The sequence below is a fragment of the Pseudophryne corroboree genome, chromosome 2 (genome assembly GCF_028390025.1).
Source record: "Pseudophryne corroboree isolate aPseCor3 chromosome 2, aPseCor3.hap2, whole genome shotgun sequence".
NCBI classification, from domain to species: domain Eukaryota; kingdom Metazoa; phylum Chordata; class Amphibia; order Anura; family Myobatrachidae; genus Pseudophryne; species Pseudophryne corroboree.
Window position 1 is genome coordinate 538,620,321 of NC_086445.1, and position 72,089 is coordinate 538,692,409.

The 72,089-nt window shown below is 48.3% G+C and overlaps 1 protein-coding gene across 3 annotated transcripts; it reads right to left on the reverse strand.

Moving 5' to 3' along the window:
• Positions 1–2,675: 2,675 nt before the first annotated feature.
• Positions 2,676–56,438, reverse strand: TMEM39B (transmembrane protein 39B). Of its 3 annotated transcripts, none has more exons than XM_063954248.1 (9): positions 56,333–56,438; positions 55,018–55,199; positions 52,948–53,167; positions 52,644–52,727; positions 52,409–52,563; positions 20,354–20,675; positions 19,017–19,204; positions 18,540–18,660; positions 2,676–3,005 (listed from the first exon to the last, which is right to left on the reverse strand). In XM_063954248.1, exons 2-9 carry the CDS (start codon positions 55,143–55,145, stop codon positions 2,769–2,771), a joined length of 1,455 nt encoding a protein of 484 aa, XP_063810318.1. In that variant the 5' UTR covers positions 55,146–55,199; positions 56,333–56,438; the 3' UTR covers positions 2,676–2,768. The 3 variants fall into 3 exon arrangements, with proteins under 3 accessions (XP_063810318.1, XP_063810319.1, XP_063810320.1); XM_063954249.1 differs by having other exon boundaries at positions 55,018–55,196; positions 56,333–56,434; XM_063954250.1 differs by lacking the exon at positions 56,333–56,438 and adding an exon at positions 56,270–56,290.
• Positions 56,439–72,089: the final 15,651 nt, after the last annotated feature.

Below are 72,089 nucleotides of genomic sequence, written 5' to 3' on the forward strand. Positions count from 1 at the left end.
CAGTTAGAATCACAGTACAGGTTACAATACATGCCTTTATAACCTGTACCTGACTGCAGTTTAATATAGGCTTAATAGTCTATTAATATAACCTATGCATATGAAATCTGGCAGCCTGTCATGCAGCCTATTCTTCCCAAATGCCCTTCTATCTTACGTCTGAAGGGTCTTTCTAAGTTTTTCTCCCTTGCAGCAGCGCTGCCTGTGATCAGACTTCTCCCCCCTCCCCCTGTGCTCCGGTGTAGCGCTGTGTCTCAGCGGGGAGCGGTTGCCGGGAAGCCTAACACCCCTGTATCTGACCATGGTGTCATTGCAGGGAGTCGGGGGACGCTTATGAGGAGAGCGGCCGTGTGAACGGAGTTCAGCGGGCTGGAGCGGCGCGTAGCGGCTTCCGGCGGCGCTAGTGTGAGCGGCTGTGCTGCGGCGGTTCTCCCCCTCTTAGCGCTGGAGCAAACTTTGAGGTACGTACAGCGCGGACGGAGCGGCTGGGGCGGGCGGGCTGTATTAGCGGCGGGTGAGGGCGGCGGTTATAACATGGACCCCACACAGCGGGGCGGCAGCGTGCGCTGACCGCCCCGTCCCCCCCAGCATACCTTGTCTCCTTGTAGAGAGGGCTGCGACGGGGCTTCTTTCTGTAAGCTCCGTCCAGCTCTTGCAGCAGGCAGTGGGCTGCATGTGGCTGTGAGGGTGCTCTTTGTGAGGACCGACACGCCATGCGCTGCCTCCGTGCAGCGGCACTATCCCGGACCCACGGACCCACGTTTTTAGTAGAAACTGGGAAGGGATGTGCTGAAGTTGTAAAAATAAAAATAAAATTAAAAATTAAAATAAAAAAATATTCAAAGAAAGTGTGAGAGCCCCACACAAGCCTTGTTAGTGCTGTGAGCACAGAAAAAAACACTGAGGTACTCTGGGATATGGAGGGGTGGAGAGTTCTAAATTTAAATATTCAGTGCCCTGTTCCTGCGGAAGCCGCCCATATCCCAAGAGTACTCCAGTGACCCCTAGTGGATGAAAAAGAAATGATTGTGGCAAAAACAAATGCATCTCCATTCTGGACATGCATATCAACATAAATCCATAGCTAGACTTGCACCCGCTTATTCTGAAGGGGTGGAAATGGGGTCTGCAAGCGTAAGTCGAGTATAGCAAGAGGGTGTTCATGTAAGTGAAGCAAGCCCCTGTATATGTGACCTAATGACACTTTGCTGTATCCAGATATTCTTCTTAGGAGGCTTTTTGAGTTACTGGTGCTCTGGTGTATGGATACGGGATGACGATGACTACAGCAGAACTATACTGTAGCTACTTGCATATGGACCTCTCCAGAGGTCCATCGTGGCTATATTATATCAATGATTATTCTTCATTTGCCCTACTGTGGGAATGATTACAATTTCAATTTATAAAGTGGCAAATGACAGATGTGAGGCTATTCGCATCTCATAAAATGCATCTATTGTCAACTTGTATCTCTCACGCATCGTGAATACGTGCATTTGTAGACCAGATGCAGGAATGCTGCCGCTTCTGAGTTGAGGATATCTTTAGATGCAGGTTACTCAACATAGACTTTTTTGTGAGGCTTACCTGTGCATTTGGAGTGCAAAGTGCATCCACCTCTAAATGAGGACCTGTGTGACTTTTGAGATCATGTATTGCACCTCTGCAAATTTGAGTTTGTTATTAAGATAAATTATGAATAACTTTAAAATTATTTTTTAGTTTTTCATTTTCAGTAATCCATGGAGAGGTTTTAGAATATATGACATGGCACTCAATACTTTGTGGTTTACTTCAATCTATTTCAAATTCCCAATGTGCAGCAATAAAATCTGCTAATGTGTTTGGGAGAGAATAGAAAGCACTGAGCTGAGAATGTCATCTTAGAGGCTGCTCCAATTCTGCAAGCTGTATCAGTGGATGTTGGGCCTGATTCATGTTTGTAAGTAAAGTAAAAAAGCAAGCAACTGGGCAAAACCATGTTGCACTGCAGGTGGAGCAGATGTAACATGTGCAGAGATTAGATTAGATTAGATTAGATTAGGGTAGGGTGTGTTGAAACTGAAATCTAAATTGCAGAGTAGAAATAAAGCTGTCTAACATTTGTGGGATACATGCAAAAGCTGCTAGTATTTACCCTGCACAGAAAAAATCTACATGTATTTGCTCCCCATGCATGGCAACATGGTTTGTTCCAGACACAAAGTTACTTGCTTTTTTTGCTTTACTTCCAAACATGAATCAGGCACTGCGTGCACTGAATTCCACGTGTCTACATGCATCTTAAGTGGTTTAAAGCACATACAGAGCTCTTCAAAACATACTGAACAATACTAAGCAAACATTTGATTACAACAAACATTGTATTGTATATTTGTAAAACCCCTAAGAAATCCCATGTTTCCTTTAAATATTACCAAAGTAAAATAAAAAGCTTATCATAGTACCAAAGTAAGAATAAAACCCTCCTCTATTTCTTTGGGTCTGCAGAACTTAGGGATACCCATCTGCAGAACTTAGGGATACCCATCAAATGTATATTGAAAATAACCCAAACAAAATGTATTAGGGATACCCATCAAATGTATATTGAAAATAACCCAAACAAAATGTAGGTGTTAAATACTGGCAAGCTTTTTTTTTCCTATTTCAAGCAAACACACCAGACACTCTTTCAGAGTAAAAAAATATGCTCTTGCTTTTAATTACACAAAGAAACAAAGCAATTGTAACAAAAATACAGAGCTTTGATGCTTGGGGTGGACTCAGTTCAGCTTCTGTTCAGAGTCTGAGACCCCTGTATAAGAATAGGCTTTCCCCAGTACAATCCGATCACGCAGCAGCTTGAAAAAGGCGTAGTAATTACTGAACAGTATGAGGGCTAGAGAGATAGTGTGGTGCCACTTCTCTGATGACATAAGTGAATACAATTGGTAAAATATGAGAAATCCCTCCAGCACTGTTAAAATGTTCAGGACCCGCAGTGGGTTACTAAAGAAAAACTGAAAGAGAGAAATATATTAAAACCTAAATAAAAACCTAAATAAGGCAAATGAAATGCTGTATTTTTTTATGTGGTGATACCCCTCTATAAACCAAATAAAACAGTTTTGGTAAAAACAATCCAACATACTCCAGTCATGAAAGTGAATGAAAACTATAACAACCGTTGTAAAAAAAGTGATTTAAAACTATTCCGTTAGTTGGTTTATCCTCTGGGGAACTGAAAATTATCTTCTCATTTTCAATAGAGGAAATGGGAGAAAGAATCTCATCTTTAACATGCCTGACATCTCTGGTCACAAACTGCGGCCACTTTGACATAATCCACTGTGGTGGATAACCGGATGCTTTATTTCCTAAGCCAGACTTTATAAACATCTTGCCTACCAATATGTCATACATTTTATGTTCCCCAGCTGTTCCATCTGAGGCCTAGGAGGGCAGGTTCACATGCATTTCAGTTGCTGGTGGATGCTGGCTTGACTGCCCGATGAAATCATGTTGTTGCACTGAATCTCTATCATATCTATCTGCTCTGATGGAGGTGACTATATGGACTAGGGAAAGTAAAACAAATCAGGCGATAAGTATGTATAGGAACACTATAAAAACAGTATAATTACTGTAAATCACATTTATTGCACATGAAAACATATCAAACAAAAAACGAGATTTATGGTAAGAACTTACTGTTGTTAAATCTCTTTCTGCGAGGTACACTGGGCTGCACAGGGAATGACATTAGGGTGTAGAGTAGGATCTTGATCCGAGGCATCAACAGGCTCAAAGCTTTGACCTTCTTCCCAAACTGCATAGCGCCACCTCCTCTATAACCCCGCCTCCGTGCACAGGAGCTCAGTTTTTGTTAATCAGTCCAATGCAGTAGCAGGCAAAAGAGGCGACAACTGTTAGTAGCCACATACACCACATTCTCACGACAGGAGAAAGTGTCAGCGGCTAATGCCATACCAACCCAAAGAAGCAAAGTGGGTCAGGGTGGGCGCCCTGTGGAGCCCAGTGTACCTCGCAGAAAGAGATTTAACAACGGTAAGTTCTTACCATAAATCTCGTTTTCTGCTGCGGGGTACACTGGGCTCCACAGGGAATGACATTGGGGATGTCCTAAAGCAGTTCCTTATGGGAGGGGATGCACTGTAGCGGGCTCAAGAACCCGGCGTCCAAAAGAAGCATCCTGGGAGGCGAAAGTATCGAAGGCATAGAACCTTATGAACGTGTTCACTGAGGACCACGTAGCCGCCTTGCACAATTGCTCAAGGGTCGCACCACGGCGGGCCGCCCAAGAGGGTCCAACAGACCAAGTAGAATGGGCCTTTATAGTAACAGGAGCTGGACGACCATCCTGTACATAAGCATGTGCAATCACCATTCTAATCCATCTGGCCAAGGTCTGCTTGTGAGCAGGCCAGCCACGTTTGTGAAAACCAAATAGTACAAAGAGAGAATCAGACTTCCATATAGGAGCTGTCCTCTTCACATAGATACGGACAGCCCGTACCACATCCAAAGACCACTCTTTGGAAGACAATTCAGGAGAGGCAAAGGCCGGAACCACAATCTCCTGATTAAGGCGCAAAGAAGTCACCACCTTAGGTAGGTACCCGTGACGTGTTCTAAGAACCGCCCGGTCATGGTGAAAAATCAGATATGGTGATTTACAGGACAAAGCACCCAAATCCGACACCCGTCTGGCAAAGGCAACAGCCAGCAGAAACAACACCTTAAGAGGGGCAGTACGGATGGTGTAATGGTTAGCATTACTGCCTCACAGCGCTGAGGTCATGGGTTCGATTCCCACCATGGCCCTAACTGTGTGGAGTTTGTATATTCTCCCCGTACTTGCGTGGGTTTCCTCCGGGTACTCCGGTTTCCTCCCACAGTCCCAAAAATATACTGGTAGGTTAATTGGCTCCTAACAAAATTAACCCTAGCGTGAATGTGTGTGCATGTACATGTGATAGGGAATATAGATTGTAAGCTCTACTGGAGCAGGGACTGATGTGAATGAGCAAATATTCTCTGTAAAGCGCTGCGGAATATGTGTGCGCTATATAAACAACTGGTAATAAGAGAAAGCTTTTTCCAGTGTGTTAGCACTTCCACAGTGATTGATATTAAACACTCACAGTTCATGCAGTGAGCCATGCAGTGAGCACATGCATAAATTCCAGCAAAAAAGAACAAATGCCAGTAGATAGAATAAAAAGCAACATGCGATGAATTAAATGAGCACTTTTGTTGTATCAACACAGCTGTTTCCAATGTGTTAGCACTTCCACAATGGTTAGTATTGAACCTCACAGTCCATGCAATAGCTTTCTACACTATCTGCTGGCACTTGTTCGTTTCTGCTGGTTATATATGCATGTGCTATTGCATGAACTGAGAGGTTCAATACTAACCATTGTGGAAGTGCTAACACATTGGAAACAGTTGTGTTGATACAACAAAAGTGCTCATTTAATTGTTTGCATCTTGCTTTTTATTCTATTTACTGGCATTTGTTGTTTTCTGCTGGAATTTATGCATGTGCTCACGGCATGAACTGTGAGTGTTTAATATCAATCACTGTGGAAGTGCTAACACACTGGAAAAAGCTGTGTTGTTACATCAAAAGTGCTCATTGAAGTCTTAAAGTGGACTACAGTTTCATTTTATCATAAGTGAAGCCTCCATGGGACTGTTGATTATTTACTATTATAAATAGGACTTTTTAGCCCTGATTATTTATGCATAGAACTATGGTTATATATTGCTGCAGCAAGGATACATAACAAAATATATTTTTTAAAGAAATTTTTATATTGTATGTTTATTAGAGGGTACTTGCTGGTATCTGTGTATTGTAAACTGTTTATTGTGATAGTATATAAATATATATAAGTCAGAAGTGCACTCACTTTTTTCTGCGTATTTGCCTACTTGGGGTCACTGGGATCGATTGGGATTAGCTGCTCTGACTTAATTAAAGTGACAGCGCCAGGTGTATATTGATTTATATCTTAAGAGAAAGCCACTTAAGGTCTGCAGATTCAAGAGGCTCAAACGGAGACCCTTGCAACGCCTCCAGAACCACCGACAAGTTCCAAGGAGCCACAGGCGGGACATAAGGAGGTTGAATCCGCAACACACCCTGAGTAAATGTATGAACAACATCAGGTAAAGTTGCAATTTTTCTCTGGAACCAAACTGACAAGGCAGAAATATGAACCTTGATGGAGGCCAGACGAAGGCCCAAGTCCAGGCCCTGTTGTAGAAAGGCCATAAGTTTGGCTGCACTAAACTTGTAAGCGTCATGATTGTTAGATGTGCACCAAGTAAAGTAAGAATTCCAGACCCTATGGTAAATCCGAGCAGAAGTCGGTTTCCGGGCCTTCAACATGGTTTGAATGACCGCCTCAGAAAATCCTTTGGCCCTTAAGACGGAAGCTTCAAGAGCCACGCCGTCAAAGCTAATCGGGCTAAATCCTGATATACACAGGGGCCCTGAACGAGGAGATCTGGGCACTGTGGAAGTAGAAGGGGACGCTCTATCGAGAGGCCCTGAAGGTCTGAGAACCAATGCCGTCTGGGCCACGCTGGAGCGATCAGAAGTAGGATTCCTCCTTCTTGCTTGAACTTCCTTATTACTCTGGGCAGGAGTGACACCGGAGGGAACACGTATGGCAGTCGAAAGTTCCATGGAATTGCCAGTGCGTCCACAAACGCTGCTTGAGGATCCCTTGTCCTTGCTCCGAAGCCAGGAACCTTGAGACTGTGTCGAGATGCCATCAGGTCCACATCTGGAAGGCCCCACTTGTCCAGGAGGAGTTGATACACTTCTGGATGGAGGCTCCACTCTCCGCCGTGTACGTTCTGACAACTGAGAAAGTCCGCTTCCAAGTTTAGGACCCCCAGAATGAACACTGCGGATATGGCTGGCAGATGGCGTTCCGCCCACTGAAGAATCCGTGATACTTCCCTCATTGCCATGCGGCTTCGAGTGCCGTTTTGATGATTGATGTACGCCACCGTGGTGGCGTTGTCCGTCTGTACTTGAACAGGTCTGTTCTGTATTAAATGCTGGGCCAAGTTCAATGAATTGAACACCGCCCGCAATTCCAGAATGTTTATCGGGAAGAGAGACTCCTCCTTGGTCCACCGACCCTGAAGAGAGTGCTGCTCCAACATCGCGCCCCAACCTCTCAGACTGGCATCCATCGTCAGAAGGACCTAGTTGGAGATCCAGAAGGGACGACCCCTGCTCAATCGTTGGTCCTGAAGCCACCAGCTCAGTGACAGACGGACCTCCGGAGAAAAGGAGATCATTTGAGACCTGATCTGGTGAGGCAGGCCGTCCCACTTAGCAAGAATCAGCTTCTGCAGAGGGCGGGAATGGAATTGAGCGTGCTCCACCATGTCGAAAGCCAACATCATGAGACCTAGCACTTGCATTGCCGAATGTATCAACACTTGCGGACGAGATAGGAAGTATCGAATCCTGTCCTGAAGCTTCAGGACTTTCTCCTGAGACAAGAACAACCGCTGGTTGTGAGTGTCCAACAACGCCCCCAGGTGCACCATGCTCTGAGCAGGGACAAGGGAAGATTTCTTCCAGTTGATGAGCCACCCGTGGGCTTGCAGAAACTGGATAGTCAGATCCAGATGGCGTAGGAGAATTTCTGGGGAATTTGCCAGGATCAACAAGTTGTCCAGGTACGGTAGGATCCTGACCCCTTGACGGCGTAGTACAGCAGTCATTACCGCCATGACCTTGATGAAAACTCGGAGCCGTGGTTAAACCAAAAGGTAACGCCCGAAATTGGTAATGGAGGTTGCCAACAACAAACCTCGGGTACTGCTGATGCGACACTGCAATGGGAATATGCAGGTAAGCATCCTGTATGTCCAGGGAGACCATATAATCCCCAGGTTCCAAGGCCAGAACAATAGAGCGAACAGTTTCCATACGAAACTTGGAGACCCTCACAAATTTGTTCAAGGACTTGAGGTTGAGAATGGGCCGAGAGAACCCATTCGGTTTCGGGACTAGAAACAGTGGTGAATAGTACCCCTTGCCTCTCTAAGCCAGAGGCACCTGTACTACCACTCCTGTGTCCAGGAGGGACTGTACCACCGAATTAAGAGTTTTTGCCTTTACCTGATCTGAAGGGACGTCTGGCAAAATCGATGAGGACGATTCTTGAAGGATACAGCGTAACCTTGAGTGACTACTTCCCGTTTCCAGGCATCGGAAGTTGTCCTCAACCATTCCTGGGTATACCCTAGAAGTCGGCCCCCCACCCTGGGATCCCCCAGAGGGAGGCCTGCCCCGTCATGTGGCAGACTTGTCAGTTGTAGAAGCAGGCTGACGGGCAGCCCAGGTCCGTTTGGGTTTGGGCTTATTGGGTTTGGAAGTGCGAACCTGTTTTGGGTACACCTGACCTTTTGCTTTCCCTGAAGGACGAAAGGAGCGAAATGGAGTACTCTTAGCCTTCGGCACCGAAGGAGCAGTACTAGGTAGACATGCTGTTTTAGCAAAAGCTAAGTCAGCCACTATCTTGTTGAGGTCTTCCCCGAAAAGAATGTCTCCGTTAAGGGAGTACCTCCAGGGTTTTCTTAGAGTCCAGATACACAGACCAAGACCGTAACCAGAGAATCTGGCGAGCCAAAATGGACGTAGTAGAAGCCTTGGCCGCCAGAATACAGGCATCAGAAGCCGCCTCCTTAATGTAATGAGAAGCTGTGACAATATAAGACAGACATTGTCTGTCTTATATTGTCAGCATGATCAGAAGCGTTGGAAGGCAACTCCGCCTCCAGCTCCTGAGCCCACGCTTCAACAGCCTCTGCAGTCCATGTCGCTGCAATGGTGGGCCTATGCGCAGCACCAGTTAGGGTATAAATTGCCTTTAAACAGTCCTCCACACGCTTATCCGTTGGTTCTTTCAGAGACGTGACGGTAGTTACCGGAAGAGCTGAGGATACAACCAGCCGCGCCACCTGCGAATCCACTGGCGGGGGTGTTTCCCAATTTTTACTTCGCTCCGCTGCGAGGGTGATTTTCCCAGGACTCCTGACGTATGTCAACTAAATGGTCAGAATGAGGTAAAACTTGTTTAACCACTTTCTGACGTTTAAACCTGTCCGGTTTCTTAGGGGCAGCATTAGGCTCCGGGTCATCAGTAAATTTGATGAATGGCCCTGATAGACTCCAACAAGTCAGGAACATCCATGCCATCCTCATCAGACGAGGAGTATGGGACGACAAGTGGATTGCGAGGATGTAATGGCCCGCTTAGAGGACCCCTTGTTCTCAGGCGGGCGAGGGTTAGACTTCTGAGTAGTCAGTGATTGGTTCAATTGCTGTAACTGAGCAGACAGTTGATATGCCCATGGCGGGTTAACCGCGGGGATCACAAGCGGTTGAACCGGCACAGGAGGTCCCAAAGGGGGCATTAGTCTAGTTACCAGCGTATTCAATAGAGTGGAGAAGGTAGCCCAAGGTGGGTCATTTTGAACCCCCGTTGCTACAGTCCCACTTGGGGGTAAGGAACCCCAGAACCTGAACCCTCAGCTGCTATATTTTACTCAAATGTGTCTGCAGCGTCACCACCACGCAATGTGGGATCAGCCCCAGCACCATTGCCCTTTGTAGCGGACATATCCGAAAGCTCAATGCAAGGCAACACAGTACAATATCAGCAGCACAGTACCTGACAAGAACCCCCTGTGTAGTGTATCAGCACAAACAAGGAATTCAAGAGGTATATCGTGACTAAAAATCACAGAGAAAAATACACACTGAGTATATCCTGTGAACTACCTATATTAAATGATAAACCTGACGCACTTAGCCCCTCAGGTTATAGAATATAGGGATAGCAATCTGAGTGAGATACACGAAATGGAGGTCACACAGCAGCTATATGCACACACACATAGTCACACTGTACAATGCATAAATGATGACATGCAATAAAACTGCACTGGACTAGCAATACAGAGTAGTACTATGTACTATTGAGTAGTACACTCAATAGATATAACAATGCACAGTAAAAATAAGATTTTACATACCGGTAAATCTATTTCTCATAGTCCGTAGAGGATGCTGGGGACTCCGTAAGGACCATGGGGAATAGACGGGCTCCGCAGGAGATAGGGCACTTTAAGAAAGCTTTGGATTCTGGGTGTGCACTGGCTCCTCCCTCTATGTCCCTCCTCCAGACCTCAGTTAGAGAAACTGTGCCCAGAGGAGATGAACAGTACGAGGAAAGGATTTTTGTAAATCTAAGGGCAAGATTCATACCAGCCACACCAATCACACCGTATAACTTGTGATAAACTACCCAGTTAACAGTATGAACAATAACATAGCCTCGGTTCAAAACCAGATCAACCATAACATAACCCTTATGTAAGCAATAACTATATACAAGTCTTGCAGAAGAAGTCCGCACTTGGGACGGGCGCCCAGCATCCTCTACGGACTACGAGAAATAGATTTACCGGTAAGTAAAATCTTATTTTCTCTAACGTCCTAGAGGATGCTGGGGACTCCGTAAGGACCATGGGGATTATACCAAAGCTCCCAAACGGGCGGGAGAGTGCGGATGACTCTGCAGCACCGATTGAGCAAACAGGAGGCCTCCTCAGCCAGGGTATCAAACTTATAGAACTTTGCAAAGGTGTTTGACCCCGACCAAGTAGCAGCTCGGCACAGTTGTAGTGCCGAGACCCCTCGGGCAGCCGCCCAAGAAGAGCCCACTTTCCTAGTGGAATGGGCCTTAACCGATTTAGGCAATGGCAATCCTGCCGAAGAATGCGCCTGCTGAATCGTGTTACAGATCCAGCGAGCAATAGTCTGCTTTGAAGCAGGAGCGCCAACCTTGTTGGCCGCATACAGAACAAACAGAGCTTCGGTCTTCCTGATCCTAGCTGTTCTGGTCACATAAATCTTCAAAGCCCTGACCACATCCAGGGACTCGGAATCCTCCAAGTCCCGTGTAGCCACAGGCACGACAATAGGTTGGTTCATATGAAAACATGAGACCACCTTGGGCAGAAGTTGAGGACGAGTCCTCAACTCTGCCCTATCCACGTGAAAAATCAGGTATGGGCTTTTATATGATAAAGCCGCCAATTCCGAAACCCGCCTTGCAGAAGCTAAGGCCAACAACATGACCACTTTCCAAGTGAGGTATTTCAACTCCACTGTTTTGAGTGGTTCAAACCAAGGTGACTTGAGGAAACTTAATACCACGTTAAGGTCCCAAGGCGTCACCGGAGGTACAAAGGGAGGCTGAATATGCAGCACGCCCTTCACAAAAGTCTGTACTTCAGGAAGAGAAGCCAATTCTCTTTGAAAGAAAATGGATAAGGCCGAAATTTGAACCTTTATGGACCCTAATTTTAGGCCCAAATTCACTCCCGTTTGAAGGAAGTGAAGCAGACGGCCCAAATGGAACTCCTCCGTAGGAGCAGCTCTGGCTTCACACCAAGAAACATATTTTCACCATATACGGTGATAATGTTTCGACGTCACGTCTTTCCTAGCCTTGATCAGGGTAGGAATGACCTCCTCCAGAATTCCTTTTTCCGCTAAGATCTGGTGTTTAACCGCCATGCCGTCAAACGCAGCCACGGTAAGTCTTGGAACAGACAGGGCCCCTGCTGCAGCAGGTCCTGCCTTAGAGGAAGAGGCCACGGATCTTCTGTGAGCAACTCTTGCAGCTCCGGATACCAAGTCCTCCGTGGCCAATCTGGAACAATGAGGATTGTTCTGACCCTGCTTATTCTTATTATTCTCAACACCTTGGGTATGAGAGGATGAGGAGGAAACACATAGACCGATCTGAACACCCAAGGTGTCACCAGAGCGTCTACCGCTACCGCCTGAGGGTCCCTTGACCTGGCGCAATATCGCTTTAGCTTTTTGTTGAGACGGGACGCCATCATGTCTATTTGAGGCAGCCCTCTGACCCGTGATCTGTGCGAAGACTTCTTGATGAAGTCCCCACTCCCCCGGATGCAGGTCGTGCCTGCTGAGGAAATCCCCCTCCCAGTTGTCCACCCCCGGGATGAACACTGCTGATAGTGCGCTTACATGGCCTTCCGCCCAGCGTAGAATCCTGGTCGCTTCTGCCATGGCCACTCTGCTTCGCATTCCGCCTTGACGGTTTACATGAGCCACTGCCGTGACATTGTCTGACTGAATCAGAAGCGGTTTTTCCCGAAGCAATTCCTCCGCTTGATGCAGGGCGTTGTATATGGCTCTCAACTCCAGGACGTTGATGTGGAGACAAGTCTCTAGATTTGACCAGAGACCTTGGAAATTTCTTCCCAGTGTGACTGCTCCCCAGCCTTGGAGGCTTGCGTCCGTGGTCACCAGGACCCAGTCCTGAATGCCGAATCTGCGACCCTCTAGTAGGTGAGCACTGTGCAGCCACCACAGGAGAGATACCCTGGTCCTGGGAGACAGGGTGATCCTTTGATGCATTTGTAAATGGGACCCTGACCTCTTGTCCAAGAGGTCCCATTGAAAAGTCCTCGCATGGAACCTGCCGAAGGGGATGGCCTCGTATGAAGCTACCATCTTCCCCAGAACCCGTGTGCAATGATGCACTGAGACCTTTTTTGGCTTTAATAGGTTCCTGACCAGGGCTATGAGCTCCTGAACCTTTTCGATCGGAAGAAAAACCTTTTTCTGGTCTGTGTCCAGAATCAGGCCCAAAAAGGTCAGACGCGTTGTAGGGACTAGCTGGGACTTCGGTATATTGAGAATCCAGCCGTGTAACTGCAAAGTCTTCAAGGACAGAGACACGCTGTCCAGCAACTTCTCCCGAGATCTCGTCTTTATGAGGAGATCGTCCAAGTATGGGACAATTGTGACACCCTGCCTGCGCAGGAGCACCATCATTTCTGCCATTACCTTGGTGAAAATTCTCGGGGCCGTGGAAAGCCCAAACGGCAACGTCTGAAATTGGTAGCGACAGTCCTGCACTGCAAATCTCAGGAACGCCTGGTGAGGGGGGAATATCGGAACATGAAGGTAAGCATCCTTTATGTCCAGGGACACCATCCAATCCCCCCCCTCCAGGCTGGCGATGACCGCCCTGAGTGATTCCATTTTGAACTTGAACCTCTTCAAGTACAGATTCAGGGATTTTAGATTTAAAATGGGTCTGACTGAACCGTCTGGTTTCGGGACCACAAACAGGGTTGAGTAATATCCCTCTCCTTGCTGGAGATGAGGAACTCTGATAATCACCTGTTGAATATACAATTTTTGGATTGCTGCCAACACTAGCTCCCTCTCTGACGGGGAAGCCGGCAGAGCCGATTTGAAAAACCGGCGAGGAGGCAAGTCTTCGAATTCCAGCCTGTATCCCTGAGAAACAATCTCTAATGCCCAGGAATCCACCTGCGAGCGAACCCAGACGTGGCTGAAACACCAAAGACGAGCCCCCACTAGATCTGCCTCCCCCCGGGAAGCCCCAGCGTCATGCGGTGGACTTTGCAGATGCAGGGGAGGACTTCTGCTCCTGGGAACTAGCTGTGTGCAGCCTTTTTCCCTTGCCTTTTCCTCTGGCAACAAAGGACGATCCCCGTACCTTCTTGCTCTTATTGGAACGAAAGGACTGCATTTGATAAGGTGCCTTTTTTGTATGCTGCGGGGGGACATAAGGTAAGAAATTTGACTTACCAGCCGTAGCAGTAGAGACAAGGTCCGAGAGGCCGTCTCCAAACAACTCCTCCCCCTTGTAGGGCAAGGACTCCATATGCCGCTTTGAATCGGCGTCTCCCGTCCACTGTCGGGTCCACAAGAGCCGCCTAGCAGAAATAGACATAGCGTTTATTCTGGAGCTTAGTAAACAAATGTCTCTTTGAGCATCTCTCATATACAAGGCAGCCTCCCTGATATGCTCTATGGTCATTAAAATGGCATCCCTATCTAAGGTGTCAAGCTCCGTAGATAAGGAATCTGCCCATGCCACGACAGCACTACAAACCCAGGCCGACGCCATTGCCGGCCTAACAATAGTACCGGAATGAGTGTAAATGTGCTTCATGGTAATTTCCTGTCTGCGATCAACAGGATCCTTGAGGGAAGCCGTATCCTGCGAAGGCAGTGCCACCTTTTTGGATAAGTGTGTCAGCGCCTTGTCTACTTTAGGCGAAGATTCCCATCGTATCCTATCCGTTTGTGGAAAAGGATACGCCATAAGAATCCTTTTGGGAACTTGTGGTCTCCTATCTGGAGATTCCCAAGCCTTTTTGCACAATTCGCTCAGCTCAAATGAGGACGGAAAGGTGACCTCAGGCTTTTTCCCTTTATACATGTGTACCCTCGTGTCAGGGACCGGGGGTTCCTCAGTAATATGCAAAACCTCTTTAATGGCAATAATCATGTATCGAATACCTTTTGCCACCTTCGGCTGTAATTTTGCATCTTCATAGTCGACACTAGAGTCAGTATCCTTGTCGGTATCTGTGTCATCGATCTGGGATATGGTGCGCTTCTGAGGCCCCGAAGGTCCTGGCGCCACAGGGACAGGTATGGTCTGGCTACCTGACTGATCCCTAGCTTCAGCCTGGTCTAACCTTTTATGCAATAGATTGACATTTGCATTTAAGACATTCAGCATATCCATCCATTCCTGTGTCGGCGCTGCCGACGGCGATATGACATTCAAGCACTCCCCCTTCACATTAAGCGAGCCTTCCTCGTCAAACATGTCGACACACGCGTACCGACACACTTCACACACACAGGGAAACTCTTTTCTGAAGACAGTATCCCTGTCAAGGCCCTTTGGAGAGACAGAGAGAGAGTATGCCAGCACACACCCCAGCGCAATGACCCTGGAGACCAACACAAAATGTTTTTCCCCAGCCGCACTGTAATATAAGTTATCCGCCAATTATGTGCCCCCCCCCCCCCCCCTTCTCTTTTAAACACCCCTTCACCGTGTGTAAGCAGGGGAGAGTCCGGGGAGCTTCCTCTCAGCGGTGCTGTGGAGAGAAAATGGCGCTGGTGAGTGCTGAGGGAGAAGCCCCGCCCCCTCGGCGGCGGGCTTCAGTCCAGCTCAAAGTTATTAAAAAATGGCGGGGGCTCTTTTATATACATGTACAGTGCCCACCTGTACATGTATATTGTCTTTTGCCATAAGAGAGGTGTTATATTGCTGCCCAGGGCGCCCCCCCTACGCCCCGCACCATTACATTGACCGGAGTATGTGAGGTGTATGGGAGAAATGACGCACAGCTGCAGTGCTGTGCGTTACCTCAGTGAAGTTCTGAAGGCTTCTGCCGCCTGAGACGTCTTCTGACTTTGTTTCTTCTGGCTCTGTGAGGAGAACGGCGGCGCGGCTCTGGGGGTGGACGCCCAGTAAGAACCTGTGTTCACCCCCTCTGGAGCTAATGGTGTCCAGTAGCCGAGGAAGCACAGCCTATCAATTAAGAAGGTCTGCCCCTCTCTCCTCAGTCCCTCGATGCAGGGAGCCTGTTGCCAGCAGTGCTCCCTGTAAAAATGTAGAAAAAATCCAAACAAAAATGCTTCCTAGGCAGAGAACTCCGGGGAGCTCCCTGCAGTGCACCCATCTCGCTCTGGGCACAGTGTAAAACTGAGGTCTGGAGGAGGGACATAGAGGGAGGAGCCAGTGCACATCCAGAATCCAAAGCTTTCTTAAAGTGCCCTATCTCCTGCGGAGCCCGTCTATTCCCCATGGTCCTTACGGAGTCCTTAGGACGTTAGAGAAAACTGGATGTATATCACAGGGTACTTGTACTATATAACCCTGACTAAAGGAACTTTTTCTTAAATATTCTACATGTCTGTTGACAGTGTTAGTTAAGTGTCCTGTAAAATGCACAGCGCTTATATGCAGGCGGTTTTACAGAGGAGGATTTGCCCAAACAGTCCCAGGATCAGCTCAGCATGTGGTAATGGCGCCCAAACGCTGACAGGGAGTGAGGGAGAGAGATGCAGCTCCAGTCAGGAACATTTACTCTAAATGGCGCCCTGGGGATGGGGGAGGGGCTACAGGTCAAACAAAGCCTTATCCCCCTGCTGGACTTCACCACCAGGTACTGTGGGCTTATATAAACTGTTTGAGAGAATACCGACCTGTGCCTTTGCCCTGGTCGTCTAGTGGGGTCCCTGTACTACCACAGTGTCCACGCCAGCACGCAAGGCCCGCCTCCCACCAGCCTTGCGGGATCGCGATTTACAGCGGGTCCCGCCGAGGTGACCCACTTACCTCCTCCGAGTGCGGTTCCAGGGGAACAGCGGTCATGTGTGTGACTAACCGGAAGAAAACCGGAGCCTCCGCTGTAAGTACCCGGCAACCAGGGCGCGGGAGTATACAGCGCCACTTGGGGAGGTGATGGAGCTGCAGCAGGAGATGTCTGACTGACATCTAACACAGACAGTGCCTCTGCTGCAGCCCTTGAAGTCTTCATTTTTTTTAAAAGCTTCTTCTCAGGGCTGCTGGAGCAGCCCCCCTGTTGTATGCCTGCTTACTGCATGGCACCAACTACAAAACTGGGCTCTTATGCACGGAGGCGGGGTTATAGAGGAGGCGGTGCTATGCATTCTGGGAAGAAGGTCAAAGCTTTGAGCCTGTTGGTGCCTCGGATCAAGATCCTATTCTACACCCCAATGTCATTCCCTGTGGAGCCCAGTGTACCCCGCAGCAGAAATTAACTGTAATAAGTTAACTACAGTAGCACATGTATTAGTGTAGCTGAAGAGGTCCTTTGACTCGATTTTGGGACAAGGAAATTAGACTGAATTCCAAGTTGGGGAACCAATAAGTCTGTTATACAGTCACTTGATAAAAAGTATTTAAAGAGGATATTACCCGCTGGAATGAGGTGAAGACCTGGAGGTGCAGCTGTGTGTAGAGGAATCAGGTGTTAGCACATCAAGGATAAAGGCTGTCCTGTGTGGTTTGTGGTCCTCCCTGTGTGTGTGTCTGTGTCTGTGTGTGTGTGAGGGGCTGGCTCCCTCAACAATATCACTTAGGGTACTGTAGTATTCAAAAGGAATACCACTCTTGTTATGGAAAACAGTTACCACATAGATGCAATTGTTATTTTAGCGACATCAATTCCAAAGCTCTGCCTGTATGTGGAGTCCCTAAAATGGCAGTAGGAGGTATTCTGGTAGCTATAAACTAGGTGGGTGTATTACAAGTCAATACACCAGATGGTGGAATACCAAACAGTCTAAAATTACAGTCCAAAGGGTGGTAGAGGGATCTGCAAAATGTTTTATAGAAACTGGTTCAACTTCTTCAGAGGCAATTGTATACAATAGTTAGCTTATTGCGTTAATTTTACATTTGTTTTAAGTGTTTTCATTTGCAATAAATGTAATTTACAGTAATTAAACGGTTTTATAGTGTTCCCATACATACAGCCACATCTGTGCTGTCACGCCATTTATTTCACTTTCCAGTATTCTTATACAGACTGCTATCTGCATTGACAGCAGCACTTGGTTTATTGATGTTATATATACAGGTTGAGTATCCCATATCCAAATATTCCGAAATACGGAATATTCCGAAATACAGACTTTTTTGAGTGAGAGTGAGATAGTGAAACCTTTGTTTTCTGATGGCTCAATGTACACAAACTTTGTTTAATACACAAAGTTATTAAAAATATTGTATTAAATGACCTTCAGGCTGTGTGTATAAGGTGTATATGAAACATAAATGAATTGTGTGAATGTACACACACTTTGTTTAATGCAAAGTTATAAAAAAATATTGGCTAAAACTACCTTCAGGCTGTGTGTATAAGGTGTATATGAAACATAAATGCATTCTGTGCTTAGACTTAGGTCCCATCACTATGATATCTCATTATGGTATGCAATTATTCCAAAATACGGAAAAATCCCATATCCAAAATACCTCTGGTCCCAAGCATTTTGGATAAGGGAGACTCAACCTGTATAGGTTTGCCATACTATACCTTTAAACCGGATACTCATCAATTACACAGATTCTGTGGCTGGCTGGCTTCAAGCCTGCATTTCACCTGGTTTTAAGCAGCTAGAGAACCTGTGTAATCCATGAGTGTCCCGGTTTAAAGGTACACCCATTCCTTTAGTCCAACACCTTTGAGGATATCTTACTTAGCAGCGCCAAATAGGCCCTTTTTTAGATTTTATATGGACCCTACAGTTACGTCCTCATTACAGCCACTATAGTAACCTGGCTAATTATTGGGTCCAGGCAGCAGTGCCTAGTGTTACTGCCTGCACTGAGAAGTGACCACAAGTGTACTGTACCTTTGGCATTAACTTTGACCACATTTACTGACTCTGATTTCCAAGTCTAGTGTATATCTGGAATTATCCCTGACTGTACCTATCCATAATGGCTGAGCATTAACTCTGATCACAGTGACTGATTGGCCTCAAGCCACCGAGATCCATTAGTGAAAATAAAAAATACTGCAATTTGCCAATACAACTACAATGTAATAAAACTACATCTTTTGAGGGCACAACTTACATGAAACCGAAAATGAGACATATCGGAGGGAACGGCTACATTATAGTGGCCAACAGCTTTGTAGACATTCCTGTTGTGTTTTACCAGAACACCCTGGGGCCACATGCACTCCTCCATCCATCTGTCAAACAAACAAACAGCAACTGTAGTCAATGAGTAAACAGTCCCATAATTACATCAGCTATGGGTTTTTAGGTTAGAACTAATAAAACCATTCCCCAAATAATGTATGCCATAGTACAGTGATGTATCATTCTGTTTAATTCCCAAACACCATTCTAATTGCTTGCAAAGCATTTGTGGAATTTATTACAAAAATATTGATAAAAGCAGAGTTATCCTTAAATACTAAATATCATTCTTAAGAATTTAGATGGTTACAAAGCTATGACCAACCCCAAAACACTAGAACACAGACTGAATGCCAGTAGCGCAGAGCTTGCTCATGTGCAGTGGATAAGGTGGATATTCTCTTACGAGTGTTGCAGCATGTTGGAGCACAGAGCTGGGTCCACTTTTTGCCAGCAGCCGAGGTGAGCTGCTGCCTTGTGCAATAAATCGCAGTACCGTGCAGGCAAGAGGTGCTGGGTGAGGATCACAGAGGTGCTGAGGGAAACTTGGAGAAACAGTTCACATGACCACCGCTTGTCATAATATTGAGTGCTCTGTGCAAAAAAAACAATGGAGAATATTTAAGCTAAAGACGTTTAAGTATGAAAACAGACAGGGAGAAAAAGGAAGCACAGAGCAAAGCCAGAAACAGTTGAAAAAAAATATAATAAAGAAGAATAATGCCACTAAAGTGAAAGAATGTCTGTAGAAGGCAAACAATGCGCAGGACACATGATTAAATGTGTGTATGCAGTGCCGTAGGTATCCAGTTGATAGATAGACAGTGTCTAGTTAGACAGTCAATAGATAGACACCATATGTTAGACAGACATTAGGTCGACAGGGTCAAAAGGTCGACATGAAAAAGGTCGACATGAAAATGGTCTACATAAAAAAGATAGACAAATGATTTTTTTTTAAATGTAACATGTTTTTGGACTATTTCATACCTTCTCTATCCATGTCAGCATAGAGTTGGTTATAAACCTTGTGGTGAGCGCAGCGAGCCACCGAGCCCAAAGCGTGGCGAGCGCAGCGAGCCCCACAAGGGTATGCCTTTCTACAATTGGGGGTCCCAGATGACAAAACTATCCACACAAACCACAAAAATGCAAAAAACATGGTGTCTACCTTTTTTTATGTCGACCTTTTGACCATGTCGACCTTTTGACCATGTCGACCTTTCATACTGTCTACCTTTTTCCCCTGTCGACCTTTTGACCCTGCCGACCTAATGTCTGTCTAACATATGGGATGAGATTCAAATGATATATCACGCCCAATTTCCTTTCTAAAATGATCTCCATTATCGCACATATTGCGCCCATAGTAACCAGGTTTAGCTGTGTAAAGGGTTGGGTGCTTCGCTACTGCGGGGTAACGAGCTGAAATAATGATACAACATCTCTGAGGGCAGAAACAGAACAGGTGTGTAAAGGGGTGAAAAGAATTTAATCCCGCCCATGGTGTCTTTCTATTGACTGTCTACACTGTCTATCTATTATACCGCAACCAGTGCCGTAATCAGAGAAGTAAACGTTGGCAGGCTCAGATATACCCAGATGTTTATGGAGTATGACAATTCAACTTCATATTTTAAAGAAAATAAAAGGATATACCTGGGTTTAGGGAATAACATGTGCTTGTATCTATATCTATCTAATCCATTGTGGGAGGTTGATGTGCCATATGAAAACTGGTACCTTGACAAACCACACAGGCACAAAGGCCACGTAGTATGCAGAAAGCATGGAGCTGAGCAGCACCTCCCGAACACGCCAGTTGAAGTCCAGCTTCAGGTAATGCACTTCACTGCGGATTAGGTCAGGAGAGAGGCAACATGCGTGCGTGGGCAGAGGATCAGTGCTGGGCCTCCACATGTGCTGCAACACGGTCAGGTAATCCCGACCTGCCTTATCTACAGGTCCTATGTCTCCACCAACATGAGTGCCAGGAACATGGGCAAAGAGGCTAGAACGCCGGAAATCATACCCAAGGTGCAGAAAAGGGATGTACATACCAAATCTACAACAACAAAAAAAAATTTCTAAGAGATACTGCAGTACTGAACAAGAATGACAACATTACAAACATAATTCCCAGGAAGATGTAGTCAATATGCAGTACTGTGCAAAAGTTTTAGACAGGTATGGAAAATATGCTGTAAAGCAAGTGTTAATAGATTAGTTTTATCAACTAACAAAATGCAAAGTGAATGAACAGAAGGGAAAACAAGATTTTAATACCTACCGGTAAATCCTTTTTTCGTAGTCCATAAGGGATATGGGGGGAAACTAGTACGATGGGTATAGACGGAGTCCAAAGGAGCCAGCGCACTTTAAATTTCTTCAACTGGGTGTGCTGGCTCCTCCCCTCTAAGCCGCCTCCCACATGCAATTATAGGTAAAAACGTGCCCAAAGAAGAAAGGACATATGAGAGAAGGAACATGATAACAAAAGGTGGTGAGATTTACATACCAGCACACCACTAACATAGAACCACCAGCAATGGCTGGCAACAACAACAGCAACAGCTGAACAGGGAACTATAGAACAAGAACCTGCAGAAAAGTCAACGCACTGAGGCAGGCGCCCAATATCCCTTATGGACTACGAAAAAAGGATTTACCGGTAGGTATTAAAATCCTATTTTCTCTAGCATCCATAAGGGATATTGGGGGAAACTAGTATGATGGGGACGTCCCAAAGCTTCCACAACGGGCGGGATTGTGCGGAGACTGCTGCAGCACCGCCTGCTCAAACTGGGTATCCCCTTTGGCCAGGGTATCAAACTTGTAGAACTTCAAAAAGGTGTTCTTCCCCGACCAGGTAGCAGCTCGGCACAGTTGCAAGGCCGAGACGCCACGGGCAACCGCCCAGGTAGAGCCCACCGATCTTGTAGAGTGGGCCTTAAGAGACTTAGAAACAGGTAAGGCTACCGACACAAAGGCCTGTTGGATAGTAAGCCTAAACCAACGAGCAATGGACTGCTTTGAAGCAGGGCAACCCTTTTTCTGCGCATCATAGAGCACATACAAGGAATCCGTTTTTCTGACACGAGCCGTGCGCTTGATATAGATCCTCAAGGCACGCACAGCATCCAATGCCTCTGGAGGAGCAGAAGCGTCAGAACTTGACAGAATTACAATAGGTTGATTCAGGTGAAACGCAGAGACAACCTTCGGCAGGAATTGCTGTCTAGTCCGGAGCTCCGCTCTGTCCTCTTAAAAGACAAAGTATGGACTTTTACACGATAAGGCCCCCAATTCCATGACATGTCGAGCAAAAGCCAGGGCCAGTAACATAATCGTCTTCTACAGTCATCAGAGGTACAAACCAGGAGGACTGTAAAAATTCTACATCCAAATCCCAGGGTGCCGTAGGCGGCACAAAAGGAGGTTGTATGTGGAGTACCCCTTGCAAGAAGGTCTGAACTTCTGGCAACACTGCCAATTTCTTCTGAAAGAAAATTGAGAGAGCTGAAATCTGGACCTTAATGGAACCCAGACGTAAGCCCTTATCCACATCATCCTGCAGGAAACTAAAGAAACGACCCAAGTGAAACTCTGCAGGCAGATACATGCATTCATCGCACCAAGAGACATATCTCCTCCAGATATGATGATAGTGTTTTGACATCACAGGTTTCCTGGCCTGAACTATGGTAGCAATAACCTTCTTGGAAAGGCCCTTGTGAGCTAGGATGTTCCGCTCAACCTCCATGAAGTCGCCGTAAGTCCGGGTAGACAAACGGTCCTTGTTGAAGAAGATCTCTTCTGAGTGGTAGAGGCCAAGGGTCTTCGACGGACATGTCCAGAAGATCCACGTACCACGCCCTCCGAGACCAATCCGGGGCAATCAGAATTGCCTGGACACCTTGATTCCCGATTTGCTTTAGCACCCTTGGGAGCAATGGGATCCGAGGAAACCGGTAGACTAGTCGGAACGGCCAAGGCGACACCAGTGCGTCCACTGCCCTCGCCTTAGGGTCCCTGGTTCATGAGCAATACCAGGGAAATTTGGCTTCTTGTGGAGACGAGAAGCCATCATGTCTATTTGTGGGCAACCCCACCGTTCGATGATCTGCTGGAACATCAGATGGTGGAGCCCCCACTCCTCCGGGTGGAGATCGTGACGACGCATGAAGCCCGCCAACCAGTTGTGCACACCCGGAATAAAGATTGCCGACATTAGTATTATTATTATCCTTTATTTATATGGCGCCACAAGGGTTCCGCAGCGCCCAATTACAGAGTACATATGCACATAATCAAAACAGGAAAACAGCAACTTACAGTTGACAACAATATAGGACAAGTACTGGGTAAATAAACATAGCTACATCAGCAGATGACACTGGACTAAGTATCAGGTGGCAGAAGACTGCTGGATTTGGTGCAGTTGAAGATTATTAAAGTAAGAAAAAGGATAAGCACATGAGGGAAGAGGGCCCTGCTCATGAGAGCTTACATTCTAAAGGGGAGGGGTAGACAGACAGGGGTGACACAGATCGGGTACATAGAGAGCGTGGAACAGAGGGTTAGGATGAGATTTGCCTAGGTTTGGTGAAGAAGTGGGTCTTGAGAGCCCGTTTGAAGTTTTGCAGAGAGGAGAATCTGAGGGGGAGAGGTAGAGAATTCCAGAGAAATGGAGCAGCACGTGAAAAATCTTGGAGGTAGGAGTGGGAGCAGGTAATCAGTATGCAGGAGAGTCGGCATGCATTAGCAGAGCGAAGAGGATGGGTGTGAGTGTAAAGGGAGATAAGGTCAGAGATGTAGATGGAATAGGAGTGGATGAGGGCTTTGTAAGTGAGTGTGAGAAGCTTGAAATGGATTCTGAAAGGGAAGGGGAGCCAGTGAAGGTCTTGTAAGAGAGGAGAGGTGGACGCAGTGCGTTTGGTGAGGAAAATGAGCAGGGCAGCAGCACTGAGGATAGATTGGAGTGGAGAGAGGTAATTGTCAGGAATGCCAGTCAGGAGGAGATTACAGTAGTCCAGTCTGGAGATGACCAGTGAGTGGATAAGAGTCTTACATGACATGGCTCTTGCATTTCTTTCCATCCAGAGGAGTATCTTTAACACCTCTCGTATGCAGGCTCTGCTTTTTGTCCCTCCTTGTCGACTGATATACACCACCGCCGTGGCGTTGTCAGACTGTACCTGGATTGCGTGATCCTTGAGCAGAGGAGAAGCTTGAAGCAGAGCATTGTAGATCGCCCAAAGTTCCAGAATGTTGAGTGGAAGGAGGCTTTCGTGGGCTGACCACCTGCCCTGGAACTGCGCCCCTCGGGTGACAGCTACCCATCCTCTCAGCCTCGCATACGTCGTGAGGAGGGTCTAATCCTGAATCCCGAAACTCCGACGTTTCAGGAGATTGGAGGACTGTAGACACCACAGGAGGGAAATCCTGGCCTGAGGTGACAGCTGAATTATCCAGTGCATCTGTAGATGTAAGCTGGACCACTTGCTCAGGAGATCCAACTGAAACGTTTTGGCATGGAACCTCCCGTACCGGATCGCCTCGTATGAGGAAACCATCTTTCCTAACAATCTTATGCAAAGATGTATGGACACTCGAGTAGGTAGGAGCACCATGCGGACCATCTCCTGAACTGTTTTTGCCTTGTTCTCTCGTAGAAACACCTTCTGGGCCACAGTATCCAGCAACATCCCCAGGAACAGGAGCCTCTGAGTTGGCTCCACGTGGGACTTCTGTAAGTTGAGTATCCACCCATGGTCTAACAGAAGATGGATGGTGCGGTCGATATGGAGCAACAAAAGCTCCCTGGATCTTGCCTTTATCAGAAGATCGTCCAGATAAGGGACCACATTGACCTCCTGGACCCGGAGTTGAAGCATCATCTCCGCCATCACCTTCATGAATACCCTCGGGGCTCTAGACAGGTCGAAGGGCAGTGCCTGGAATTGGAAGTGATCGTCCAGCAGGGCAAACCACAGATACGCCTGATGAGATGGCCAAATCGGAATATGGATATAGGCGTCCTTGATATCCAAGGAGACCATAAATTCCTGTACTTCCAGGCCCGCAATCCCTGCTCGCAGGGATTCCATTTTGAACCTGAACACCCTCAAATAAGGATTCAAGGATTTCAGATTCAGAATGGGTCTGACCGAACCGTCTGGCTTCGGCACCACACACAGGTTTGAGTAAAACCCCTTGCTGCGTTGCGGTAGTGAAACTGGAACAATGACGTGGGACTGGACCAACTTTTGGAAAGCCTGTTGCAACGTGACTTGCATAGCCTCCAAAGCTGGTAAGCCTGATTTGAAAAATCGTTGGGGGGAGTGGGGGGAAGAGGAGTACTGTTGAACTCCAGCTTGTAGCCCTGAGAAACTAGCCCTCTGACCCAGGTATCCTGGCAGGAAGTGTCCCAGACGTGGCTGAAATGACAAAGTTGAGCGCCCACTTCGTCATGCTGAGACCTTAGTGGAAGCAGAACCAGTGGACTGTTCCTAAGAACTGGTGCTTGCAGGTTTTCTGGACTTACCTCTGGTGCCTCTAGCTGTGTTGGAGGCACCTCTGGCCTTAGATCGAAATCTGTGAGATCGAAAAAGGACTGGACAGACGGCCCTGGATAGGAGCGTCTCGCCGACGGGGCCCCAGAGGGGAGAAGTGTGGATTTTCCAGCTGTAACTTTGGAAATTCAGGTATCCAATTCAACCCCAAAATGCCATTCCCCAGAAAAGGGGAAGGATTCCACACTACGTTTGGATTCTGCGTCCGCAATCCACTGACGCAATCACAAGGTCCTGCGCGCCGACACTGCCATGGCAGAAGTCTGACCATTAATGTTCCCCATCTCCTTGAGGGAATCACAGAGGACACGGGTAGTGTCCTGAATGTGCTTCAGGAGGGTTACCATGGTAACCAAGGGTATATCTCCCGAGAGGCCCCCCTGAATTTGAGTGGCCCAGGAATGAATGGCATGGGTCATCCAGCAACAATGACCGGTTTTTGTGATATACCGGCTGTTGTGTATATAGACTTTAGTGTAGTCTCTATCTTCCTATCCCCAGGATCCCTCATGGTAAAGGAGCCCGAAGCATACAGCACCTCCATTTTTGAAAGGCGAGAGACGGAGACATTCACTCCAGGGGGTTCCTCCCAAAATGTTCTACTTTCAGCAGCAAATGGGAAAGTGCACAAAAACTTTTTGGACACTTGGAATCTTTTGTCTGGATTTTTCCAGGTCTGTATGAATAAGTCATCTACCTCTGTAGAGTCAGGGAAAGTGACATTAGGTTTGTTCTGTACAAAGATCAACGACTGCTGTGACGCAGCATCCTCTAGAGGGAGCTTTAACACGTCCCGTATAGCCAGAATTAGGGGTTCAATACCCTGAGTAGAATCAGGATCCCCATTAACGGGATCCAAGTCATCCCCATCCTCCTGTATCAGATAGTAGAGCAGGTAACCCACACTTCTGTGGTCCTGAATGAGAGGACCGGGATTTTGCTTCATCTGCCCTAGCAGCTAAATCTGCAACAGCTTGTTGTAGTACCTGAGTCTTCTGTGCATTAGCAGTGAGCTGGGATGACGTATCAGACATCATAGTCTTAAGAGACCTTAACCAGTGCGGCTCTGGACCCTCTTCCCCAGCCCCTTCACTGATTTGTGAAGATTGACTGTATTGTTCACATGAAACAGAATCAGTAGATAATGGAGAGAATCTGGTGTGGCATACACTGCACAGCTTGTGTTTACCAATGTTTCACAGTAAACACAATAACATACACACAGACAGTTATAAAGCAAGCCTGCCCTACTGTATGTGAGAGGAGACACAGATGAGAGTGACAACAGTACACCCCAGCTGTACAGCCCCAGTGAGGCTGTCAGCTCCCTAAAATACAGTAAACACTAACAATTTTAGTCCTAAACAGGATCAGGATAGTGTACACAAGCGGCTCTCCACTTTTGCTACACCCTGTATCAGATATCCAGTGTGACTGAGGAGTCAGGAAGCGCTGTGTGCGCTGTATATAGCTGCAGTAAGCAGAGGAAGGCGCCAAAATGCCTCAGGTCCCGCCCTGAGGTAGCTCCACCCCCTCCAACGGCGCCGGAGTTACACACACACACACATAAAAAAAATATATATATATATAATAAGATTTTACTTACCGATAAATCTATTTCTCGTAGTCCGTAGTGGATGCTGGGGACTCCGTCAGGACCATGGGGAATAGCGGCTCCGCAGGAGACAGGGCACAAAAGTAAAAGCTTTAGGATCAGGTGGTGTGCCCCCTCTCCTCCCCCTATGACCCTCCTCCAAGCCTCAGTTAGGATACTGTGCCCGGACGAGCGTACACAATAAGGAAGGATTTTGAATCCCGGGTAAGACTCCTACCAGCCACACCAATCACACTGTACAACCTGTGATCTGAACCCAGTTAACAGCATGATAACAGCGGAGCCTCTGAAAAGATGGCTCACAACAATAACAACCCGATTTTTGTAACAATAACTATGTACAAGTATTGCAGACAATCCGCACTTGGGATGGGCGCCCAGCATCCACTACGGACTACGAGAAATAGATTTATCGGTAAGTAAAATCTTATTTTCTCTGACGTCCTAGTGGATGCTGGGGACTCCGTCAGGACCATGGGGATTATACCAAAGCTCCCAAACGGGCGGGAGAGTGCGGATGACTCTGCAGCACCGAATGAGAGAACTCCAGGTCCTCTTTAGCCAGGGTATCAAATTTGTAGAATTTTACAAACGTGTTCTCCCCCGACCACGTAGCTGCTCGGCAGAGTTGTAATGCCGAGACCCCTTGGGCAGCCGCCCAGGATGAGCCCACCTTCCTTGTGGAATGGGCCTTGACAGATTTAGGCTGTGGCAGGCCTGCCACAGAATGTGCAAGTTGAAATGTGCTACAAATCCAACGAGCAATCGTCTGCTTAGAAGCAAGAGCACCCAGTTTGTTGGGTGCATACAGGATAACAGCGAGTCAGTTTTCCTGACTCCAGCCGTCCTGGAAACCTATATTTTCAGGGCCCTGACAACATCTAGCAACTTGGAGTCCTCCAAGTCCCTAGTAGCCGCAGGTACCACAATAAGCTGGTTCAGGTGAAACGCTGACACCACCTTAGGAAGAAACTGGGGACGAGTCCGCAGTTCTGCCCTGTCCGAATGGACAATCAGATATGGCTTTTGTGAGACAAAGCCGCCAATTCTGACACTCGCCTGGCCGAGGCCAGGGCCAACAGCATGGTCACTTTCCATGTGAGATATTTCAAATCCACAGATTTGAGCGGTTTAAAATGTGATTTGAGGAATCCCAGAACTACGTTGAGATCCCACAGTGCCACTGGAGGCACAAAAAGGGGGTTGTATATGCAATACTCCCTTGACAAACTTCTGGACTTCAGGAACTGAAGCCAATTCTTTCTGGAAGAAAATTTACAGGGCCGAAATTTGAACCTTAATGGACCCCAATTTGAGGCCCATAGACACTCCTGTTTGCAGGAAATGCAGGAATCGACCGAGTTGAAATTTCTTCGTGGGGCCTTCCTGGCCTCACACCACGCAACATATTTTCGCCACATGTGGTGATAATGTTTTGCGGTCACCTCCTTCCTGGCTTTGACAAGGGTAGGAATGACCTCTTCCGGAATGCCTTTTTCCCTTAGGATCTGGCGTTCCACCGCCATGCCGTCAAACGCAGCCGCGGTAAGTCTTGGAACAGACCTGGTACTTGCTGAAGCAAGTCCCTTCTTAGCGGCAGAGGCCATGAGTCCTCTGTGAGCATTTCTTGAAGTTCCGGGTGCCACGTCCTTCTTGGCCAATCCGGAGCCACGAGTATAGTTCTTACTCCTCTACGTCTTATAATTCTCAGTACCTTGGTTATGAGAAGCAGAGGAGGGAACACATACACCGACTGGTACACCCACAGTGTTACCAGAACGTCCACAGATATTGCTTGAGGGTCTCTTGACCTGGCGCAATACCTGTCCAGTTTTTTGTTCAGGCGGGACGCCATCATGTCCACCTTTGGTCTTTCCCAACGGTTCACAATCATGTGGAATACTTCCCGATGAAGTCCCCACTCTCCCGGGTGGAGGTCGTGCCTGCTGAGGAAGTCTGCTTCCCAGTTGTCCACTCCCGGAATGAACACTGCTGACAGTGCTATCACATGATTTTTCGCCCAGCGAAGAATCCTTGCAGTTTCTGCCATTGCCCTCCTGCTTCTTGTGCCGCCCTGTCTGTTTACGTGGGCGACTGCCGTGATGTTGTCCCACTGGATCAATACCGGCTGACCTTGAAGCAGAGGTCTTCCTAAGCTTAGGACATTGTAAATTGCCCTTAGCTCCAGTATATTTATGTGGAGAGAAGTCTCCAGACTTGATCACACTCCCTGGAAATTTTTTCCCTGTGTGACTGCTCCCCAGCCTCTCAGGCTGGCATCCGTGGTCACCAGGACCCAGTCCTGAATGCAGAGTCTGCGGCCCTTTAGTAGATGAGCACTCTGCAGCCACCGCAGAAGAAACACCCTTGTCCTTGGAGACAGGGTTATCCGCTGATGCATCTGAAGATGCGATCCGGACCATTTTTCCAGCAGATCCCACTGAAAAGTTCTTGCGTGAAATCTACCGAATGGAATCGCTTCGTAAGAAGCCACCATTTTTCACAGGACCCTTGTGCAATGATGCACTGACACTTTTCCTGGTTTTAGGAGGTTCCTGACTAGCTCGGATAACTCCCTGGCTTTCTTCTCCGGGAGAAACACCTTTTTCTGGACTGTGTCCAGAATCATCCCTAGGAACAGCAGACGTGTCGTCGGAAACAGCTGCGGTTTTGGAATATTTAGAATCCACCCGTGCTGTCGTAGAACTACTTGAGATAGTGCTACTCCGACCTCCAACTGTTCTCTGGACCTTGCCCCTATCAGGAGATCGTCCATTTTCTTTGAAGAAGAATCATCATTTCGGCCATTACCTTGGTAAGGACCCGGGGTGCCGTGGACAATCCAACCGGCAGCGTCTGAAACTGATAGTGACAGTTCTGTACCACGAACCTGAGGTACCCTTGGTGAGAAGGGCAAATTGGGACATGGAGGTAAGCATCCCTGATGTCCCGGGACACCATATAGTCCCCTTCTTCCTGGTTCGCTATCACTGCTCTGAGTGACTCCATCTTGATTTGAACCTTTGTATGTAAGTGTTCAACTATTTCAGATTTAGAATAGGTCTCACCGAGCCGTCTGGCTTCAGTACCACAATATAGTGTGGAATAATACCCCTTTCCTTGTTGTAGGAGGGGTACTTTGATTATCACCTGCTGGGAATACAGCTTGTGAATTGTTTCCACTACTGCCTCCCTGTCGGAGGGAGACGTTGGTAAAGCAGACTTCAGGAACCTGCGAGGGGGAGACGTCTCGAATTTCCAATCTGTACCCCTGGGATACTACTTGTAGGATCCAGGGGTCCACTTGCGAGTGAGCCCACTGCGTGCTGAAACTCTTGAGACGACCCCCCCCACCGCACCTGAGTCCGCTTGTACGGCCCCAGCGTCATGCTGAGGACTTGGCAGAAGCGGTGGAGGGCTTCTGTTTCTGGGAATGGGCTGCCTGCTGCAGTCTTCTTCCCTTTCCTCTATCCCATGGCAGATATGACTGGCCTTTTGCCCGCTTGCCCTTATGGGGACGAAAGGACTGAGGCTGAAAAGACGTTGTCTTTTTCTCCTTTATACGGCAATACTTCCATGTGCCGTTTGGAATCTGCATCACCTGACCACTGTCGTGTCCATAAACAACTTCTGGCAGATATGGACATCGCACTTACTCTTTATGCCAGAGTGCAAATATCCCTCTGTGCATCTCGCATATATAGAAATGCATCCTTTAAATGCTCTATAGTCAATAAAATACTGTCCCTGTCAAGGGTATCAATATTTTCAGTCAGGGAATCCGACCAAGCCACCCCAGCGCTGCACATCCAGGCTGAGGCGATCGCTGGTCGCAGTATAACACCGGTATGTGTGTATATACCTTTTAAGATATTTTCCAGCCTTCTATCAGCTGGTTCCTTGAGAGCGGCCGTATCAGGAGACGGTAACGCCACTTGTTTTGATAAGCGTGTGAGCGCCTTATCCACCCTAAGGGGTGTTTCCCAACGCGCCCTAACTTCTGGCGGGAAAGGGTATACCGCCAATAATTTTCTATCGGGGGAAACCCACGCATCATCACACACTTCATTTAATTTATCTGATTCAGGAAAAACTACAGGTAGTTTTTTCACACTCCACATAATACCCTTTTTTGTGGTACTTGTAGTATCAGAAATATGTAACACCTCCTTCATTGCCCTTAACAAGTAACGTGTGGCCCTAAAGGAAAATACGTTTGTTTCTTCACCGTCGACACTGGAGTCAGTGTCCGTGTCTGTGTCGACCGACTGAGGTAAAAGGACGTTTTAACGCCCCTGACGGTGTTTGAGACGCCTGGACAGGTACTAATTGGTTTGCCGGCCGTCTCATGTCGTCAACCGACCTTGCAGCGTGTTGACATTATCACGTAATTCCTTAAATAAGCCATCCATTCCGGTGTCGACTCCCTAGAGAGTGACATCACCATTACAGGCAATTGCTCCGCCTCCTCACCAACATCGTCCTCATACATGTCGACACACACGTACCGACACACAGCACACACACAGGGAATGCTCTGATAGAGGACAGGACCCCACTAGCCCTTTGGGGAGACAGAGGGAGAGTTTGCCAGCACACACCAAAAACGCTATAATTATACAGGGACAACCTTTATATAAGTGTTTTTCCCTTATAGCATTTTAATATATATAGTCATATCGCCAAATAAGTGCCCCCCCTCTCTGTTTTAACCCTGTTTCTGTAGTGCAGTGCAGGGGAGAGCCTGGGAGCCTTCCCACCAGCATTTCTGTGAGGGAAAATGGCGCTGTGTGCTGAGGAGAATAGGCCCCGCCCCCTTTTTGGCGGGCTTCTTCTCCCGGTTTTCTGAGACCTGGCAGGGGTTAAATACATCCATATAGCCCCCAGGGGCTATATGTGATGTATTTTTAGCCAGAATAAGGTACTATCATTGCTGCCCAGGGCGCCCCCCCCAGCACCCTGCACCCCCAGTGACCGCTGCTATGAAGTGTGCTGACAACAATGGCGCACAGCTGCAGTGCTGTGCGCTACCTTATGAAGACTGAAAAGTCTTCTGCCGCCGGTTTCTGGACCTCTTCACTTTTCGGCATCTGCAAGGGGGTCGGCGGCGCGGCTCCGGGACGAACCCCAGGGTGAGACCTGTGTTCCGACTCCCTCTGGAGCTAATGGTGTCCAGTAGCCTAAGAAGCCAATCCATCCTGCACGCAGGTGAGTTCACTTCTCTCCCCTAAGTCCCTCGATGCAGTGAGCCTGTTGCCAGCAGGACTCACTGAAAATAAAAAACCTAACAAAACTTTTACTCTAAGCAGCTCTTTAGGAGAGCCACCTAGATTGCACCCTTCTCGGCCGGGCACAAAAATCTAACTGAGGCTTGGAGGAGGGTCATAGGGGGAGGAGCCAGTGCACACCACCTGATCCTAAAGCTTTTACTTTTGTGCCCTGTCTCCTGCGGAGCCGCTATTCCCCATGGTCCTGACGGAGTCCCCAGCATCCACTAGGACGTCAGAGAAATATATTTTATACTGGCAAAGTCTCCTAGTTAGCTTAAAACATCACACAAATGCTAGTCAAGCCTTTTGTGGCAGTTCTACACAGGGGATCTTAGCGGACGCCCCCCGGGAGGGTCCCCGTACGCCGCGTCCGTGGTCAGCCGCACTTTGAACCAGGGGACCCCCTAGCGAGGCCCCCGGTTTGTACTCACCATCGATGTCACCTTCAGGCAGCGTTAGGGGTGTGCGGTGTGCTGCGGCTTTGACAGCCAAGGTGCAGAGCACCGCTGAACAACAACCCCTCAGGACGGTGGTCCTGCAGCGGGAAAGCGGCTCTGTACCTCGTAAGGCCGGTGACCGCCCCCCCCCCTAACTCCCACGGTGCAGGTATGCTGTTGCCTAGACAGCATACTGAAAATAATAAAAGTTTAAAAGAAAATGAAGAAACTCTCTGGAGCTGCATAGATGTGAATCCTCAACTGAGGGCACTCTTTTATAAACTGCCTGTGGGAGGGGGCATAGAGGGGAGGAGCCAGCACACCCAGCTGAAGAAATTTAAAGTGCACTGGCTCCTTTGGACCCCGTCTATACCCCATCGTACTAGTTTCCCCCAATATCCCTTATGGATGCTAGAGAAATCTAAATCAAATATATATTTGGTATGATCACCCTTTGCCTTCAAAATAGGATTTTGGTTACCTACCGGTAAATCCTTTTCTCGTCCGTAGAGCATGCTGGGGTCCACATTAGTACCATGGTGTATAGACGGGTCCACCAGGAGCCATTGGCACTTTAAGAGTTTGAGAGTGTGGGCTGGCTCCTCTCTCTATGCCCCTCTTACCAGACTCAGTTTAGAAACTGTGCCCGAGGAGACGGACATCTTCGAGAGAAGGATTTAACACAGATAGTCGCGCGATTCATACCAGCTCACACATACAAGGCACATCAAGCTAACTAGCTTGAAAAACATAGCAACTGCTGAAACATTACTTACCAAGTAACAATGCAGTACTTAACTAAAAACAAAGTTGTACTGAACCAGATAACGGTTGCAGGAAAACTAAGCGCTGGGCGGGCGCCCAGCATCCTCTACGGACTACGAGAAAAGGATTTACCGGTAGGTAACCAAAATCCTATTTTCTCTTACGTCCTAGAGGATGCTGGGATCCACATTAGTACCATGGGAATGTACCAAAGCTCCCAGAACGGGAGGGAGTGCGCGGAGGCTCCTGCAGAACTGATTGGCCTCTGATGATCTGAAGTTCACTCAAAGTGTCGAACTTGTAAAACTTTGCAAACATGTTCGACACAGACCAAGATGCAGCTCGCCAAAGTTGCACTGCCAAGACACCCCGGGCAGCCGCCCAGGAAGACCCCACCTTATGAGTAGAGTGGGCCTTGACAGACGTAGGACGCGGCAATCCTGCCGTAGAATACGCATTCTGGATAGTGAACCTGATCCAGTGAGAGATCGTCTGCTTCAAAGCAGGACACCAAATTTTCTTGGGATCATACAGGACAAACAGAGTCAGATTTCCTGTGACGAGCAGTCCTCTTCACATAGATTTCCAGAGCCCTTACAACATCCAAGGACTTTGATGAAATTGAGGAGTCAGTAGCCACTGGCACCACAATAGGTTGGTTGATATGAAATGCTGACACAACCTTCGGAAGAAACTGCGGACGTGTCCGGAGCTCAGCTCTATCTTCGTGGAAGATCAAGTATGGGCTTTTACAGGACAAAGCCCCCAATTCAGACACACGTCTAGCAGAAGCTAAAGCAAACAACGTGACAGCCTTCCACGTAAGAAATTTGACCTCAACCTCCTGTAGAGGCTCGAACCAGTCAGACAGGAGGAACTGCAACACCACGTTAAGGTCCCAAGGTGCCGTAGGCGGTACAAAGGGAGGTTGGATGTGCAGAACTCCCTTCAAAAAGGTCTGAACCTCAGGGAGGGCAGCCAATTGTTTTTGGAAGAAAATGGATAGGGCCAAAATCTGGACCTTCACAGATCTCAACCTCAGGCCCATATCCACACCAGCTTGTAGGAAGAGGAGAAACCGTCCCAGTTGAAACTCCACCGTAGGAAATTTCTTGGACTCACCAAGATACATATTTTTTCCAAATCTGATGGTAATGTTTAGACGTTACTCCTTTCCTAGCCTATATCAGGGTAGGAATAACCTTGTTTGGAATGCCCTTCCGAGCTAGTATCAGGCGTTCAACCTCCATGTCGTCAAACGTAGCCGCGGTAAGTCTTAATAGGCAAACAACCCCTGCTGTAGCAGGTCCTCCCGAAGAGGAAGATGCCTCAACTCTTCTTGCAGTAGATCCAGAAGAGCCGCGTACCAAGCCCTTCTTGGCCAGTCTGGAGCAATGAGGATCGCTTGAACCCTTGTTCTCCTTATAAGCTTTAGAACTCTTGGGATGAGTGGAAGTGGAGGAAACACGTACACCGACTGGAACACCCACGGAGTCACAAGGGCGTCCACCTCCACTGCTTGCGGGTCCCTCGACCTGGAACAACACCGCCGAAGCTTCTTGTTGAGACAAGAGGCCATCATGTTGATCTGGGGTACACCCCAAAGATCTGTTACCTCCTTGAACACCTCCAGATGGATGCCCCACTCCCCTGGATGGCGATCGTGTCTGCTGAGGAAGTCCGCTTCCCAGTTGTCTACTCCCGGAATGAAGATTGCTGACAGCGCCAACGCGTGCTTTTCTGCCCAGAGGATGATTCTTGTTACCTGTGCCATGGCAGCTCTGCTCTTCGTTCCGCCCTGTCGGTCTATGTAAGCCACCGTTGTCACATTGTCCGACTGCACTTGAATGGCCCATTTCTCAGAAGATAAGCCGCTTGGAGAAGACCGTTGTAGACGGCTCTTAGTTCCATCGGCAGGCCGGCTTCCAGACTTGGCCACCTTCCTTGGAAGGTTTCATCCTTGAGTGACTGCGCCCCAGCCCCGGAGACTTGCATCCGTGATTAGAAGGATCCAGTCCTGAATCCCGAGCCTGCGGCCCTCCAGAAGGTGAGGTAATTGCAGCCACCAGAGGAGTGAAATCCTGGCCTTTGGCGACAGACGTATTCTCTGGTGCATGTGTAGATGGGATCGCGACCACTTGTCCAGGAGTTCCAGTTGGAAGGACCGAGCGCGAAACCTCCCGTACTGCCGAGCCTCGTAAGAGGCCACCATCTTCCCCAGAAGGCGAATGCACTGATGAACTGACACCCGGGCTGGCTTCAGGACATCCCAGACCATCGTTTGAATCACCAACGCTTTTTCCTCTGGGAGAAACACCCTCTGCACCTCCGTGTCGAGGATCATTCCCAGAAAGGACAACCTCCTGGTTGGTTCCAATTGTGATTTTGGAAGATTCAGGATCCAACCATGTTCCCTGAGAAGCTGGGTCGTGAGTGTTAAGGACCGTAACAGCTTCTCCTTGGACGATGCCTTCAAAAGCAGATCGTCCAGATACGGAATTATGTTCACCCCCTGTCTGCGGAGGAGAATCATCATTTCTGCCATCACCTTGGTGAATACCCTCGGTGCTGTGGAGAGCCCGAATGGGAGGGCCTGGAACTGAAAGTGACAGTCCAACAATGCAAATCGAAGATAATCTTGATGCGGCAGCCAAATCGGAATGTGAAGGTAGGTATCCTTGATATCGAGGGATACTAGGAATTCCCCCTCCTCCAGACCTGATATCACTGCCCTTAGAGACTCCATTTTGAACTTGAACTCCCTCAGAAAGGGGTTTAGTGATTTTAAGTTCAGAATGGGCCTGACCGAACCATCTGGTTTCAGTACCACGTAAAAGGTTTGAATAGCAACCTTTGTTTTGAATATGAGGTGGTACTGGTACTATAACTTGTGCCTCCACCAACTTCTGGACGGCTTCTTGCAGGACAGTCCTGTCTGCCAGCAGAGCTGGCAAGTCTGATCTGAAAAATCAGTGAGGAGGGAGATTTTGAAATTCCAGCCTGTACCCCTGGGACACAATATCTTGCACCCAGGGGTCCAGGCCGGAGGACACCCAGACATGACTGAAATGTCTGAGTCTCGCTCCCACCAGCCCCACCTCCGGGGCGTGCAGTCCACCGTCATGCGGAGGACTTTGGTGTACCTGAAGTAGGTTTCTGTTCCTGGGAACCTGAAGCCGCAGGTTTCTTGAACTTGGGCCGACCTCCCCGAGAGAAGGTGTTGGACGGCTTGGCCTTTCTGGGTTTGTTAGACCGAAAGGGCTGTAATGTAACTGAAGAAAAGGGTTTCTTCGGAGCAGGTGTAGCTGGGGGAAGAAAATAAGAATTTACTTACCGATAATTCTATTTCTCGGAGTCCGTAGTGGATGCTGGGGTTCCTGAAAGGACCATGGGGATAGCGGCTCCGCAGGAGACAGGGCACAAAAAGTAAAGCTTTACGATCAGGTGGTGTGTACTGGCTCCTCCCCCTATGACCCTCCTCCAAGCCTCAGTTAGGTACTGTGCCCGGACGAGCGTACACAATAAGGAAGGATTTATGAATCCCGGGTAAGACTCATACCAGCCACACCAATCACACCGTACAACCTGTGATCTAAACCCAGTTAACAGTATGATAACAGCGGAGCCTCTGAAAAGATGGCTCACAACAATAATAACCCGATTTTTGTAACTATGTACAAGTAATGCAGATAATCCGCACTTGGGATGGGCGCCCAGCATCCACTACGGACTCCGAGAAATAGAATTATCGGTAAGTAAATTCTTATTTTCTCTATCGTCCTAGTGGATGCTGGGGTTCCTGAAAGGACCATGGGGATTATACCAAAGCTCCCAAACGGGCGGGAGAGTGCGGATGACTCTGCAGCACCGAATGAGAGAACTCCAGGTCCTCCTTAGCCAGGGTATCAAATTTGTAGAATTTTACAAACGTGTTCTCCCCCGACCACGTAGCCGCTCGGCAGAGTTGTAATGCCGAGACCCCTCGGGCAGCCGCCCAAGAAGAACCCACCTTCCTTGTGGAGTGGGCTTTTACCGATTTTGGCTGTGGCAGGCCTGCCACAGAATGTGCAAGCTGAATCGTACTACAAATCCAGCGAGCAATAGTCTGCTTAGACGCAGGAGCGCCCAACTTGTTGGGAGCATATAGTATAAACAGCGAGTCAGATTTCCTGACTCCAGCTGTCCTTGAAATGTATATTTTTAAAGCTCTGACAACGTCCAACAACTTGGAGTCCTCCAAGTCGCTTGTAGCCGCAGGCACTACAATAGGTTGGTTCAGATGAAATGCTGACACCACCTTAGGGAGAAAATGCGGACGAGTCCGCAGTTCTGCCCTGTCCGAATGGAAAATCAGATATGGGCTTTTGTAAGATAAAGCTGCCAGTTCTGACACTCTCCTGGCCGAAGCCAGGGCTAGTAGCATGGTCACTTTCCATGTGAGATATTTAAAATCCACAGTTTTTAGTGGTTCAAACCAATGAGATTTGAGAAAGTCCAAAACAACATTGAGATCCCACGGTGCCACTGGAGGCACCACAGGGGGCTGTATATGCAGCACTCCCTTAACAAAAATCTGGACTTCAGGAACTGAAGCCAATTCTTTTTGGAAGAAAATCGACAGGGCCGAAATTTGAACCTTAATAGATCCCAATTTGAGACCCATAGACAATCCTGATTGCAGGAAATGTAGGAATCGACCCAGTTGAAATTCCTCCGTCGGAGCACTCCGATCCTCGCACCACGCAACATATTTTCGCCAAATGCGGTGATAATGTTGCGCGGTTACTTCCTTCCTTGCTTTAATCAAAGTAGGAATGACTTCTTCCGGCATGCCTTTTTCCTTTAGGATCCGGCGTTCAACCGCCATGCCGTCAAACGCAGCCGCGGTAAGTCTTGAAACAGACAGGGACCCTGCTGAAGCCAGTCCCTTCTCAGAGGTAGAGGCCACGGATCTTCCGTGATCATCTCTTGAAGTTCCGGGTACCAAGTCCTTCTTGGCCAATCCGGAACCACTAGTATCGTTCTTACGCCTCTTTGCCGTATAATTCTCAATACTTTTGGTATGAGAGGCAGAGGAGGAAACACATACACCGACTGGTACACCCAAGGCGTTACCAGCGCGTCCACAGCTATTGCCTGCGGATCTCTTGACCTGGCGCAATACCTGTCCAGTTTTTTGTTGAGGCGAGACGCCATCATGTCCACCATTGGTCTTTCCCAACGGGTTACCAGCATGTGGAAAACTTCTGGATGAAGTCCCCACTCTCCCGGGTGAAGATCGTGTCTGCTGAGGAAGTCTGCTTCCCAGTTGTCCACTCCCGGGATGAACACTGCTGACAGTGCTATCACATGATTCTCTGCCCAGCGAAGAATCCTTGCAGCTTCTGCCATTGCACTCCTGCTTCTTGTGCCGCCCTGTCTGTTCACATGGGCGACTGCCGTGATGTTGTCCGACTGGATCAACACCGGTTTTCCTTGAAGCAGAGGTTCTGCCTGGCTTAGAGCATTGTAGATTGCTCTTAGTTCCAGAATGTTTATGTGAAGAGACGTTTCCAGGCTCGACCACACGCCCTGGAAGTTTCTTCCTTGTGTGACTGCTCCCCAGCCTCTCAGGCTGGCGTCCGTGGTCACCAGGATCCAATCCTGTATGCCGAATCTGCGGCCCTCCAATAGATGAGCACTCTGCAACCACCACAGAAGAGATACCCTTGTCCTTGGAGACAGGGTTATCCGCTGGTGCATCTGAAGATGCGACCCTGACCATTTGTCCAACAGATCCCTCTGGAAAATTCTTGCGTGGAATCTGCCGAATGGAATTGCTTCGTAAGAAGCCACCATTTTTCCCAGGACTCTTGTGCATTGATGTACAGACACCTTTCCTGGTTTTAGGAGGTTCCTGACAAGCTCGGATAACTCCTTGGCTTTTTCCTCCGGGAGAAAAACCTTTTTCTGAACAGTGTCCAGAATCATCCCTAGGAACAGCAGACGTGTTGTCGGAATTAACTGGGATTTTGGAATATTCAGAATCCACCCGTGCTGTTTTAGCACTTCTTGAGACAGTGCTAATCCCATCTCTAGCTGTTCTCTGGACCTTGCCCTTATTAGGAGATCGTCCAAGTATGGGATAATTAATACGCCTTTTCTTCGAAGAAGAATCATCATCTCGGCCATTACCTTGGTAAAGACCCGAGGTGCCGTGGACAATCCGAACGGCAGCGTCTGAAACTGATCGTGACAGTTCTGTACGACGAACCTGAGGTACCCCTGGTGTGAGGGGTAAATTGGAACGTGGAGATACGCATCCTTGATGTCCAAGGATACCATAAAGTCCCCTTCTTCCAGGTTCGCTATCACTGCTCTGAGTGACTCCATCTTGAACTTGAACTTCTTTATGTACAGGTTCAAGGATTTCAGATTTAGAATAGGTCTTACCGAGCCATCCGGCTTCGGTACCACAAATAGAGTGGAATAATACCCCTTTCCTTGTTGTAAAAGGGGTACCTTGACTATCACCTGCTGAGAGTACAGCTTGTGAATGGCTTCCAAGACCGTCACCCTGTCGGAGGGGGACGTTGGTAAAGCAGACTTCAGGAAACGGCGAGGTGGATCCGTCTCTAGTTCCAACCTGTACCCCTGAGATATTATCTGCAGGATCCAGGGATCTACCTGCGAGTGAGCCCACTGCGCGCTGAAATTCTTGAGACGACCCCCCACCGCCCCCGAGTCCGCTTGAGAAGCCCCAGCGTCATGCTGAGGCTTTTGTAGAAGCGGGGGAGGGCTTCTGTTCCTGGGAAGGAGCTGCCTGTTGCTGTCTCTTCCCCCTTCCTCTGCCTCGTGGCAGATATGAATATCCCTTTGCTCTCTTGTTTTTAAAGGAACGAAAGGGCTGCGGTTGAAAAGTCGGTGTCTTTTTCTGTTGGGGAGTGACTTGAGGTAAAAAGGTGGATTTCCCGGCTGTAGCCGTGGCCACCAAATCCGATAGACCGACACCAAATAACTCCTCCCCTTTATACGGCAAAACTTCCATATGCCGTTTTGAGTCCGCATCGCCTGACCACTGTCGCGTCCATAAACTTCTTCTGGCCGAAATGGACATAGCACTTACCCGTGATGCCAGTGTGCAGATATCCCTCTGTGCATCACGCATATAAAGAAATGCATCCTTTATTTGCTCTAAAGACAGTAAAACATTGTCCCTATCCAGGGTATCAATATTTTCAATCAGGGACTCTGACCAAGCTACCCCAGCACTGCACATCCAGGCTGTCGCTATAGCTGGTCGTAGTATAACACCTGTATGTGTGTATATACTTTTTTGGATATTTTCCATCCTCCTATCTGCTGGATCTTTAAGTGCGGCCGTCTCAGGAGAGGGTAACGCCACTTGTTTTGATAAGCGTGTGAGCGCCTTGTCCACCCTAGGAGGTGTTTCCCAGCGCGCCCTAACCTCTGGCGGGAAAGGGTATAAAGCCAATAACTTCTTTGAAATTAGCATTTTTTTTTTATCGGGGGCAACCCACGCTTCATCACACACCTCATTTAATTCATCTGATTCAGGAAAAACTATAGGTAGTTTTTTCACACCCCACATGATACCCTGTTTTGTGGTACCTGTAGTATCAGCAATATGTAACGCCTCCTTCATTGCCAAAATCATATAACGTGTGGCCCTACTAGAAAATACGGTTGATTCGTCACCGTCGCCACTGGAATCAGTGCCTGTGTCTGGGTCTGTGTCGACCGACTGAGGCAAAGGGCGTTTTACAGCCCCTGACGGTGTTTGAGGCGCCTGGACAGGCACTAATTGATTGTCCGGCCGTCTCATGTCGTCAAACGACTGCTTTAGCGTGTTGACACTATCCCGTAATTCCATAAATAAAGGCATCCATTCTGGTGTCGACCCCCTAGGAGGTGACATCCCCATATTTGGCAATTGCTCCGCCTCCACACCAATATCGTCCTCATACATGTCGACACACACGTACCGACACACAGCAGACACACAGGGAATGCTCTTAACGAAGACAGGACCCCACTAGCCCTTTGGGGAGACAGAGGGAGAGTTTGCCAGCACACACCAAAAGCGCTATATATGACAGGGATAGCCTTATAATAAGTGCTCCCTGTATAGCTGCTTTAATAATATAGTTTTGCCACAATTTTGCCCCCCCTCTCTTGTTTTACCCTGTTTCTGTAGTGCAGTGCAGGGGAGAGCCTGGGAGCCTTCCTGACCAGCGGAGCTGTGTGAGGAAAATGGCGCTGTGTGCTGAGGAGATAGGCCCCGCCCCTTTTTCGGCGGGCTCGTCTCCCGCTCTTTAGTGGATTCTGGCAGGGGTTAAATATCTCCATATAGCCCCCGGAGGCTATATGTGAGGTATTTTTAGCCAAAAAAGGTTTTCATTTGCCTCCCAGGGCGCCCCCCTCCCAGCGCCCTGCACCCTCAGTGACTGCCGTGTGAAGTGTGCTGAGAGGAAAATGGCGCACAGCTGCAGTGCTGTGCGCTACCTTAAGAAGACTGAGGAGTCTTCTGCCGCCGATTCTGGACCTCTTCTCGTTTCAGCATCTGCAAGGGGGCCGGCGGCGAGGCTCCGGTGACCATCCAGGCTGTACCTGTGATCGTCCCTCTGGAGCTAATGTCCAGTAGCCAAGAAGCCAATCCATCCTGCACGCAGGTGAGTTCACTTCTTCTCCCCTAAGTCCCTCGTTGCAGTGATCCTGTTGCCAGCAGGACTCACTGTAAAATAAAAAACCTAAGCTAAACTTTTCTAAGCAGCTCTTTAGGAGAGCCACCTAGATTGCACCCTTCTCGGCCGGGCACAAAAATCTAACTGAGGCTTGGAGGAGGGTCATAGGGGGAGGAGCCAGTACACACCACCTGATCGTAAAGCTTTACTTTTTGTGCCCTGTCTCCTGCGGAGCCGCTATCCCCATGGTCCTTTCAGGAACCCCAGCATCCACTAGGACGATAGAGAAAAGGTGACTTACACGCTGTAGCCGTGGAGATCCACGCATCTAACGCTCCCAGAAAGAGAGCCTGACCTGTGTAGGGTAGGGTCTCCAAACTTCTCCTGGATTCCACGTCAGCAGACCACTGGCACAACCACAGTTTAATTCCTTTGACGCAAGGAAGGTTAGCGAGGCTTTCTTATTTTCAGTGAATTAAGTCTCCTCAACCTGCTCGGGTGTTGTATCAGCAATATTCAACACATCCCTAATAGCCTCTATCATCAACTGCACCCTTTTTGCAAGAGATGCAGCCCCCCGCAACACATCCCTGTCACCGTCTGCAGTATCAGAATCGGTATCATCCTGCAAGAACAGAGCAAGAGCACGTTTATGTGAATATACAGCGGGAAGCCCTGAGGTACCAGAACTGGGCCAGACTGCCATAGAGCTCTGTAAAGACTGAGATGCAGATTCATTTTGTGCAACCCTATTTGAAATCTGAGAAATCATAGATTTGATAGAGGATAACCACTCAGGCTCCCTTGCTGGAATCTGTGCTAAACCAGTGCAATCCCGATTACATGGATTGGGATCATCCTGAGAGGACATATCCTCTGCAGCATATGACACAGAGTCCCTGGACATTGCTTAATGGAGACCACAGACACTCCACACACATACAGGGGAGGGCAGACAGAGTTTCTCCCCCAAGAATGGCAAGAGAGTCACAGAGATTGGAGCCAACCCCCACGCAGCGCTTTTAATGTAAAGGGAGACCCCTTGTCAGCGCTGACTGTGCACTTAATAGGTTACACAGTCTTAATGCAGCCTCCTCCCCCCTTCTACAACCCCCTGGTACCGTGAGAGATAGCTGGAGTTGCTGTGGAGGGCAAAAACAGAATTGGGCGCTGATATTTGAATTAAACGCTAGCTGCACATTCCTGGGGCCTGGTTTGTAAGCCTCCAATTAATTTAAAACAAGAAAAAACAATCTGGAACAGCGCTTAGCATTTAATAAAAACTTTTTTTATTTTATTGTCTATAAAATTAAATAAAAAATAAAAGATAATAAATAAAAAATAATAATATATATATGAAATTGCGGGAATTATGCAATTATACAGTTACCGGCCGGATTTCTTATAATATACATTCAATCCATAAAACAATTAATATGTATATAATACACAACTGTTGCACACAGCAAGAAATTTTAAAATAATTATATATTTAGGCACAACAGAATAAACTCCACTAATAGGAATGACTTTTTATGTTGACAGATATAACTTAGCAGGCGTCCCTGCGCTGTATAGTGCCACTTGTATTATCCGTTTAATTTGTTTGGACAAAACTTGTATAATTTATCCTTCCTTTAAGAAGCAAAAATGAAGCAACAGTCTCTGTGTGGAATATACGGCAATTCTGATGTAAAACTGTCCATGTATCAGCACAGCGGCATGATAAGAAAACTGTTATATGAACGTGGTAATTTGAGACTCCCTTTAACACCAGATAACGCACCAACCTCTATATAATGATGTTGTATAGCTCAGATGAAGGAGAGTCCTCCTTATTCCCCCTTAGCACTGGGGTCCGGAAAACCGGGTACTGAGATGTGCGGTGTTTAAGAGGCAGTCAGCGTCTCCTGGAGTGAATGAATAAGCCGGCCGGCTGTAGCTCACTTGTCATCACATACGCGTTTCTCCGCCTTCATGTAACCTCGGCGGCTTCCTCAGTGTGTATGGAGCCTCTCAGTTGTTACCCGGTTTATAAGCCGGGTCTGTCTCTCCGTCTTCCTGTTTCATTAATACACGTGTGCTGAATTGCGTGTCAGACCTCCTTTTAATTCCACATTATATGTCACAGGTCACAGCACAGGATCTCATCCAGAACCAAAGTTCTAATGCAGGTTAATCAATTACTCTATCATTGTATTACATAACGGTATCGCACAAAAAATTTTTTTTAGGGGGGAACAGATTCCAGCCACAGATAAGGTGGCAGGGATCGCAAGGCCTAAGAAAAAGAAGCAGAAATTTAGAATCAGAGGATGTAGAGGGGGCAGAGGGAAACGAAATGAAAACACCCCGCAAAAGATAACAGATTGTAATATTAACAACAAAAAACCTGGAAAGGGAATTTTCAATTTATCTAACAAAGTACTAAATCATGATGAAATAAAAGTTCTAGAGAAGGGATTAAACTATGCCCCTGCCGCACGACCAAACCTATTTCAGTTATTTGTAGATTTAAACCGGTATGTCCGGATGTTGAGTAGGAAACGATACTTCGCATTAAAACAATTAAAAACCATAAACAGTCAGGAGATGCCCATATTTTTGGATAACAATGATGATAATGCATTAACCATCTTGGAGTCACTTCAGGTGGAGGGAGAGGTTAATCAAGATAAAGAGATGCCTGTCTTTGATATTAAACGTAATCCTTTCAAGAAAATGTCAGATTTTTACCCTCTGACTTATAAGGGTCCATACATAGAAAGTTTCTATAGTATATTCCACACAGAGACTGTTGCTTCATTTTTGCTTCTTAAAGGAAGGATAAATTATACAAGTTTTGTCCAAACAAATTAAACGGATAATACAAGTGGCACTATACAGCGCAGGGACGCCTGCTAAGTTATATCTGTCAACATAAAAAGTCATTCCTATTAGTGGAGTTTATTCTGTTGTGCCTAAATATATAATTATTTTAAAATTTCTTGCTGTGTGCAACAGTTGTGTATTATATACATATTAATTGTTTTATGGATTGAATGTATATTATAAGAAATCCGGCCGGTAACTGTATAATTGCATAATTCCCGCAATTTCATATATATATTATTATTTTTTATTTATTATCTTTTATTTTTTATTTAATTTTATAGACAATAAAATAAAAAAAGTTTTTAATAAATGCTAAGCGCTGTTCCAGATTGTTTTTTCTTGCTGTGGAGGGACTTGCTCTTCCTGGACAGCGCTGTGCAGGCAGGAAAATGGCGCTGACCGCTGCTGGATCCGCTCTGAGGAGAAGCTCCACCCCCAAAATGGCGCTGTCTTCCCGCTCTTCACAAGTGTTATACTGGCCTGAGGTAAAATGCTGTCTGAGATCCACGGACCCACACAGGCTTGCTGACCAGTGCAGGGTTCAGGCGCTGGCTCAGGGCGCCCCTCACAGTGCTGCACCAAGTACCACTGAGCCTCCGGAGCTACCCTGTTGCCGCCATCTTCACACCGGCGCCCCGCATATTAGGGGGGTCGGTGACTCACTCTCCACTGATCTTCAGCTCTGTAAAGTGGTGGTGGCATGCTGCTGGGGTGAGCGATATCCCCTGTGGCAGGGAACGATCTATCCCCTCAGGAGCTCAGTGTCCTGTCAGCGGAGACAGTGGCTCAGACCCCGCAGGGAGGACACTGCTCCCCCCCTCAGTCCCTCGAAGCAGGGAGGTTGTTGCCAGCAGCCTCCCTGTAAAATCATAAACTCTAAACTAAACTTTACTAAAGAAGCTCTGTATAGCTCCCCTAGCTGTCACCGGCTCCTCCGGGCACATTTTCTAAACTGAGTCTGGTAGGAGGGGCATAGAGGGAGGAGCCAGCGCACACTCTCAAACTCTTAAAAGTACCAATAGCTCCTGGTGGACCAGTCTATACCCCATGGTACTAATGTGGACCCCAGCATCCTCTAGGACGTAAGAGAAACGGATATTTGTTAAATCCGACCTGTGCTCCCTGCCCTGGTGGATATAGTGGGGTACCTGTGCAGTACAGTGTTCACGCCAGCAACGCGGTCTGTCTCCTGGGACCGCAATTTACTGGCGAGTCCCACCTGGGGGACCGTCTTACTTCCTCCCTGATCTGCAGCCACGCGATCCAAGAGAGCGTCAGCCGTGGTGTGCCTGAAGACCGGTGCCCCTCTGCTGCAAGTTCCCGGGAACCCGGCAGCGGGAGTATGCAGCACTGCTGGTGAGGTGATGGAACCGCAGCACACAATGTCAGAATGACAAACAGTGCTGCGGCCCTTGAAGTCTTCTTAAAAATAAGATTTTACTTACCGGTAAATCTATTTCTCGTAGTCCGTAGTGGATGCTGGGGACACCATAAGGACCATGGGGAATAGACGGGCTCCGCAGGAGACAGGGCACTCTAAGAAAGAATTAGGACTACTGGTGTGCACTGGCTCCTCCCTCTATGTCCCTCCTCCAGACCTCAGTTAAGGAAACTGTGCCCGGAAGAGCTGACAGTACAAGGAAAGGATTTTGGAATCCAGCAACACCAATCACACCGTATAACTTGTGATAACTTACCCAGTTAACAGTATGAACAACAACAGAGCATCAGACAACCTGACGCAAACATAACATAACCCTTAGTTAAGCAATAACTATATACAAGCATTGCAGAAGAAGTCCGCACTTGGGACGGGCGCCCAGCATCCACTACGGACTACGAGAAATAGATTTACCGGTAAGTAAAATCTTATTTTCTCTAACGTCCTAGTGGATGCTGGGGACTCCGGAAGGACCATGGGGATTATACCAAAGCTCCCAAACGGGCGGGAGAGTGCGGATGACTCTGCAGCACCGAATGGGCAAACACAAGGTCCTCCTCAGCCAGGGTATCAAACTTGTAGAATTTTGCAAACGTGTTTGAACCCGACCAAGTAGCTGCTCGGCAAAGCTGTAATGCGAGACCCCTCGGGCAGCCGCCCAAGAAGAGCCCACCTTCCTTGTGGAATGGGCCTTTACAGATTTTGGATGCGGCAATCCAGCCGCAGAATGAGCCTGCTGAATCGTGTTACAGATCCAGCGAGCAATAGTTTGCTTTGAAGCAGGAGCACCCAGCTTGTTGGATGCATACAGGATAAACAGCGAGTCAGTTTTCCTGACTCCAGCCGTTCTGGCTACATAAATCTTCAAAGCCCTGACTACATCTAGTAACTTGGAATCCTCCAAGTCACGAGTAGCCGCAGGCACCACAATAGGTTGGTTCAAATGAAAAGATGACACCACCTTCGGCAGAAATTGCGGACGAGTCCGTAATTCTGCCCTGTCCATATGGAAAACCAGATAGGGGCTTTTACATGACAAAGCCGCCAATTCTGACACACGCCTAGCCGAAGCTAAGGCCAATAGCATGACCACTTTCCACGTGAGATACTTTAACTCCACGGTCTTAAGTGGCTCAAACCAGTGAGATTTCAGGAAACTCAACACCACGTTAAGATCCCAAGGTGCCACTGGTGGCACAAAAGGGGGTTGAATATGCAGCACTCCCTTTACAAACGTCTGAACCTCAGGAAGAGAAGCCAGTTCCTTTTGAAAGAAAATGGATAGGGCCGAAATCTGGACCTTTATGGACCCTAATTTTAAGCCCATAGTCACTCCCGACTGTAGGAAGTGAAGGAACCGGCCCAGCTGGAATTCCTCTGTAGGGGCCTTCCTGGCCTCACACCAAGCAACATATTTTCGCCATATACGGTGATAATGTTTTGCTGTCACGTCCTTCCTAGCCTTTATCAGCGTAGGAATAACTTCATCCGGAATGCCTTTTTCCGCTAGGATCCGGCGTTCAACCGCCATGCCGTCAAACGCAGCCGCGGTAAGTCTTGGAACAGACAGGGCCCCTGTTGCAACAGATCCTGTCTGAGAGGCAGAGGCCATGGGTCCTCTGTGAGCATTTCTTGCAGTTCCGGGTACCAAGTCCTTCTTGGCCAATCCGGAACAATGAGTATTGTTCTCACTCCTCTTTTTCTTACGATTCTCAGCACCTTGGGTATGAGAGGAAGAGGAGGAAACACATAGACAGACTGGAACACCCACGGTGTTACTAGTGCGTCCACAGCTATCGCCTGAGGGTCTCTTGACCTGGCGCAATACTTTTGTAGCTTTTTGTTGAGGCGGAATGCCATCATGTCCACCTGTGGCAGTTCCCATCGATTTGTAATCTGTGTGAAGACTTCTTGATGAAGTCCCCACTCTCCCGGGTGGAGGTCGTGCCTGCTGAGGAAGTCTGCTTCCCAGTTGTCCACTCCCGGAATGAACACTGCTGACAGTGCTTGCACGTGATTCTCCGCCCAACGAAGAATCCTGGTGGCTTCTGCCATCGCCACCCTGCTTCTTGTGCCGCCCTGGCGGTTTACATGAGCCACTGCGGTGATGTTGTCTGATTTAATCAGCACCGGTTGGTTGCGAAGCAGAGGCTCCGCTTGACTCAGGGCGTTGTATATGGCCCTTAGTTCCAGGAAATTGATGTGCAGACAAGCCTCCTGACTTGACCACAGCCCTTGGAAGTTTCTTCCCTGAGTGACTGCCCCCCACCCTCGGAGGCTTACATCCGTGCTCACCAGGACCCAGTCCTGTATGCCGAACCTGCGGCCCTCGAGAAGGTGAGCACTCTGCAGCCACCACAGAAGAGACACCCTGGCCCTGGGGGATAGGGTGATCAGCCGATGCATCTGAAGATGCGATCCGGACCACTTGTCCAACAGATCCCACTGAAAGTTCCTCGCATGGAACCTGCTGAAGGGAATGGCTTCGTATGACGCCACCATCTTTCCCAGGACTCGCGTGCAGTGATGCACAGACACCTGTTTTGTTTTTAAGAGGTCTCTGACCAGAGTCACGAGCTCCTGGGCCTTCTCCTCCGGGAGAAACACCTTCTTCTGGTCTGTGTCCAGAATCATGCCCAGGAAGGGTAGTCTCGTCGTAGGAATCAGCTGCGACTTTGGAATATTCAGAATCCAGCCGTGATGTTGTAACACCTCCCAAGAGTGTGCTACGCTGATCAGCAACTGCTCTCTGGAGATCGTCCAAGTATGGGATAATTGTGACTCCTTGCTTTCGCAGGAGCACCATCATTTCCGCCATTACCTTGGTAAATATTCTCGGTGCCGTAGACAGACCAAACGGCAACGTCTGGAATTGGTAATGTCAGTCCTGTACCACAAATCTGAGGTACTCCTGATGAGGTGGATAAATGGGGACATGCAGGTAAGCATCCTTTATGTCCAGAGACACCATAAAATCCCCCTCTTCCAGGTTTGCGATGACCGCTCTCAGCGATTCCATCTTGAACTTGAACCTTTTCAGGTAAATGTTCAGGGATTTTAAATTCAATATGGGTCTGACCGAACTGTCCGGTTTTGGAACCACAAACATTGTGGAATAGTAACCCCTTCCCTTTTGAGGGAGAGGAACCTGTACCACCACCTGCTGGAGATATAATTTGTGAATTGTCGCTAACACTACTTCCCTTTCTATGGGGGAAGCTGGCAGGGCCGATTTGAGGTAACGGTGAGGGGGCATCACTTCGAATTCCAGCTTGTATCCCTGAGACACAATCTGTATAGCCCAGGGATCCACCTGTGAGCGAAACCACTGGTGGCTGAAATTTCGGAGACGCGCCCCCACCGCTCCTGGCTCCACCTGTGGAGCCCCAGCGTCATGCGGTGGATTTTGTGGAAGCCGGGGAGGACTTCTGTACCTGGGAACTAGCTGTATTGTGCAGCTTCTTTCCTCTACCCCTGCCTCCGGCAAGAAAAGACGCACCTCGGACTTTCTTGCCTCTGTGCGATCGAAAGGACTGCATTTGGTAATACGGTGCTTTCTTAGGTTGTGAGGGAATATATGGCAAAAAATTTGACTTCCCAGCCGTAGCTATGGAAACTAGGTCCGAGAGACCGTCCCCAAACAATTCCTCACCCTTATAAGGCAACACCTCCATGTGCTTTTTTGAGTCGGCATCACCTGTCCATTGCCGAGTCCACAGGACCCTTCTGGCAGAAATTGACATTGCATTTATTCTAGAGCCCGGTAGGCAAATGTCTCTCTGGGCATCCCTCATATATAGGACAGCGTCTTTTATATGCCCCAGGGTCAGTAATATAGTATCCTTGTCCAAGGTATCAAGTTCCTCAGACAGAGTATCTGTCCATGCTGCTACAGAACTACACATCCAGGCCGACGCAATTGCCGGCCTCAGTAGGGTACCTGAATGTGTATAAACGGACTTCAGGATACCTTCCTGCTTCCTATCCGCAGAATCTTTTAGGGAGGCCGTATCTTGTGACGGCAGGGCCACCTTCTTAGATCAGCGTGTCAAAGCTTTGTCTACCCTAGGGGAGGATTCCCAGCGTAACCTGTCCGTTGGCGGGAAAGGATACGCCATAAGTAACCGTTTGGAAATCTGCACTTTCCTATCAGGAGAACCCCAAGCTTTTTCACATAACTCATTTAACTCATGTGAAGGGGGAAAAGTCACTTCTTGCCTTTTTTTCCCCAAACATATAAACCCTCTTGTCAGGGACAGGGTTTACCTCTGAAATGTGCAATACATCCTTCATTGCTATAATCATGTAGCGGATGGCTTTAGCCATTTTAGGCTGCAACTTTGCATCATTGCCATCGACACTGGAGTCAGAATCCGTGTCGATATCGGTGTCAACAATCTGGGATAGTGGGCGCTTCTGAGACCCTGACGGCCTCTGCGCTGTAGGATCAGGCATGGGTTGAGACCCTGACTGTCCCAAGGCTTCAGCTTTATCCAACCTTTTATGCAAGGAGTTTACATTATCATTTAACACCTTCCACATATCCATCCAATCAGGTGTCGGCGCCGTCGGTGGCAACCCCACATTCATCTGCACCTGCTCTGCTTCCACATAGCCTTCCTCGTCAAACATGTCGACACAATCGTACCGACACACCACACACACAGGGGATGCTCTATTTGAGGACAGAACCCCCACAAGGCCTTTTGAAGAGACAGAGAGAGAGTATGCCAGCACACACCCCAGCGCTATATAACCCAGGAATTACACAGTAACTTAGTGTTTGCCCAGTAGCTGCTGTATTAGTGATTTTGCGCTAAATTTATGTGCCCCCCCCCTCTCTTTTACCCTCTTTCTACCGTGATTCTGCAGGGGAGAGCCTGGGGAGCTTCCTCTCAGCGGAGCTGTGGAGAGAAAATGGCGCTGGTGAGTGCTGAGGAAGAAGCCCCGCCCCCTCAGCGGCGGGCTTCTGTCCCGCGATTTTGTGTAAAATAATGGCGGGGGCTCATGCATATATACAGTGCCCAGCTGTATATATGCTCTATTATGCCAGGAGGTACTCATTTGCTGCCCAGGGCGCCCCCCCTGCGCCCTGCACCCTACAGTGACCGGAGTGTGCGGGTTTAATGTGGGAGCAATGGCGCACAGCTGCAGTGCTGTGCACTACCTCATATGAAGACAGGAGTCTTCTGCCGCCGATTTTGAAGTCTTCTTGCTTCTGTCGCCGGCTTCTGTCTTCTGGCTCTGCGAGGGGGACGGCGGCGCGGCTCCGGGATCGGACGACCAAGGGTGAGTTCCTGTGTTCGATCCCTCTGGAGCTAATGGTGTCCAGTAGCCTAAGAAGCACGACCTATCCGCAGTTAGTAGGTTTGCTTCTCTCCCCTCAGTCCCACGTAGCAGAGAGTCTGTTGCCAGCAGATCTCTCTGAAAATAAAAAATCCTAATAAAATACTTTCTTATTAGCAAGCTCAGGAGAGCTCACTAAAGTGCACCCAGCTCTGTCCGGGCACAGATTCTAACTGAGGTCTGGAGGAGGGACATAGAGGGAGGAGCCAGTGCACACCAGTAGTCCTAATTCTTTCTTAGAGTGCCCTGTCTCCTGCGGAGCCCGTCTATTCCCCATGGTCCTTACGGAGTCCCCAGCATCCACTAGGACGTTAGAGAAAAGCTAATTTCAGGGCTGCCTAGCGCAGCCCCACCTGTTAGCTGCCTGCTCTGCAGGCACCAACTTACAAACTGAGCTCCAGTGCCTGGAGGCGGGGTTATAGAGGAGGCGGTGCAATGCATCCTGGGAACAGTCAAAGCTTTAGCCTGCTGGTGTCTCGGATTAAGATCCAACTCTACACCCCGATGTATTCCCTGTGGAACACAGTGTACCCCGCTGCAGAAAGTAACTATTTTGTGCACTTGTCACCTTACAGGACTCATAGAAGAATTAGGCACTGCAGGCTCTTTGAAATGGACATTACAACAAAAGTTGGAAGTAAATACAAAACACTGAATGGCATGTAAACATTCTAGAGAGTACAATTCTAGCTTATGATGCAGTATTGGGGAATGTAAACAGCCATGTTTGTGCAGCACTCCCACAGTTCTATTCGCTGGCAGGATTCTAGTATTTATGATCACTCACTTACGGGTAGCATAAGAAAAGCAGGTTGAGAAAGGAGTGTGTCCTGAATAGCAGAATCAAGGAACGACATAAACTCCATCCTGTTCCAGTCAGCACTGCAAACCTTGTAGCCACCAGGAGCAAGGAGTGTGGCAGAGAAGATTTCCCTCCTTGCGAGGCCTAGACCATAGAGATAAGAAAAGGTTTGGTCACTACTAATTTGCTTTTCTACCAAGAACTCTAGGGTGTTATAGACATACCTCCCGCACAATGGCCGCAATCAGTCTTCGAGCCAGCACAATCGTTGTGAGGGTCAGCACATTAAAATCAATCAGGTGGAAGTTCTGCAGTAAAATAAGCACAATAAGGACCAGGCTGAACAGAGCCATTTAGCAGTTTAGATGCACCTGGGAATTTCATAAATGATATGCGTAGTTGTTAATCTCATGGCTGATACAATGTTATGGATAACAGAGATGGTGAAATATTCTCTTTAACATAAGTGGTGGTTTTCCTAATATTTAATTATATCTCGCAATGGACCCAAAGGTGCTTGGTACTCACCAGAGAAGTACGTGAAGGGGGATGAGATGGTGGGTACCACCAAACAGTCTTGTAGATATTAATATAGTGCACAAACAAGGCAATGAGGTGACATAGAAAAAGCTGCAGCTCAAACAAGAGGTGGCGGTCTGCAGGTAGTTCAGGGATCTTGCAGTGACGCAGAGGTACCACCGTCTGGGCTGCAAGAGGGGGACTGGACAAGCCTGTACTGGAGCTACTCCTGAAAAGAGGAGAGAAAATATAGTCTGATGGACTGAAATGGTGAATCATGAGAGAGAGGATCTTTTACAATGATATTTCAAGCTTTGGGCAAAGCAGAAATAGCGAAAAGTAAGCAAATTTATTTTTTGTTAGTTCCTTTATAAAATATACAACGAAAAGGAACTTCAGACATATAAGCTGTGAGCCCACTTTACTAATACGGTATGAAATGCTGGCTGTCGAAATCCCGACACTGTGCGGTAAGTAGTCTAAGCCCTTCCCCTACCCCTCCCTTTTAGGTGCCTAACTCTAACCTTCCCCCGCAGCCTAAGCTTAATCCTCCCGGGTAGCGCCTAAGCATAACCATCCCCCCTCCGCAGCCTGACCCCCCTTGGTGGTGCCAAACCCTAGGTCCCCCTACCCACACCCTAAACCTAACCCCCCCCCCCCCCTTCTTGCACCCTGAGTCCCCCGGGGGTCGCCTAACTAAACCTAACCTTCCTATTCCCGGCATAGTATTTACCCGCCCCGCTGTCTCAATGGTCGGGATTCCGGTGTCGATGTCCTAGCCCCTTTTGGAATTCCACCGCTGGCATTCCGTCGTGTGTCATGATCCTGGCGCCGGTATCTTACGTGCCAGGATCCCGATCGTCGGGATTGTAAGCGCATCCCATTAATACAATCCCCCCACTTGCTAAACTAATTTAACCAATTGCAACCAAACTGTTTTTCATCTCATCAGGGACACTGAATAATGGTTTCAGTATAGTATTGTTGTACTTACATTACTCCTAAAACACATCCTAGCTTTCTCACAGAAGATAACACTTTTTATAAAGCCAAGAAAGCACCATTATAATTTGCCACTGCTCTGGCCACTACAATTTACCTACAACAATGAATCAAAACTAGAGTCCCCACTGATGTAATTACATCAAAGCATGCAAATATTATAGTATACAAATCGCATGACTAGCCTTCTTATAAATAAGGGATGTTTTTCTTAATATTTTTTTCTGTAATTTACAATAAGATAAAAAAACGTATATCGGGACTAATGAGAGATGACCACAAAGGTTATATACAAACGTGTATGATAGTTACTGTCCTGCTCTATTCAGCCTGTGGCTAACACAGCACAGAGCGAGCATGTCTATGGTAAACAGAATTCATGCGCACTTCATAAAGTCCATGAGTATGGATATTCTATTTACCAGACGGATCTTGGACTCCTGCAGCATTCTGCACAGCGGGCCTGATTCTGAGTTGCTCGCAGGTTGTTTTAAGTCGGCACGTGTCCCAGTTGTACAGCGCACGTGTCCCAATTGTTAGGGCTCAGAGACGCAGCACAGAATCAGATGTACAGTCTGTGAATTTTAGTGGGCAATCCTTGGAAGTAACAGGGAGGTGGCTAAGCTGACCGGGGTTTGTTGCTGATAGCGACTGCATCCAGAGATGCTGAATAGCTCACACAGGAGGCCATACTCAGACAGAGAAACTGCCCCCGCTACAGGGCTGGTGCAAGCTTCAATGTTGTGACCGATGGTGAATCTAAAAACGCACAGAGAAGGAAATGCACTCTCTCAAGATGATGCAAGTGGGCGTCCGAGTTGTATGGCACTAACTGCAGCAAAAGACGTTGACGCAGCTGCGACTGACTCAGAATCAGCTCCAGTAGGTGGGGAGGCAGACCGTGGAGTACAAGACCTCAAAGTGCAGATACGCCTTTCCTTATTATACGGAAACTGACTTACAGCAATACGAAATTTTCCTACATTATATTTGGAGTTTCATTAGGAACAGTATATAAAGAGGCGTGAGTGCATGTGTATTATAATGAAGCTTGTGGATAATTATTTTGTACTGTACCTGACTCTTGATCTCACGCCACTCACAGTAGGGGTCCCACCATGGACTGCACCACCTGCAGATCCCGGGTCACAAAGCGGAGTGCGGCAGTAAGACGTCCGGTTCGGGCCCCGACGCCCCCCCGCCATATCTGGGCTTATCCTATTTCAGTCACCGCGTGACATGTATAGTTGATTGACCTGCTACAGTATACAATATTGTATACACAAGGATTCTCCACAATAAAAATCCCTCATAATTACAAAAGCAGTGTTAATATTGTTCACTTAAAACTGCATACATAACTTCAAGTGAAAATGAATGCAGCATAGAAATGTGTTATTATTGTGTATTGCTGGATTCAATATGCAAAGTACCAAATCTATGAATGCAATTAAAGCTGGCATACAGCCTACCATGATAGATAGTCTTACCATACAATCCCTTTAAACGGGGACACTCATGAATTACACAGGTTCTGTGGCTGGCTTAATTCAAGTCTGCATTTCACCTGGTTTTCATCAGCCATATAACCTGAGTAATTCATCAGTGTCCCAGGTTATACCACTTTCACACTGACAAATATTTCCCAGGTTATTGCACATGCATCAACCCGGGAATTTGCTCAGTGTGAAAGGGTCCTGAAAGAATATTCCAGGGTCGAGAGTCCCAGCATTTCATCCCAGGTCTCGACCTGGGTTGAAGCCGGAATTGGCCCGGAATGCATACAGTGTGAACAAGTAAGCCGTGTCGCGTTCTCTGCATAGGAGGCGGCTGTGCTTGGAGATGATTATCTCCAAGCACCGCCTCCGGTAGCGTCGGCGGTGACGTCACCAACCTGGTAATATGCTGGGTAGGTCGGCAAATCTGAAGGGGTCTCAAGCCAGGTCGCACCTGGGAAGCACCCGTGTACACATTCCCGGGTGCGAGCCGGCTATTGTCAATCTGAAAGTGGTATTAAACGGATAGTATGGTAAGCCTAATGATAGGTAACACAGGAGAAGCCACTAGACACCCAGATGTAAATGATCCATGAGGGGGCAGAATAGAGTCACTGGGGGCACAGAGCCCTGCAGAACAGAGAACATGCACAGAGGCTACTATGGGTCTAGGTCATTAGCAGCATTGGGTATTGGTGATTATGATTTGTATCAGTGTGCGTGCTGCCCAGCAGGGATACATGGAATCACCCCCAGGATTTACCCCTCCCGTAATGCAGCTACTAATATTATGCACAAAGGAGCAGTGAATATACATGGAGGGTAACGCATACTGTAATCAGCCTCCCCAGGGGTAAAGCAGTCAGTGCTGGCCACCACCCCCCAAAACCACTCACCACTTCTGTTCTGCGGGAACGCGCCTTGTGTCACAGAGTATCGGGAGCGCGTAGGGATAGGAGGAGCTTCGTCCAGCCCACCACGTGATGACCTCAGACGCCGCAGCAGTAGCACGGGCTAGAAACCTACGTCGTGTGTACGCATGCGCATGTATGTACCTAGTCTGCTGCGCGGTTCTCTACGGTAGCTGTGCTCTCGATGTGCTACACTTGGTGTGTCTTCTGCTGCTGCTGGAACCGGCATAGGGGTGACTTTAGGTAAATAATAATATTTACAGTTGCCACGGGCACTTAGCTCCAAAGGCCCCCCTGACCACAATCTGCCTATAGTACTGGTATGTTCTATAGATGATAGATTTCCTTCAACATTTTGTTAATTTATTTGTAAAGGTCGATTTTCATGCCAGCAACCCTCGACTTTGGAGACACAATGTATTAACAGAATTTATGCAAAAAAGCCGGGGAAGTAGTGACATACTTACCTGGCCCCGCATTCCCGTGTTATTTTTCATTTAGCTACACATGTGCAATACGGGTGGCACTTGATATGCCGGCTGTCAGGATCCCGGCCCTTAGCATACCGGTGCCGGAATACCGACAACTATTTTCCCTCTTGGGGTGTCAACAACACTCCTGGTGGGAGAATAAATAGCGTGGTGCGCTACGCGTCATCGTGCCCGCAGCGTGGCAAGTGCAGTGAGCCCAAAAGGGGCTCTTTTGCACTCGCCCCGCTGCCGGTATACTGGCGGTGGGGATCCCGAGCGCTGGCATACCATAGTAGACCCGTGCACAGGGCCGGAGCTTCCACTAGGCAGCTTTAGGCAGATGCCTAGGGGCGCCGCAACCTGAGGGGGCGGCCTGCTGCAGATGCCTGAAAAATGTAGCATGGTCCTACCTCCCACAGGTGCTGCAACACCCCCGGCACTCATATCTTACAGTAGCAGCGACTGCCAAGCTCCCGTATTGCAGCCTCCAGCCACAGGCAGTAACTTTGACAGCTCCTGGAGTCTTGGCCAGGGGTGACATGCGGCGCTGCTCTTCATTCCAGGTTCTTTCACAGTCTACTCAGTCCCAACTCTGCATCGCAGCCTGCAGGTAAGGTGGCTGCACAGTGCACTCTCTGCATTTGATAAGGAAAGAGGGGGAGAGTAAGGGGAAGGGGGGGGGGGGGGCAGAGATGAGCAGCAGGCATGCACACAGTCTGGGGGGATGAGCACCAACATGAACACAGATGGTGGGGGGAATAGAATAGCAGACATTTAACGGAGTGAGGGGAGGGGGGGGGGGGTGAGAGCAGCAGGCACCCATGCAGACTGGGGAGATGGGGAAAGAGAGCAGCCATGCAACAGACTGGGGGTGGGGGAGAGCAGCAGCATGCCTTTCACCTGAAGGGCGGGTAGGGGGAAGGGGCAGTAGGCAGAAGTTTTGCCTAGGGTCCCGGGAAACCTTGCACCGGCCTTGCCCGTGCAATACTTCCCAGACGCCCTTTTCAATTAAGAAACATCAGGAGCTTAAAACTGATGTTTTTTGCAATTTCCCCCGATGTTTCTTCAGTTTTGTTTTTCAGCGTATCCAATGAGGTCACCTGAAATAAAAATCCTTTCACCCGGAAACGCACAAGTTCAGTGGACCCTGTGTTTTCGGTTAAAAAAAAAGCCATGAAAACGGGGCTGTTTTGGGGGATTTTATTTCACCTGCCTGAGACAGGTATAACAAAATCCCCGATAAACTGTGTCTCACGCCGGCTTCTTGCAGGTAATTGAATACCTCCCGAAGAGTTCACATCCCTAAGTAATTTTCTGAGATCAATATTATTTATCTGATTTTCTGCATTAAATTAAATCCAGATATGGCAGTGCTTCATGCATCATTTGTTTGGCCATCCTTAATCTAGGGATTGGATAAAAACCACAACGGTTTAGACCCCGGAACGACGGACTGGAACAACGGCTGCCTGCAGAAAACGCTGACTTTCTACAACTTATAGTGCTTGTCCCCATCCAGGGTGGTGAACTTTGTGGGGGAGGTTGGGGGGCATTATAGCCTCCCCTGTATGGTCTGGACTGGTCCGGGTATCACCCCATTCCCGGACTATACAAGTAGGGTGTAATCTCCCCCTCGCCACCTCCCTGGTGACACCTGTCTGCAACACCTGCCTCATGGACAGGGGCTTGCACTACAAGCTCCAGGATGGCAGAGTTTGCTGCAGGGGTCTGGACCATTCTGGTTTGTACCCAATCCCCTTATTCTATACCATCCATGTCAGTGTGTATAGCATATTGTATGCTACCCTGAACATATCATTTGTATTGACTGAAGTCAGAGTTTCTCTAACTATAAAGACACAAAAGGGACAATTCTGTTGTGTTGAGAGCAAGTAACTTTATATTTGGGCAAAGGGTGCATATCCATTTATTTTCACACACAGGCTAAATATTGGCTGCTTTTTTATGTAGCCCTCAAATTCTGGACAGCTTTATTCTTAGGCTGGGTACACACTACAATGATCTGGGATTGTGGACGACAGCATGACTGATGGGACGAGATGTCAGTTGGCTAAGCATACTGAACGATAGAGGATGATTGTGTGCCATATGGTTCTTGGCCCAGTTCAGCAGCATGACTTTGGTCACGATTGGTCCTATTGGCCGTGCAGCACAGTCAATAGAAAGATCCCGATGTCGGCAGACGAGGGCGTGCGGTAGGGTATACCCTCTACTCGATGTGCACGGATTGGACAACGTATCGCCTAGCGTGTACCCAGCCTTAAGCTGAGGACTAGATTAGAGGACGACCCTTGCCAGCATAGCCTTTTTATTTCTCTGAGCAGCTGCGTGATGTCACGCAGCCACCCTGAAAACAATTCAGACACACCTGTGATTGCCCCCCTCCTTATTGAGCCTCTGGCCTCAAATAGACAGAATTGGATTCACAGTTGGTTTTGGGGAGCACAAGTTGGCGATCTCCTAATTACAGCTCTCCTCCCCTCGCTTCCTGTGCTCTCTCCAACTTTAAGATAAACTTTGATAAAAAGGAAGTCTTACCACATAATGTTCCTTGCTTGAGGAATTAGAACTGCAATTGGAAAACGATGAGCCTGAAGTATTTGTTGTCCGGAAGCTATAATGGCTTGCGAGACGTCCGGAGCTCCAAGACTCCAGCCGACCTCACGGTTGGTTTTGCCTTGTAAACGTTTGCTGCTTTAAAAACATTTACGAGTTTGGCCGGAATATTGGAGCTCTGGCCGTCTCACAAGTCATTACATCCGGCATCAACTTACATAAATATTAGTGCCACACACAGCTCTAGGCAGGTCTTCAGGCTAATATTGTTTCTGCTGCGGGGTACACTGGGCTCCACAAGGATTAACATCAGGGTGTAGAGTAGGATCTTGATCCGAGGCACCAACAGGCTCAAAGAATCCAGAATTCCGAGAGTAGGAAACGGGTAATTCAATAGAAGTAGGACAACAGATAATTTAGCAGCACATGGTAATGTGTCCAATGTTCGTTGAACACATTACATTATCATTGAGCATATGTTTGATGCAGGTGGTGAAAATTTAACATAACCACTACAGGTAATTTTGGCCTTCTTATTTACATGTTCTATGTTTGTTTTGTCCAGTTGTGAGTCCAGATATAAAAAGTGATATTTTAACAGTAATTAATTAATAAGAGTGCCCCACCAAAAGAGTTTACTTTTCTCTGACGTCCTAGTGGATGCTGGGAACTCCGTAAGGACCATGGGGAATAGCGGCTCCGCAGGAGACTGGGCACAAAAAGTAAAAGCTTTAGACTAGCTGGTGTGCACTGGCTCCTCCCCCTATGACCCTCCTCCAAGCCTCAGTTAAGATTTTTGTGCCCGAACGAGAAGGGTGCAAGCTAGGTGGCTCTCCTGAGCTGCTTAGAAGTAAAAGTTTAAATAGGTTTTTTATTTTCAGTGAGTCCTGCTGGCAACAGGCTCACTGCATCGTGGGACTAAGGGGAGAAGAAGCGAACTCACCTGACTGCAGAGTGGATTGGGCTTCTTGGCTACTGGACATTAGCTCCAGAGGGACGATCACAGGTTCAGCCTGGATGGGTCCCGGAGCCGCGCCGCCGGCCCCCTTACAGAGCCAGAAGAGCGAAGAGGTCCGGAGAAAGCGGCGGCAGAAGACGTTCCTGTCTTCAAATAAGGTAGCGCACAGCACTGCAGCTGTGCGCCATTGCTCTCCGCACACTTCACACTCCGGTCACTGAGGGTGCAGGGCGCTGGGGGGGAGCGCCCTGAGACGCAATAAAAACGATATAAAAGCCTTATATGGCTAAAAAAAATGCATCACATATAGCTCCTGGGCTATATGGATGCATTTATCCCCTGCCAGTTTCCTGAAAAAAGCGGGAGAAAAGGCCGCCGTGAAGGGGCGGAGCCTTTCTCCTCAGCACACAAGCGCCATTTTCTTTCACAGCTCCGCTGGAAGGACGGCTCCCTGACTCTCCCCTGCAGTCCTGCACTACAGAAACAGGGTAAAACAGAGAGGGGGGCACTATTGGCAGCTAATATATAAATACAGCAGCTATAACAGGGAGTAACACTTATATAAGGTTATCCCTGTATATATATAGCGCTCTGGTGTGTGCTGGCAAACTCTCCCTCTGTCTCCCCAAAGGGCTAGTGGGGTCCTGTCCTCTATCAGAGCATTCCCTGTGTGTGTGCTGGGTGTCGGTACGATTGTGTCGACATGTATGAGGAGGAAAATGATGTGGAAGCAGAGCAATTGCCTGTGTTAGTGATGTCACCCCCTAGGGAGTCGACACCTGACTGGATGGTAGTAATTAAAGAATTACGTGACAATGTCAGCACTTTGCAAAAAACTGTTGACGACATGAGACAGCCGACAAATCAATTAGTGCCTGTTCAGGCGTCTCAGACACCGTCAGGGGCGCTAAAACGCCCGTTACCTCAGATGGTCGACACAGACCCTGACACGGATACTGAATCCAGTGTCGACGGTGACGAGACAAACGTAATGTCCAGTAGGGCCACACGTTACATGATCACGGCAATGAAGGAGGCATTGAACATTTCTGACACTACAAGTACCACAAAAAAGGGTATTATGTGGGGTGTGAAAAAACTACCAGTGGTTTTTCCTGAGTCAGATGAATTAAATGAGGTGTGTGATAAAGCGTGGGTTTCCCCCGATAAAAAACTGCTGATTTCTAATAAATTATTGGCACTATACCCTTTCCCGCCAGAGGTTAGGGCACGTTGGGAAACACCCCCTAGGGTAGATAAGGCGCTCACACGCTTATCAAAACAAGTGGCGTTACCGTCTCCTGATACGGCCGCTCTCAAGGAACCAGCTGATAGAAGGCTGGAAAATATCTTAAAAGGTATATACACACATACCGGTGTTATACTGCGACCAGCGATCGCCTCAGCCTGGATGTGCAGCGCTGGAGTGGCTTGGTCGGATTCCCTGACTGAAAATATGGAAGTATTGCCGTATAAAGGGGAGGAGTTATTTGGGGTCGGTCTATCGGACCTGGTGGCCACAGCAACGGCTGGAAAATCCACCTTTTTACCCCAGGTCACCTCTCAGCAGAAAAAGACACCGTCTTTTCAAACCCAGTCCTTTTGTCCCTATAAGGGCAAGAGGGAAAAATGCCGCTCGTTCCTGCCCCGGGGCAGAGGAAGGGGAAAAAGACTGCACCATGCAGCCTCTTCCCAGGAGCAGAAGCCCTCCCCCGCTTCTGCCAAGTCCTCAGCATGACGCTGGGGCTCTGCAAGCAGACTCGGGCACGGTGGGGGGCCGTCTCAAGAATTTCTGCGCGCAGTGGGCTCACTCGCAAGTGGACCCCTGGATCCTGCAGGTAGTATCACAGGGGTACAAATTGGAATTCGAGACGTCTCCCCCTCGCCGGTTCCTGAAGTCTGCTCTACCAACGTCTCCCTCCGACAGGGAGGCAGTATTGGAAGCTATTCACAAGCTGTATTCCCAGCAGGTGATAATCAAGGTACCCCTCCTACAACAGGGAAAGGGGTATTATTCCACGCTGTTTGTGGTACCGAAGCCGGACGGCTCGGTGAGACCAATTTTAAATCTAAAATCTTTGAACACTTACATAAAAAGGTTCAAATTCAAGATGGAGTCACTCAGAGCAGTGATAGCGAACCTGGAAGAAGGGGACTATATGGTATCTCTAGACATCAAGGATGCTTATCTCCATGTCCCAATCTACCCTTCTCACCAAGGGTACCTCAGGTTTGTGATACAAAACTGTCATTATCAGTTTCAGACGCTGCCGTTTGGATTGTCCACGGCACCACGGGTCTTTACCAAGGTAATGGCCGAAATGATGATTCTTCTTCGAAGAAAAGGCGTATTAATTATCCCTTACTTGGACGATCTCCTGATAAGGGCAAGGTCCAGGGAACAGTTAGAGGTCGGAGTAGCACTATCTCAGGTAGTGCTACGTCAGCACGGGTGGATTCTAAATATCCCAAAATCACAGCTGATTCCAACAACACGTCTACTGTTCCTAGGGATGATTCTGGACACAGTCCAGAAAAAGGTGTTTCTCCCGGAGGAGAAGGCCAGGGAGTTATCCGAGCTAGTCAGGAACCTCCTAAAACCAGGACAAGTGTCAGTGCACGAGAGTCCTGGGAAAAATGGTGGCTTCTTACGAAGCGATTCCATTCGGAAGATTCCATGCTAGAACTTTTCAGTGGGATCTGCTGGACAAATGGTCCGGATCGCATCTTCAGATGCATCAGCGGATAACCCTATCTCCAAGGACAAGGGTATCTCTCCTGTGGTGGTTACAGAAGGCTCATCTTCTAGAGGGCCGCAGATTCGGCATTCAGGATTGGATGCTGGTAACCACGGATGCCAGCCTGAGAGGCTGGGGAGCAGTCACACAGGGAAGAAATTTCCAGGGCTTGTGGTCAAGCATGGAAACGTCTCTTCACATAAATATCCTAGAGCTAAGGGCCATTTACAATGCCCTAAGTCAAGCAAGGCCTCTGCTTCAGGGTCAACCGGTATTGATCCAGTCGGACAACATCACGGCTGTCGCCCACGTAAACAGACAGGGCGGCACAAGAAGCAGGAGGGCAATGGCAGAAGCTGCAAGGATTCTCCGCTGAGCGGAAAATCATGGGATAGCACTGTCAGCAGTGTTCATTCCGGGAGTGGACAACTGGGAAGCAGACTTCCTCAGCAGACACGACCTCCACCCGGGGGAGTGGGGACTTCATCCAGAAGTCTTCCAAGTGATTGTAAACCGTTGGGAAAAACCAAAGGTGGACATGATGGCGTCCCGTCTCAACAAGAAACTGGACAGATATTGCGCCAGGTCAAGGGACCCTCAGGCAATAGCGGTGGACGCTCTGGTAACTCCGTGGGTGTTCCAGTCGGTATATGTGTTCCCTCCTCTTCCTCTCATACCAAAAGTACTGAGAATCATAAGAGGGAGAGGAGTAAGAACGATACTCGTGGCTCCGGATTGGCCAAGAAGAACTTGGTACCCGGAGCTGCAAGAGATGCTCACGGAGGACCCGTGGCCTCTACCTCTAAGGAAGGACCTGCTCCAGCAGGGACCTTGTCTGTTCCAAGACTTACCGCGGCTGCGTTTGACGGCATGGCGGTTGAACGCCGGATCCTGAAGGAAAAAGGCATTCCAGATGAAGTCATCCCTACCCTGATCAAGGCCAGGAAGGATGTAACTGCAAAACATTATCATCGCATTTGGCGAAAATATGTTGCGTGGTGTGAGGCCAAGAAGGCCCCTACGGAGGAATTTCAACTGGGTCGTTTCCTACATTTCCTGCAAGCAGAATTGTCTATGGGCCTAAAATTAGGATCCATTAAGGTTCAAATTTCGGCCCTGTCGATCTTCTTCCAGAAAGAACTGGCTTCAGTGCCTGAAGTTCAGACGTTTGTCAAAGGGGTACTGCATATACAGCCTCCTTTTGTGCCTCCAGTGGCACCTTGGGATCTCAATGTAGTTTTAGGGTTCCTAAAATCACATTGGTTTGAACCACTTGCCACAGTGGATTTGAAATATCTCACATGGAAAGTGGTAATGCTGTTGGCCCTGGCTTCAGCCAGGCGCGTATCAGAATTGGCGGCTTTATCCTATAAAAGCCCTTACCTGATATTTCATTCGGATAGGGCGGAATTGAGGACTCGTCCTCAATTTCTCCCTAAGGTGGTTTCAGCGTTTCACATGAATCAACCTATTGTGGTACCTGTGGCTACTAGGGACTTGGAGGACTCCAAGTTGCTGGACGTAGTCAGGGCCCTGAAAATATATGTTTCCAGGACGGCTGGAGTCAGAAAATCTGACTCGCTGTTTATACTGTATGCACCCAACAAGCTGGGTGCTCCTGCTTCTAAGCAGACGATTGCTCGTTGGATTTGTATTACAATTCAACTTGCACATTCTGTGGCAGGCCTGCCACAGCCAAAATCTGTAAAAGCCCATTCCACAAGGAAGGTGGGCTCATCTTGAGCGGCTGCCCGAGGGGTCTCGGCTTTACAACTTTGCCGAGCAGCTACTTGGTCAGGGGCAAACACGTTTGCTACATTCTACAAATTTGATACCCTGGCTGAGGAGGACCTGGAGTTCTCTCATTCGGTGCTGCAGAGTCATCCGCACTCTCCCGCCCGTTTGGGAGCTTTGGTATAATCCCCATGGTCCTTACGGAGTTCCCAGCATCCACTAGGACGTCAGAGAAAATAAGAATTTACTTACCGATAATTCTATTTCTCATAGTCCGTAGTGGATGCTGGGCGCCCATCCCAAGTGCGGATTGTCTGCAATACTTGTATATAGTTATTGTTACAAACAAATCGGGTTGTTTATTGTTGGAAGCCATCTTTTCAGAGGCTCCTACGGTTATCATACTGTTAACTGGGTTCAGATCACGAGTTGTACGGTGTGATTGGTGTGGCTGGTATGAGTCTTACCCGGGATTCAAGATCCTTCCTTATTATGTACGCTCGTCCGGGCACAGTATCTTAACTGAGGCTTGGAGGAGGGTCATAGGGGGAGGAGCCAGTGCACACCAGCTAGTCTAAAGCTTTTACTTTTTGTGCCCAGTCTCCTGCGGAGCCGCTATTCCCCATGGTCCTTACGGAGTTCCCAGCATCCACTACGGACTATGAGAAATAGAATTATCGGTAAGTAAATTCTTATTTTTTCTCTGTGTTTTAAATTTTGGTACTCTTGGGAGCACCACCGGGCTGAGATTGAACTGTTATGATCTATGATATTTGTGCATAATTGAATCTTCATATACTAATTAATACTCTGGTAATTCTAAACTAATTAATAGCCACTTAGGACATAAGTGACTATACCAGTGCGCCGACCTCTTACCCTCTGTTTTTTCCATATAAACAACCACCCAAGGAATAACATGAACTTAAGTGGGAGAGGACACTGGGGATTCTCTTAACCCAGAGGAGTGGAAGAGAATGTGCGAAAGGATATAAGAATTATCAATATGTGCTAGAATCACAGAAGAGACTTAGGTGGTCATTCCGAGTTGTTCGCTCGCTAGCTGCTTTTAGCAAACGCTAAGCCGCCGCCCACTGGGAGTGTATTTTAGCTTAGCAGAAGTGCGAACGAAAGGATCGCAGAGCGGCTACAAAATAATTTTGTGCTGTTTCAGAGTAGCTCCAGACCTACCCAGCGCTTGCGATCACTTCAGACTATTCAGTCCCTGTTTTGACGTCACAAACACGCCCTGCGTTCGGCCAGCCACGCCTACGTTTCCCCAGCCACGCCTGCGTTTTTATCTGGCACGCCTGCGTTTTTCCGCTCACTCCCTGAAAACGGTCAGTTGACACCCAGAAACGCCCACTTCCTGTCAATCACTCTGCGGCCAGCAGTGCGATTGAAAAGCGTCGCTAGACCTTGTGTGAAACTACATCATTCGTTGTAATAGTACGACGTGCGTGCGCATTGCGCCGCATACACATGCGCAGAAGTGCCTTTTTTTGCCTGATCGCTGCGACCGAAATCTGCCAGCGAACAACTCAGAATGACCCCCTTAGAAGCTTACCAGTGGTATTTTTTCCGATCGGGTCTTTACACAATTTTTTATTCTTTCATACTGATATTTGAGAGTTGGCCTCCGGGCCGAAGCGATGGGGGTAATTCAGAGTTGATTTGCAGCAGCAAATTTGTTAGCAGTTGGGCAAAACCATGGGGGTCATTCCGACCCGTTTGCACACTGCAATTTTTCACACTGCAATTTTTCACAGCCGTGCGAACAGGTCAGAACTGCACATGCGCGCGGGAGGCAATGTGCAGGCGCGTAACTGCCCGGCGCCGTGCAGCGCCAAAATGGACGAAGAAAGTGTTCATAGAGGTGAACGTTAGAAGATTGACAGGAAGAGGCCGGCCGGGGGGGTCTACTCACCGTTTTGAAGGCGTGTCCGGGCGAACGAAGGCGTGTCCAGCCGTCTCCAGGGAGGGATCCTGACATCAGCTCTGGACAAGATCATCGCAGCGGGTAAGTCCTGAGCTGTGCAGAAACTGCAGAAACTTTTGTTTGTGCAGCTCTCTGCACAGCGGTTCACAGCCCTGCACAGCGAATACCCCCTCTCCTGTAGGCGGTGGCTACCTGATCGCAGCAGTGCTAATAGTAGCCTGGTAGCGATCAGGTCGGAATTACCCCCCATGTGCACTGCAGGTGTGGTAGATAGAACATGTACAGAGAGAGTCAGATTTGGGTGGGTTATTTTGTTTCTGTGCAGGGTAAAAACTGGCTGCTTTATTTTTACACTGCAGTTTAGATTTCAGTTTGAACACACCCCACCCAAATCTAACTCTCTCTGCACATGTTACATCTGCCCCCCACCCCCGTGCAGTGCACATGGATATGCCCAACTGCTAACAAATTTGCTGCTGCAATCAGATCTGAATTAGGCCCATTGTTCCATGTGTGGTGGAATGGTCATATTAAGGGTTTCCGTCATGAAGGCCAATGCTTCATCTCTCAGGTAGTATAGACATGCCTTGCCTCTGATACTCCCCACTCTACTCAGTTAATTTGGCCATATTCTTAATGCAGCTCACACCTGATTGCAGCTAACTAGAAAAGCCCATACCCTCCATCTCTGCATCCTTATCCACAAGATGTGGCAGCTCAAGAGTTTGGAATTAATTACTAGTATAGTCCGACAAATTTCTAGACATTTGGTCCCCCTGGGGAAACCACTTTCCAACCCCTCTGTAATGGGCGATATTCAGTTGATGTATCGCACCCGATCTCCCATCTAAAGTGATGGGAGATCGTGGGGCGATATTCAATTGATCTATTTTATCGCCCCTATCATGCCCATGGCAGTCAGGTTTAGCTGCATCAAGCGGCTAAACCAGACTAAAGTAATGGACACAATTGCAAAAAATTTTGTTTGGGCACTCAAACTGGTAAGCTCGCCACCCCTAGGGGTACCAAACTTAAATTAAGATATCGTGCTTGTCAGCAGAAACATTTTAATAGCTGCTGCCCGGTGCAAGCGGGTGCTGAAAGAATTGAATACCACCCATTATTTCCTATGAATTGACAAAATCTCATTTAGAATCAGACCCCATCCAATCTGATGTACCTTGAGCAATATAGCAAATAAGAATGGGTGTGAAATGCAATGTGCACAGACGCAAAGCTGGTAAAGCCATGCCAAAACACACCATTGTACGTTATTTAAAAAAAAGTTAGACGTAAGAGTTATATACACACAACATTTTCTGTTGATCACAAAAACGATTATCTAAATAAATCTGTTTGTTTGGAGTTACTTGTTTAAAGAGATTTCCCAAATATCTAAACAATTTATATCAAACCCATATTTAACAACACATTTGCTTACCACAGTGTATATTCTGCAAAAAACAAGTGGAAAATCAACTAATACCACTTTTACACCAAAAACCCAGGTTTCCGGACACAGGGGGGTAATTCTGACCCGATCGCTCGCTGCAGTTTATCGCAGTGCAGCAATCGGGTCGGATTTGCGCATGCGCCGGTGCATGATGGACGGCCGAAGGCCGTTGTTCCCTAGCGATCGCCTCTGCCTGATTGACAGACAGAGACGGTCGCTGGGCGGGAGGGGGCTGGGCGGCGGCGTTAAGCTGCCGTTTAAGGGGGCGCGATCCGGCCAACACAGGCATGGCCGGACCGTGTGTGTGGGGGGGGGGGGGGCGGGCCACGGCGGCTGCGTGACATCACACGCAGCCGCTGCGACCTGGGCAGCGAAGAGGTTCTCCCGGCCAGCCGCAGGAGCTACGCTGGCCGGGAGTTACTCCTCAAATACAAAAGAATCGCCGCTGTGCGATGCTTTTGCATTTCGGAGGGGGGCACTGACATGCGGGGTGTACTAGCCCTGTGCTGGGCGTCCCCCTGCATGTCTGAGTGCCTCGGAATGACCCCCACAGTTCAAACCTTGGTCAGACCCCGTTTACACTGCACATCGGACTCTGGTTATTCCTAGGTCTACCCTGTATGTCACTCACAGACCCTCCCTTAAGGCAGACCTCTGCATACACAGCCAATTAGCAGCTTTTAAGCATAACCTGGGTCGAGCTGTTACACTGCATCACTACCTGGGTCCAACACTGGTAGCTACCAGGGTCGGATTCTCTGGTCACTCGACCTGGGTTATTTGTCTTACGTCGTAGAGGATGCTGGGGTTCACATTAGTACCATGGGGTATAGACGGGTCCCTTTGAAACTATCGGCACTTTAAGAGTTTAATAGTGTGGGCTGGCTTCTCCCTCTATGCCCCTCCTACCAGACTCAGTTTAGAAAATGTGCCCGGCGGAGCCGGTCACAGCTAGGAGAGCTCCTAGGAGTTTTTCTAGTTTTATTATTTTTTAAAAAGAGTTGGGTACAGGCAGGCTGCTTTGTAGGACTTAGGGGGGGAGGGAGTAGGACAGGACACTGAGCTCCTGAGGGTGATGATTGCAAGCCCCAGAGGCGACCCCTCACTCCCGCTGCACGGCCGCCACCCCCTAACAGAGCCAGAAGATGGAGTGGTGAGTATGACGCCGGTGCCCCAGTAAACGGGTCGCTGTCGGGAAATGGCGACACAAGACTAGGAGCGCAACTGGTCATGTATAGTTTACAAGGTCTAACCCACTGTTTGCTGCAGAAATTACCTCAGGCCAGTATAATCTCTAAGTGCGGGAAGACGCGCCATTACAGGGGGCGGAGCTTCTTCCTCAGAGCGGATCCAGCACTCACCAGCGCAATTTTCTCCCTGCAGATCACACTGAAGTGACGCTGACAGGGAGCGCTGCCCTCCACATAACTCCAGCATACCTCTGCTTTAGCTGGGTGGGGTCGGGTAGTGAGATATTACCTGTTTAATCTAATAAGGTTATTCAGGAAGCGCCGGCTGTTTACCGTATAAACTGCCTACTAGGGCGCTGTGTGGCTGGCTCCTTATACTCTGTGGGGTATATGCAATTGCGGTCGAATTCCCGAAAATGTAGAAAAACTGGACATTTTCGCCCCCAAAAAAAATCGACAATGCAATTCAGTACTTTTCGTCAAAAAAACGGACTTTCCAAATTCGACTTTTTGAAATTCGACATTTGACAAATTCGACATTTCTGCAATGGTACAAATGCGGCATTTCGACAAAAGTATATTCAATTGAAGATTGTAAATTCGACAACAGTGCTTTTAGACAGCAAATTCGTCATTTTCAATCCGCATCACTTTGCTGGCGGAATCTAATAAAAATTTTTAAAAACATGTTTTTTTTGTGTTTTTTTTATTGATAATAGCATATCTATTTATATTAGAAGGGATTAGGTACTTGGTTTGTCTATTTAGGAGGCACAAGTATTTTTTATATATTTTTTAAAATATATATATATATATATATATATATATATATATTTTTTTTTTATGGAATGGGTTAAAAATCAGAAAAAAAAATGCGTGGGGTCCCCCCTCCTAAGCATAACCAGCCTTGGGCTCTTTGAGCCGGTCCTGGTTGTAAAAATACGGGGGGGGGGGAAATGACAGGGGATCCCCCGTATTTTTAGAACCAGCACCGGGCTCTGCATCCGGTCCTGGTGCCAAAAATACGGGGGACAAAAAGCGTGGGGGTCCCCCGTATTTTTGGAACCAGCACCGGGCTCCACTAGCTGGGGAGATAATGCCACAGCCGGGGGACACTTTGATATCGGTCCCTGCGGCCGTGCCATTAAAACCCCAACTAGTCACCCCTGGCCGGGGTACCCTGGAGAAGTGGGGACCCCTTCAATCAAGGGGTCCCCCCCCCTCCAGCCACCCAAGGACCAGGGGTGAAGCCCGAGGCTGTCCCCCCCATCCATGGGCTGCGGATGGGAGGCTGATAGCCTTTTGTGAAATGAAAGAATATTGTTTTTTGCAGCAGAACTACAAGTCCCAGCAAGCCTCCCCCGCAAGCTGGTACTTGGAGAACCACAAGTACCAGCATGCGGGGGGGGGGAAGGGGCCCGCTGGTACCTGTAGTTCTACTGCAAAAAAAAATACCCAAATAAAAACAGGACACGCACACCTTGAAAGTACAACTTTATTACATACATGTCGACACACATACATACTTACCTATGTTGACACGACGTTCGGTCCACTTGTCCTAGTAGAATCCACGGGGTGTACCTGAAAATAAAATTATACTCACCTAAATCCAGTGTCCAGTGATATTTGTAATCCTCGTACTTGGCAAAATAAAAAAACGCATTTACCCGATCCACACGGACTGAAAGGGGTCCCATATTTACACATGGGACCCCTTTCCCCGAATGCTGAGACCCCCTGTGACTCCTGTCACAGAAGGTCCCTTCAGGCAATCAGGTAGCGCCACGTCCTGGCACTCTCCTGATTCCCTATGCGCGTCTGAGCTGGCAGACAGCGCGTCGCACAGCACCTCCATTAGTTTCAATGGTGGGAACTTTGCGGTCAGCGGTGGGGTTACCCGCGGTCAGCCGCTGACCGCGGGTGACCTCACCGCTGACCGCAAAGTTCCCACCATTGAAGATAATGGAGGGGGCTGTGCGATGCGCGTCTGACAGCTCCGACGCGCATACAGCCAATCAGGAGAGTGCCACGACGTGGCGCTCCCTGATTGGCTGAAGGGACTTTCTGTGACAGCAGTCACGGGGGGTCCCTGCATTTGGGGAAAGGGGTCCCATGTGTAAACATGGGACCCCTTTCAGTCCGTCTGGATCGGCTATGCGTTTTTTTTTTTTTTTTGCCAAGTACGAGGATTACAATAAAAGAACCGGACACTGGATCAGGTGAGTATATAATTTTATTTTCAGGTACCCCGGACGTCGACAGACGGAGACGTGGCCAGAGTCGGCGTGTCAACATAGGTAAGTATGTATGTGTCGGCATGTATGTAATAAAGTTTTACTTTCAAAGTGTGTGTGTCCTGTTTTTATTTGGGTATTTTTTTTGCAGAAGAACTACAGGTACCAGTGGGCCCGTTTCCCCCCCCCACATGCTGGTACTTGTGGTTCTCCAAGTACCAGCTTGCGGGGGAGGCTTGCTGGGACTTGTAGTTCTTCTGCAAAAAACAATATTCTTTCATTTTTACACTTCCGCAGCCCTTGGATGGGGGGGACAGCCTCAGGCTTCACCCCTGGCCCTTGGGTGGCTGGGGGGGAACCCCTTGATTGAAGGGTTCCCCACTCCTCCAGGGTACCCCGGCCAGGGGTGACTAGTTGGGTATTTAATGCCACGGCCGCAGGGAGCG

Coding starts and splice junctions, on each gene's coding strand:
- TMEM39B (XM_063954248.1), bottom strand. CDS start 55,145: ATGGCGGGGGGGCGTCGGGGCCCGAACCGGACGTCTTACTGCCGCACT. Junction 52,728..52,947: donor CCCCTTCACGTACTTCTCTG/GTGAGTACCAAG, acceptor ATTTTACTGCAG/AACTTCCACCTGATTGATTT. Junction 3,006..18,539: donor TGTCTCATTTTCGGTTTCAT/GTAAGTTGTGCC, acceptor TCTCTCTTTCAG/TTTTTCTTTAGTAACCCACT.